At 37.0% G+C, this 68,147-nt stretch overlaps 1 protein-coding gene across 1 annotated transcript; it reads right to left on the bottom strand.

Annotated features, from left to right (window-relative positions):
• Window positions 1–21,050: 21,050 nt before the first annotated feature.
• On the bottom strand, window positions 21,051–25,273 carry LOC147630768 (receptor-like serine/threonine-protein kinase At2g45590). Its single transcript, XM_086810752.1, has one exon. It carries the CDS (start codon window positions 23,848–23,850, stop codon window positions 21,523–21,525), a length of 2,328 nt encoding a protein of 775 aa, XP_086666878.1. The 5' UTR covers window positions 23,851–25,273; the 3' UTR covers window positions 21,051–21,522.
• Window positions 25,274–68,147: the final 42,874 nt, after the last annotated feature.

Genomic DNA, 68,147 nt, shown 5'->3' with positions numbered 1-68,147 from the left:
ATCTTGGAAAGTTGATAAACTTCATGTACATAGTTGCTTAGGACTAGACCTAGTGCCAATGGACTATTTTTTAAGTTTTGTTTAGCCTAGTGTGAAAGCTAGTTACTTGTATATAAGTTATTTTGTCATTAAGCAATACACATTCATTTTCTTGCAAGAATACTTGTGAGCTCTTTGTCTTATTATAGGTTTCTCCCTTTTATCCTTTACCTAGATGGAAGTGTAATATTAAAAAAAATCACTTTATTAAGGCTTCTTTACTCTGCAATGTGTACTATTATTGTTTGATGATTATCCACTCCATGTGGGACCTAACATTTGGTATATCCGTGAGAAGGAGCTTGTACAAGAAGTTGATACTTACCTTCTCATGAGATTAATAGCAACTTTGGAATCTTGTATGAAAAGCTGGCAGCTTGGTGGCTCATCTTTAACGGCCTTATGATGAGTCAGCTCCAAATATCTTGTTTCACATGAAGGATTCCAAGGATTTCTATGAAATATTATGTATTGTGTGTGAGAATGAGTGGAGTGTTTATTACAAATACTATGTGTATGATTTATAAATACAATGGTATGAGTTATAGTACTCATTGTATATAGTATGTAATGAGTCATAAAATAGGAAAGAGCCTTATGCCTACATACATGTGGAGAGCATGTGGAGGATTGTGAAATTATGCGTAATAAAGAAGTATCCTTCTTCTAGAAGTTCTATATGGACTAAGGAGACTTTTGATATGTGTACTTGAGGGACCTTTATGTGGACTCAAGGTGGGGCTGAGCCTACCTTCCAAGTGGGGATGGTTAGCGAGGGAGCTCGGTGGAGGGAGCTTTTCTTGGCTATCCTATCTCTCTACTTGCACACTTTCTCTTTAACTATTCCCACTACCATCTTCGCCCACCACCTCCTAGCCCAGCCTAGCCCCCTCCACCACCAATCTTGCTTCTCCCTTTCTCTCTCTATCTATTACCATCTTCCTTTCCTCTTCTCACCAACCATCTCGCATCTTTCTGTTGCTTCTCTCTTTCTCTCTATATTTATTATCATTTTCCCATCCTCTCCTCTATCCAACCATCTCGCATCTTTCTGTTGCTTCTCTCTTTCTCTCTATATTTATTATCATTTTCCCATCCTCTCCTCTATCCAACCATCTCACATCTTTCCGTTGATTATCTCTCTCTTCCTTGTCTCACTCTTACCTCTCTCTCCTATATCCTTCTCTTTGCTCTCTCTCTCTCTCTCTCTCTCTCTCTCTCTCTCTCTCTCTCTCTCTCTCTCTCTATATATATATATATATATATATATATATATATATATATATATATATTCTCCTCTCTCTGTCTATCTATCTCTTTGCTCACTCTCTATACCCTCCTCTCTTTCTCTTTCTATCCTTCTCTTTGCTCACTCTCTCTCTCTCTCTCTCTCCATCTCTTCGCTCACTCTCTATATCCTTCTCTCTCTCTTTTTGGCCTTCTCTTTGCTTACTCTCTATATCCTCCTCCTCTCTCTTTCTTTGTCCTTCTCTTTGCTCACTCTCTCACTCTCACTCTCTCTCTCTCTCTCTCTCTCTCTCTCAATCCTTGTCTTTGCTCACTCTCTCTATCTACCCCCTCTCTCTCTCTATCCTTCTCTTTGCTCTCTCTCTCTCTCTCTCTCTCTCTCTCTCTCTCTCTCTTCGCTCACTCTCTACAGCCTCCTCTCTCTCTTTTTGTCCTTCTCTTTGCTCTCTCTCTCTCTCTCTCTCTCTCTCTCTCTCTCTCTCTCCTTCTCTTTGCTCACTCTCTCTATCCTCCCTCCCCCTCCCCCTCTATCCTTCTCTTTGCTCACTCTCTCTATCCTCCCTCTCTTTCTATATATATCCTTCTCATTTCTCAACACATTACACTTAACTCATGTTTTGCATACAGATCCTTCGAGTCTACAAACTTAACACTACCGTATTCATCCACATAATATAGAAAATGTCAATTCTTTTATTGCTTTGTATGACATGTTGAGCACAAACATTGTTGAAATTTTCAATGATATCTTAGTGCAAAACTCCATGTATTTCTCTCTTTTTTCATATGAAAAATAAGATCATGACATAATTATAAACAATTGTTAAACCCAGTCACTTGAATATTCATAAACAAATATGTTCATTGCACTACAATGCCATCTTCATCTCATGACATAATTATAAACAATTTTTAAACCTGGCAGTCACTTGAATATTCATAAACAAATATGTTCATTACACTACAATGCCATCTTCATCAAGACACCCTCCACAGCGTCCTCTTCGAGATCAATACAAGAAATATTCATGCCTAATTTGCGTGCTACAATAGCACAATCTCCACATCCTATATAAAGTTTTGCTATCACTTGCCTTCTTTTGCATGACACTTCAACAAGCTATCCCAAATGTCATTCTAGGCTGACATCCACTTGCTCTGCAAAGAAAATATTTCTCTTAATTCCACAAAAAATGTAACACCCTTAATTTAGAGATCTTATATGTTTATACCATACCTTGCATGTTGTCCCATCTGGGTGGCTTGCCTAGTGCATCATGGTGCAAGGATCAATGATATAATCAGATGAGAAAGGTTGTGCATGGTTTATTCCAACTATGCTCGTGAAGGTAGCAGAGTGAGGAGGGTATACAACTGCACAAGTGCATGAGATGAGTTATTGTAATAGAAAATTATGTTCAATGGCAACCTTTATGGTTAGTGTTACTTGCCTCTTGCCCAAACGCCTTTCCAATCTGCTTTGTTCACTGCACATTGATCATGAGGGTATCTAAGGAGAATCCACATTGCTCGGCATGCGCTATAATGGTTGTCACTTGATACATAGTACCAATGACAATAAGAGAGATATTGTCATGTAGGATGGTCTCATAAATCTGAAGCAATAAAGGCTCGTTTCCATTGGCAAGACATAAAATGTGAGAATTTGCACCCCAACATATATACAATAACACTTAAGGTCTTAATGATGGAAAAATCCTCTTGATCACTCCAATGTACAGAGATTCCATGGTGGGACAATGTCATCGGCGGGGTAGCCATAAACGAAACCTCATGTGGGGGTAACCTCACTATAATGCAATCACACGATGTGTTTGTATTGACACCTTTAATATTAAATGTATGGTTTCCCTCTTTGGCAATCTACAACATCTCAAAAAGACCTACTAGCTCCTCTAACACTCTTGGTTCTGCATTGCACAGCCTGTCTTCAAAGGACCCCAATAAATATCCTCACCTTTGGAGAATCATGTCCTGCTACACCATGTTGAGAAGAGTTACACAACATTAATTATCATTATATGATATAAAACACACACATTTACAATCCTTACACATGTGTTTACAATTGATTAGTACACCTATCAGTGCTGAGGCTTCTATAATAGTAGAGAAACTACTACTTTGATGTTGCAATATGCTCCGAACACTAAGGAGTACTGTCGAGGGCATACAACGAGACACTCCTACAACGCATACATTTTATAAGTGCATGCACTACACATATATATTATATTATCATTACTACTGAGTAAAATCATACACATTAATTGTCATTACACGATATAAAAGACACACATTTACAATCCTTACACATGTGTTCACAATTAATTAGTACACCTGTCTCAACGCTGAGGCTTCTATAACAATAGAGAAACTAGCACTTTGATGTTGCAACACGCTCGAAACACCGATGACTACTATCGAGGGCCTACGACGAGACACTCCTACAAAGCATACATTTTGTAAGTGCATGCACTACACATATAAATTACATTATCATTACTACTGAGTAAAATCATACACATTAGTTGTCATTACACGATATAAAGATACATTTACAATCCTTACACATATGTTCACAATTGATTAGTACACCTGTCAGCACCGAGCCTTCTATAATAACAGTAGAGAAACTAACACTTTGATGTTGCAACACGCTCGGAACATCGAGGACTACTGTGTCGACGGCATATGACAAGACACTCTTACAAAGCATACATTTTGTAAGTGCATGCACCACATATACATTATATTATCATTACTACTGAGTAAACGCATACCTGGCAAATTCATTTGGATTGGTGTTAGAACACCTAGTCTAGGTGGATTATTATATTGTAATGGTGCATTTGGTGCTTCACCTCTTGCCAAGCTTATTTGGATCCATAACTTATTCATCTACGTTAGTATTCCAACCCTGTAATAATCAAACCCCTCACATTTTGCCAAGCATATCTGGACGTATAACTAAACCATGTACGTTAGTATTCGAACTATTTAATAATATAACCAATGAATCATTAGTTAAAGAGTGCCCTGCTTGTGTTGCTGCATTCGTCAACTTTTGGGATTGCCTCAATCATGCGCTCGAGTGCTATCCTTAGAATAGCTTTCGTCATAGTCCAATGTAGAGACATCAGAGCCATCTTCCTCCCCTCGTACCTTTGCTTTTTTCTCTTCCTTTTTGGCATCCTTCTTAGGCACTTTTGCCCCTTCATCATCATCATCCTCTTCATCTTTATTAGCCCCTTCATCTTTCATAAGACCTTTGCCCTTGTCTTAAACATGTGATTGGTCACGTAGAATTCTTGTCTTCACAATAGAAATGATGATTCGAAAAGATATAAGAAACAGCATGAAACGGGAGAGTACACGGGACCTCAGGAAGCGTGGCCACAGAAAAACACAGACACGAGAGAACACTAGATTGGGTCCCAACTACCCCCCCAAGCATGTGCCAAAAGCATCCCCACTTGAGTATTTTTATAGTATTTTATTCCATAAAAATAGATTAAATGGCTATTTTAGTCCAAGATTTCTCTACAAGCTTTCTTTTGACAAAAATTAGATAATAAAATATTTCAAAAATCTCACTCCTGTGATAATCCTCCCAGTTTAGGAGATAACCATCCTCAATTGTACCTATCAGCACACATGAGTGATCAAACACATTAATTGTTCCCACATTGGGGATTCACTCACAATGTAATTACATATTTAAGTGGATTCATTGCCACATTGGATTCATTCTCAACAATTAATTGAATTCACTCCCACATTGGGTTTACTCACAATCAAACTCACAGAATCTTCAAATGCGTCACTACACATATCTCAGAGTTGATCGGATTCACTCACAATCAAACTCCCATAATCTTTACATGCATCACACATGCCTTAGAGTTGATCGAATTCACTGATCACAATCAAACTCCCATAATCTTTACATGCATCACACATGCCTTAGAGTTGATCGGATTCACTCACAATAATCAAACTCCTACGTTAGATTCACTCACAATGTTTTCATACGCATCACATGTATTCACAGAGTATACCGCACATGTCACAGCTAGTTAGATTCACTAACAACCAACTATGGTCACCCTCTAAAGAACCAGATTCACTCTCGCTTCTTATACCACACTGGGTTACCCTCATCAAGAAGATTTGATCGGATTCACTCACAATCAAACTCACACATTCCTTACATGCATCACACATGTCACAGTTGATTGGATTCACTCACAACCAACACTCAATTTGTGATAAGTTACCCATCACAGATAAATATCACCAAGTATTCATCATAGACATGTAAAAGAGACATTGTATGAAGGACTTCTGTGTAATAAATTATAGTGTCCCATACCACCATAAATTATCCCACACAAATCTAGAGATAAGTATGCATCGGAATACTTCACACAGGATTAATCTCATGTCCCATACCACAAGACTAATTCATAGTGAAAAATTCATAAAGTATAGTTCAAGATGAAAGGGTCAGTTCCTCCAAGAAGTTCTACTTTTGATGCATAAGAACTCTCCTTGAAACTTGCAAAAAGTCTTAAATAAATTTATTGTAAAGATAAACAAATGAATATGTTACCCTAAGAGTCGGAGTAGTTATCGTGGTAGTCTTGTTCTTCATCATCATCATCGAGTCCAAGTGAATTAACAAATATTAAATAAAATTTGATGGCGTAAAAATAAAATCCAAATGTAAGAGAGTCTTACATTGATGTATTGTTGGCTACATAATCAAAAGGTTAAGAGAAATTAGAGAATTTAAAACAATTTGTGAATAACTGAAAACGTAATTACTGGATAAAGATGAAGACTTATCGTGTGTAATTCGAGATGGAAAACTCAACATGGCTCCAAGGTAGAGATCATTGGTCTAACATACACATCATTGGTATAACATGCACATCATGCTTACACCACACATAACAACATGCGTACACTCATGCACAAACTCAAGACTATCGTTTTCATGATTACGACATAAACTGCTTAAGCAATAATCACACGGCCTAAAATAATGTTAGTCTGGGCTAGGTATATAATCTGAAAGACTACTCTAGTTCCAAATCCTTGCATATTTATCGGCACATCATTAAGTCCTACGTTTAAATGATGAGAGTATAAAAATAATTCTTTCTTTCTCTCTTTATTTTTCTTTATTTTTCTCCTATTCTTCTTCTTTTCTCTTTTTCTTCTCTCTTCTCCTCTTCTTCTTCTTCTTCTCTCTCCTCTTTTTCTCCTTTTTCTTCTTCTTCTTCTTCTTCTTCTTCTTCCTTTTCTTCTCCTCTCTCCTTCTTCTTTTTCTCTTTCTTCTCTCTCCTCTTCTTCTTCTTCTCTTCTCTTTTTTTTTCTCTCTCCTCCTTCTCTTCTCTTTCTTCTCTCTCCTCCTCCTCCTCCTCCTCCTCCTCGTCTTCTTCTTCTCCTCTCTCCTCCTCCTTCTCTTTCTTCTCCTCTCTCGTAGTTCATCTCACGCTGCCACGCAGCTTTGATTCATCCCACATAGCATCTTTCCATGCCTAGTGCAAGGGTATAAGGAAAAAAATGGGATTCTTTTTGACTTTGTCTCTTAGGAGACACGCGGGCTGTTGGCACCCCTCTCTACCACGTTATTACTTGTGTTATCATTGGTGGGCGTGCGGTCGTTGTTGTCCGGTGTGGTATGCGTGCCATTGTCGATAGGCGGTGTTCATTGTCGGGCCTATTGTGCCGTTGTTTGCCTGTTTTCCGGTGTGTCACATTGGTGCAGTGCTCAGTGCTGCTTTGTCCATGCCGCCGCCGCTCGACCGGTTCCGTCCTCGAGACATGTGCCTACTCAGCTCTTATTACTGATGTGACCGTGTGAGGTGGTTCCCTTTGGTCTTCATGTGCGTGCACTACTTTACACCTTCACACAGAGGATCAACAAATCCTGGGCCATCTGAGTACCCCGAATACACACACCTTTCTGGCAGAGCGTATTCTAGGCTCTGATACCACTGAAATAGGAAAGTACATGGGACCTTAAGAAGCATGCCCATAAAAAAACATAGACACGAGAGAACACCAGATTAGGTCCCAACTTCTCCCCAAGCGTGTGCCAAAAGCATCCTTACTTGAGTATTTTTGTAGTATTTTATTCCATAAAAAATAGATTATATGGCTATTTTAGCGTAAGCTTGGCTCTACAAGATTTCTTTTTACAAAAATTGGATGATAAAATATTTCAAAGATCTCACTCCCATGACATAATATTATAAAAGAACTGAAATGTCTAATTGTATAGTACATACATACCATCTTTGATTGCTTTGTTTTACAAGCCGTGAGTATACATCTCCTTCTCGCTCTTGAAAAATTTACTGTTTGGACAGTCAAGGAATAATAGACATCTCCTGTATATCCCTACATCTCCCAAAGGTCTCGAAGTTTCCGCTGCATATACATTATGCTCTCATGTCATGGATCGCGCAGCCAATCATTTATGATGGCAGGCATAGCTACAATATATTTCTCAGCATGGCACTTACGATTCCATCTACATATAATTATTTCCGTTCAGTTTACGAATATAAGAGCACAATAAAGTTGTAATAAGTAGGATTTCTAGAATGTTGTGTAACTTAACACACTACGCTTGGTAACTTTGATGACAACAGGGTTTAAAGCTACCACGTCTTGTTTTTGTAGGGACCCCACCATTTTCTCAAACAGTTTTTTGTAGGGACCCCACCATTTCCTCAAACAGTTTCCCAAAATACAATTTCTTAAGATCGACGAGGTCCTTCTAAAATGTATCTGGGAAAATTATTTTATACTTATTTGTTATTTCTCCGAGGACGGCGACACCATGTGCTCCAATCTCATGCCATATGACTTCTCTTCTTAGCTAATCCCTAAATAAAGTTACATTTGTTGCGTTGCCATTGAAATTGTTATTTATACAAAATACAGTGCTTTTGTATATATCAACAAAATAAGAAAAGTAATTATTACTTACTTTTACGAATTTATAAGTTCTTTAGCCTCTGTAAATCTCCCTCAATCCAAATTTCTAAAATCATTTCTTTGTAGTCATTTGGCAATGAGGTAGATGTTAAGCTGTATAGCATATCCTCCATCAAATAATCAGGTTTCTCATCTCAATTTACCTACACTAGTCGTTTGTAACACAACACCAAAATTAAATCGCAACATTAAAACCACAATATGTCATTGCATACCAAAAAGACAAGAGGGAAGAGTGTAGGCTTTGTTACTCAAAGAAATCTTCTCCTTGTGCAAGGTTTACTATCACCACTAGCCGTCTAGTAGCATGCCTCCACTTTTTTTGAAAATGTAGTTCTTCATTTGTCTTGAAACTCATGCAGGCAAGCTATCTACTAGGGGGTCAATATCTCGGGTGGCTTTGCGTGGTACCCATCCTATTATTCATAGGGTTATACATTAGTTTGAGAGTATGTAAATGTTAATCATATATTGCAAGTGTTAGAAGATGGAATATTGTACCTTGAATACTATTTGGGATAGTTCTGATAGCTCACAATTGTACCAGGATGGGCGACCCCTTTTTTTCTACATTGAGGCGGCATGCTTCTCCATCCATGTCTTGTTATCGCTCTATCGCTCTAGTGTGCTTCATAGTTGTTTCTTTATTGGCTAATCCAAACACCCTAATGAGGCAGACTTTGTCCACAAGAGACGACAAGTCCTCTTCATTCATCCTATGGCAAAAACATTATGAGTTATGATGAAAGAAAACATACAACACTTGGACCTTCCCAAGTCAAAGAGATTTAAGACATATATTCTCGTAATGTGTACGTTCCCTTACCTGTTTAAGCGAGATATGAGTGTGAGGACCTCTCCTTTGCTATCCTCATTGAATTTAATAAGGATAGCGTGAATACATGAATGTCTTGATACAACATTCTTGAATGCTACAGTCAGTCTCAAAACTATTTTAAAAAACTTACATTGCATTCAAAAGTTAGCAATTTGTGATGACACATTTACTAATCTCCTCCATCCATGCCACAACGCGATGATTTCCATCCCACATAAAACATCTTGTTGGTAAAAAACGCGATGATTTCCATCCCACATAAAACATCCATGCCACAACGCGATGATTTCCATCCCACATAAAACATCTTGTTGGTAAAAAACGCGATGATTTCCATCCCACATAAAACATCTTGTTGGTAAAAAACGCCCACTTTGTGTCGTTGATCACATTCTCGAACTCCTCATTTTTCATTCGCCATATGTCATCCCATGTACTAACACCATCGTGCGATACTTCTCTAATAGGATTGTGGGATGAGGAGATAGAGCAAATGAACCTGCATAATATCGGTTGGCAACATAGCCATTTGTGTAGAATTCCCTTGCCATCTTCTTGTACCTAAACTAACTCTTCGTACAGAGGGATTAGGCATAAATCTACACAAAGAAATAGGTGGCAAAGGAATGGATTTCTTCATTTGTAATGTACATAGTTTGTGTGTGCTAGGCATAAAAATACTTTATGCAAGATTTGGTAAAAAAAAGTGGATAATAATAATTACCTTTACTCTGTTTAGATTATCCTGTAGGAGTTCTAGTTGCAAACAAGTTGCATGTGTGACCATGAAGTGGTCTTCATTCTTGCCTTCTTTTTCAGTTCCCTCGTCCACCTCTCCTACTTCCTTTGTTCCTTTCATGGATTTAAAAGAAGCACCTTTTTTTGGACTTAGAAGATTGACTTGGATTTCTTCATGGAGGAGGCCAATCATCATCTTCTTCTTCTTACACTGTTTTCCTCCTCTTCTTCGTACTTGTTACTTCTTGGCTTGCTTGTCTAGCAGGTGTGCTCTTTAAGCTTTGTGCACGCTTTGTAGATTTAATTTCAAGATGGGTTTCCTTAATCTAAACATATCGACATATACAAGATAAATTACTCTCAGTAAAACCACAAAAAATAGCATAATTGTAAAGGTAGAAGAGAGATATAACAACACTTATGCAATCTCTTGCTGACCATACAATGATGTAGCCTTTGGTTTGATTCAACAAAAAGATATAGTCATCTTCAAGGGAAAAAGGAAGGGGTAGTTCTCCCACTTCTACATCTTCAATCGACATGCTAACATACCCAGGCGGCAACAAAATTCCATGGATGGTATCGACAGTAGGGTTTATATGTAACATGGTGCCAGTAGGTACTTTTATACCATTGAACGTTAAGTACACTTGTGTCCCTTTTTCCAGTTGGGAGGCGCCATGTAAAAAAGTGGACAAGAAAGAGACGAGAGAGAAAATAAGATATTACTAAATGAGATCGGGAGGAAAGAGATTGAAAGAGAAAAGAAAGAGAATAATCAACCAAGGTGGACAACAACAGAGATATCAAAAAAAGAAAGAGAAGAAACAAAAAAACTGCTGAACAAGCTCGTTGGGATGGTAAAGATGCGCAGGCTCATGCCTTGATTGCACTTTCTGTCAAACGTAACATCACCCCACATATTCGTTCAGCTAAAACAGCAAAACAGGCTTGGGATATTCTAGCTAGTTTGTATGCAGGTCGTAACGAGGCAAAAATCTCTTACCTGCGTAAAGAGCTAGAATTGAAGATTATGCAAGAAGATGATGACATGAATGTTTTTCTTGCTGAGATTAAAGATCTCAAAGAACAGTGATTTCTGCAGGTGAGATTATTCCTGATCATTCTCTTGTGCAGACTGTTCTTGATGCTTTACCTGAGACATATCAGACTTTTGCTTCCACGTGGAGACTTCTTACTGAGGACAGACCTGATGCTGTCAAGTATGATACTTTAGTCAACAAGCTCTTGCAAAAAGCACAGTCCAGGCAAAATAGGGCCAAGCAGCATGCAGTTGATCAAGCATTTATTGCTGTCCAACAGCAGAGAAGAAGTGGTAAGGCAGCCCCTTCCACTGTTTCTTCTCCTATTAGTAGGTCTGCAACTTCTTCTCCTTCTACAGGTAGCAACAATAAGTCTGAGAAGGCTCTTGATAAAGGCAAGAAAAAGACCAAGTGCAACTATTGTAAGGCAAATGATCATGTCATTAAGAATTGTCCTAAGCTAAAGGCTAAAGAGGCAAAGAAGAAAGAGTCAAATGCAGCCACAATAGCGGATGCTTCTACAAATGCAGATTCTGCAAATGTTGTGCAGGATACAGAATGGACGTTTAGCGTGTATTGCCAGTATGATCCATCTATACATGATGCATGTTTGGTAGTTTTTGTTGACTCTAATGTATGGTATTTTGACAGTGATGCTACAAAGCACATTACCTCACATCGTGATATGTTCACTTGTCTTGAGGCTGTCTCTAATGGGAATACTGTCACATGTGCCAATAATGCTTCTTACCCAGTGAAGGGCATTGGTAAAATTATGCTTACTGCTGCAAATGGCAGCGCTTTCACACTTTCAGATGCTTTGTATGTGCCAGGGATAAAGAAGAATCTATTGTCTATCTCTGCGCTTGCTAGACTTGGACTTGTAGTCAAATTTGTGGATGACAGATGTACTGTTCATGATTTGACTTCTGGTGATACGATTATTGTATCTGGCACCTTGTTTCGTGGGCTGTATAGGCTCAATTCTTATAACAAGTGTGAAAGATTCAGCAAATGCAGTTTTTGATGAAAAGGCAGTTTCAGATGCAAAACTATGGCATGCTCGTTTTGGTCATCTGAACTTTGCTAGTTTGCTGCGTTTGCAGAAATTTGATATGGTTGCTTCATTGCCCCCTCTTGAGGCACCATTGAAACATGTTTGTGAAGGCTGTATTTTGGGCAAAATGCAACGTTCTGCATTTTCAAAGGATGGTTCTGTGCAGGCCACTCGCAAATTGCAACTTGTACATAGTGATGTATGTGGACCTATGCAAACTCCGTCATTTGGTAAACACTTGTACTTCGTGACTTTCATTGATGATTACTCAAGGCATGCATGGGTATATTCACTAAAGGCAAAGTCCGAAGTGTTTTTGTGCTTCAAACAGTTTTTGCTTATGGTTGAAAATGTATCCAATTGTAATGTGGGGACCCTCCGTTCTGATCGAGGAGGGGAGTACATGTCTAAAGAGTTTGATACATTTCTGGCTAGTCGTGGGATAAAATACCAATGTACAGTGCCGTATACCCCTCAGCAAAATGGTGTTGCGAGGAAAAACAGGTCACTTATGGAGATGGCATGATGTATGGTCAAGAGCCAAGATTTGCCACATGCGTTTTAGCTTGAGGCTGTCATGTGTGCTGCATATGTACTCAATAGGTGTCCCACTAAGGCCTTGCAGTCTATCACTCCATATGAAGCTTGGCATGGCAAGAAGCCTTCTATTGGTCACTTGCGTGTCTTTGGTTGCTTGGCCTATGCTTTAGTGCCTGTGCAACAACGCAAAAAATTGGATGATAAGGCTGTCAAATGCATTTTTGTTGGTTACAGTGCTGAGAGCAAGGGTTATAGATTGTATCATCCGCAGTCAAAGCGTATCTTGATTAGTCGAGATGTTGTTTTTGTGGAAGATGCTGTGCAGTCTTTGTTATCATGTACCAAAGAGACAGGTGTGAGCTCACGGGATGTATTTGATACATTGTTGTCTCTGTTTACAGGTGGGAATTCAAATGTAAGTTCTAATTAGGCAAATATTCAGCTTATGCAGATATCAAACGACATCATAGATTAGCCTATTTCTGATGCAGATTTACAAGATATAATTTCTGAGGATATGGCTGAAAATGAACAGGCTAGAGGTATGCCTAAATGGCTGGTGCAAACCTTGCGTGATAGTAAAATTGATGCACCTATATCTAGTCGTACTCGTTCAGGTTTTCAGCATGCCTCTTATGCATCAGATTGTTATGCTTTGGCTGTGTCTAGTATGTGTGAAGAGGAAGAACCTCTTTCATTTGATGAGGCACAAAAATCAGAAAATTGGTTGGCTGCAATGCAAAGTGAATATGAGGCTATAATGAAGAATGGTACATGGTCTTTATGTGATTTGCCTATTGGTAAAAAGGCCATTGGATATAAGTGGGTTTTTAAGTTGAAACGAAAGCCAGATGACAGTGTTGATCGCTATAAGGCTAGACTTGTTGCAAAGGGTTATGCTCAAGAAAAGGGCATTGATTTTGATGAGACCTTTGCTCCCACTTGTCGTATGACTACCATTCGTAGCATTTGTACATTGGCAGCTCATAATGGTTGGAATGTACATCAGTTGGACATAAAGACTGCGTTCTTGAATGGAGATTTGCATGAGGAGGTGTATGTATCGTAGCCTCGTGGTTTTGTTCAAAGAGGACAGGAAAACAAAGTGTGCAGGTTGAAAAAGGCTTTATATGGTTTAAAGCAAGCTCCACGAGCTTGGTATGAAAAGATACATGCATATTTGACTGCACATGGTTTTCAGAATAGTCCAACAGAAAGCACTTTGTATGTTAAACATGTGGATGATGAACATCTAATCATTGCTCTCTATGTCGATGACATGCTGCTCACAGGACCAAATGAGAGTCATATTGCTGATTTTAAGGCTAATTTGAATACCTCTTTTGAGATGTCAGATTTGGGACATTTGCATCATTATTTGGGGATACAATTTAAGCAGTGTCATGGAGGCATTGCTTTGTGTCAGACAAAGTATATTGAGACATTATTGCGGAGATTTGGCCTTGAAGATTGCAAGCCTATTACTACTCCAATGGAGACAGGTTTGAAGTTGAGTCTTCATGATGCTGGAGATCACTTTGATGTCACACTTTATCAGATAGCTGTTGGTTGCCTCATTTATGTATGCATTACGAGGCCGGACATTCAGTTTGTAGTCTCATAGGTGAGCAGGTTTATGCATAGCCCAAGGTCTCAACATTGGAAGGCAGTTAAACACATCTTTCGATACTTGAGTGGCACCATACATCTTGGGTTGTTTTATCCCAAGGGGGGATCGTTGCCGCCAGATTTACATGCTTTTTCGGACTCAAATTGGGCTGGTTGCTATGACACAAGAGTGTCCACAAGTGGTTTTTGTTTCATGCTCGGTAGCTCATGCATATCTTGGTTGAGCAAGAAGCAACCTACTGTGGCCACTTCTAGTTGTGAAGCTGAGTACAGGGCAGCTTTCACAGCTACAGTTGAGTGTGTGTGGCTCAGACGGCTTATGGCTGACTTGGGTGTTGGACAAGAGTCTGCCACCTCTATCTTCACTGACAGTCAGAGCGCATTGGCAGTTCCGACGAGAAACCCAGTTTTTCATGCTCGCACCAAGCACATTGAGGTGCATTATCACTATGTCAGGGAGAGACTCTCAGCAGGAGAGATCAGCTTGGCCTATGTGCCAACACAGGACAACCTCGCCGATCTTTTCACAAAGGCGCTTCCTCGTCGTGAGAAGTTCGAAGCTTTTCGCAAAGCTTTGGGCTTGCTCCCCTTTGTGGACTAATCTACTTCGGGCATGGCACTCCCCTATACATGAGTGCCAGCTCTCGTTCACACCATCACTCCCAGGGGGGATTTGTTGTTGCCACATATATATAGGCAATGATGTGTGTGAACACACTTAGGACTGCCGGGGTACTTTTTTCCTCTTTAGGAGGTTTTTTCCCCCGGCTTGTATATACGCCCATCCTTCTAGGGCTAACTTATCTTTTGTACATTGACACAATCTAATACACTTTGTGTTGTGTGCATTCTTGCTTTTTCTTCTCCAAGCTTTGTGTGCTTTCCTGCAACCCTAATTCCAACAAGGAAAAAGAGTGACAAAGAAGGAAGAGGGTGGAGATTAGGAGATAGAGATAGAGAGATACATAGAGAGAGAGAGAGAGAGAGAGAGAGAGAGAGAGAGAGGAGCTAAGTTGGGCTAGTCAAGAGAAAGTGGATTGGGTTGAGAGGTGCTGGGGGCTGAGAATTAGTGGTGGAGGGACTGAAGAGAGAATGTCCACATTTTTAAGAGAGAAGAGTTGCCGTAAAAGTTTACTCAAAAAACACGTTCCCTCTAAGTGAATAAATATATTTGAATTAAGAAATCAAGAAAACACATGTCAAAACTACCCAAGAAGGATAGATGTAATAGTGACATCCATGCTTAAGCAATCTAAAGCTAAATGCTTTTTCTATCTCCAAGGTGGGATTTAGCCAATATTCTAAGTTAACAAATATCTTTGAATCAAGAAATCAAGAAAACACATGTCAAAACTAGCCAAGAAGGATAGGTGTAATAGTGACATCCATGCTTATGCAATCCAAAGCTGAATGCTTCTTCTATCTTTAATGTAATTCTTGAGAAGAGGGTTGAGCTATAGAGTTTTCTTAGATGATGATAGAGCTTTTTCTCACCCTTGTAGCTTATTGCCTTACCGCTTTGATGTGTGATTTGATTATTAGTAATGGAATTCTAATTTTCTTGGGTCTTGATGGTGATATTCTAACTTACTAAGCTTGTCTAGATGATATGATGATATGATGAAGAGGTAGCCCCTGGTGGGCGAACGACGATGTGGCGCATCTGTGAGGGCAAGGTCGGGCAGGCACTACAGTCAGCAGAATTGAAGGCAGTAGTAGAGAGGAGGCAGCGCTGCAGGGCGGCGGGAAGCAAGATGGGTGCGGACATGTTCTGTAAATGATGGCGAGCGGCTCTGTAGACAACGACAGGATCATGGGCGCACGTCACGGAGGACACAGAAGCAGAACGTAGGCCCTGAGGCTGCGGGAGGGATATTAAAAAGTAAAAATAAAGAGAAATGTTGGAGAGTCAAAAATAAAAATAAAAAGCATAAAAAATAAAAAGAATAAAGAAAACTAGAATGCTTGGGTACCCTTATCCTCATGATTGCTTGCACCTGTGCGTTGTTAACGTACTTTGAAAGAACGCGTCTTTCTGTTCACGTATAAACATCTTGAAGTGCTTGAATGAAGATGGATATTGCAACCCATACCATTTTTGCAGCACGTCCTTTTCGTATGCGTGCTTTTCTTAAGTTTATATGAACAATGCATAGAGCTCGAAGAACGAGCATGAACCATCAAGGCTATGATTATATTTGACGTGAGAAATCGATGGACACTCCGACAGAGATTTCAGGGTACATTGCAAGATTGATAATTCCAAATTCATTACCACATTTAAATCTGAGTTATACGTCAGTCATCAAGTCATAGGATTTTCGTGCTCTTTTATATGAGTGCAGTTAAAAAAAACCATACATAAAGTATGGTGGGGAGTTGGCACAATCCTCCCAAAATTTTATAAAAATAGGAGAACGTGCCCTTCCTGCATTTCCCAAATAGCACTTTCAATATCGAAAGTGGACCAAAACACCTTCAATGTTGAAGGTGGACATTAGTCCTATGTATTAATTCATGATATAAAACTCATTTTCAAATGTGACAATGAATTTGTAATTTTCTAATTTGTGAGGTTCTTTTGAATCTCCATCGAACATAAGAACATGCTTCAAGCTCATCGATTACGGATGTCAGTCTAGTATTGCTTCCAAGTATGCTTTTAAATTCATGTTCATTCGAGCATGTCAAATATTCTCTACACTACACGAAGTATGCTACCCAAGCACTCACACAAAACATGGTAAAAGAATATCTTGAGCTGGGATATAATAAAAGGAATTGTTCTAAGTCCCAAGATCAAGAACTAACTGAGAATGCTATTGATAAGCCTAAAGGAAAAATAATGCAAACTTAAATTATTTTCATTGAGAAAAACACTTTTTAAAAGATATTTGCATAATATAATAACATTTGAGCATAAAGAAAAATTTATTACATTGCAAGAAGAGCACAATATACCATCTTCTCCTTTGATATGTAATATTGAGCTCCAAAAGCATCGTTAAGATAATAAAATAGAATAAATATTTTTTTGTTATGCAATGCCTCAATTTAAAAACCATTGTGAAAAGCCTAATTCAAGTATTTGTGAAGTAGTTAATTCTTCTTTGAATAATTTATTAGAAGAATTTAAAGATAATTTTTTCAAAAACATTGTTAAAAGATTTACATCTGGATAGAGCAATAAATCATCCAATAGAAGTTTTAAACAATTCAAAGCCAATTAGTAAGCCACCTTATAGAGTAAGTTTAACTGAAAGACAAGAAGTTGAAAAGTAGTTGATTGAATATTTAAAACAAGGCTTTATTAAACCAAGTAAGTCCCCCTCCTGAGCTTCACCAATATTATTGGTGAAGAAAAAAAATGAATCTATGTACTTATGCATAGATTTTCATAAATTGAATACAATCACAATGAAAAATAAATTGAATACAATCACAATGAAAAATAAATTTTCTAATCCCAGGTTAGATGAGTTGTTTGATTAACTCAAAGGTGCTAAATATTTTCGTAAGATAGATTTAAAATCTAGATAGATATTTTCGTAAGATAGATTTAAGATCTGGATATCATCAAGTAAGAATTAAAATTGAAGATGTGCCAAAAACAACATTTAGGACATCTTTTGGACACTAAGTTTTTAGTTATGCCTTTTGATCTAACTAATGCTCTGCTACTTTTATGACCATGATAAACACTATACTTCATCCTTATTTAGAAAAGTTTATGGTGGTTTTTATTGATGATATATTAGTCTTTAGTGAAAATGAACAAGAACATATTGAGCACCTTAGAAAAGTATTTTAATTATTGAGAAAAAACATATTATTTGCTAAAAAATCTAAATGTGATTTCTTCAAAAAAGAAGTACAATATCTTGGACACATAGTGTCTGAGAAAAGAATTTGTATGGATCCTGATAAAGTTGAAGCTATATTGATATAAAAGGTCCCATCTAACATAGATGAGTTACAAACCTTTTTAAGAATTGCTGAGTTTTATCAAAACTTTATAAAGAATTATACTAAGATAACTGTTCTAATGATGAACTAGCTTAAAGGAAAAGGAAAACAATTTATTTAGACTCATGATCAACAAACTAGTTTCGAAAATTAAAAGTAGCATAGCTATTACTCCTATTTTGCAAATAGTGGATCCAAATGAATACTTGTGTTGAAAACGAATGCTAGTAATTTTGATGCAGGAGCAATATTATTGCAAAAGGAAAGACCAATTGCATTTAAAAGTAAAAAGTCAAACAAAGCTCAAAATAACTATTCAACTTATGAGAAAGAACTATTTGCAATTGTGCATGCTCTTGAAAAGTGGCGTTATTCTTTGTATGGTACCAATTTTGAAATATTATCTGACAATGAAAGTCTTAAATGGTTAAGTACTCAAAAGGAGTTAAAAGGTCAAAAGACTAGATGGACTGAAATCCTACAAGAGTTTGATTTTCAAATTAGATATAGAAAAGGAAAATTTAATGTCATGGCATATGCTCTATAAGTCAAGCACCCATGATAAATGAGTTGAGTTTTACTTAACTAAAAGTAAGTTGCTGGCTCACTTAAAAGGAAAATATACTAATGATCCTAGCTATCAAGTAGTTTGGAATTACTTGATTAACAAAGATAACTCTCAAATAGAGAGTAAAGAAAATGCAATTACTCCTATGATAAAAGAGTCACTTAAAAAAGATAGTGATCCAAAGGAATCACTTAAAGAATTGTCGAGAAAAAGGATTGTTGAAAAAAAAATTCTATCGATAACGAGTACTTGTTATATAAAGATTGCATTTATGTATCCAAAGAAGAAAATATTTATATTTTACTAGAATGTCATGACAATCCAAGTGCGGCTCACTCCGAAATTTCTAAGACCTATACACTTGTTAAAAGACAATTTTATTGGACAGGTTTAAAGGACATCCAAAATTATGTTCTAAAATGTCCTAAATGCCAAGTCAATAATGCTGAGTACCTAAACTATATTACAACCACTACAAATACTTGAAGGTAGATGAGAAAGTATTTCATAGTAAGACTACCTCGAACAAGTAGAGAGCATGATTCAATATGGGTAGTAGTGGATCGGTTAACCAAGTTGGTACAATCTATACTAACTAAAAAAGAAGTAAAAGCACTAGAATTGGGTAGAATGTTTATCCATCATCTATAAAGATTGTGTATGGATTCCTAGCAGATATAGTAAGCAACTAAGATACAAAGTTTACAAGCCATTTTTGGAAAGAAGTGTTGAAAAAGTTTAACACCAAACTTAGTATGAGTATGTCTGAACATCAAAAAACGATGAACAGACAAAAAGGATTAATCAAGTCCTAAAAGAAATTGTTTCGAGCATATGTTAATCATAAACAAAACAATTGAGATGTGTATCTTTCATTATTAGAATTTGCTTATAATAGTGCTAAACATTCTGCTACCGATTTCAATCCATTCATACTAATGTATGGATTTCAACCTAGAGCACCCATAACAGTTAGGTTACAAAAAAAAAACTTGCAAAGTATAAAAGACTTTCTCAAAGACATGCAAGACATGTTAAACTTTGCAACGTTAAAAAGTGCAAGGTCGTTCTATAAGTTATGAGAAAAATAAAAGAAGATCAATTAATTTTGAGAAAGGTGATTTAGTTTATGTAAAAGTTTTTAAAAGTCAGAAACTTTAAAAAGTGAAAAAGTTCCAAAGTTAAGTCCAAGGTATTATGGTCCTTATAAAATACTTTAAAAAAATTGAAAGTGTAGCTTATAATATAGCTTTACTTGAAGGATTTAGAGTGCATCCTACATCTCATGATAGTAGATTGAAACGCAAGATGAAAAACAATGACATCATTGAAAAAGAAGCAATAGTTAATTTCATAAAACCACCTATTCTTCCGCATGAGCTTGAAAAGATTCTCAAATATTGATATAAGAAAACTAGACATTTTGTGTTTAAAGAATGTTTAGTAAAGTGGAAAGATAGACCAGAAGAAGGATCAACTTGAAAAAGAGTAGCTACATTGAAGAAAATGTTTCTTGAGTTTGTATTCGAGGACGAAAACTTTTCTTTCAAGGAAGAGGAAATGTTATGAGACAAACAAGAAACACTATAAGGCAAGACTAAAAAAGATTATTTATTGTAAAGTTTGAATATAAAAAAGGTTCAGGGGATTTCAAATTAGAAATACCTAGAGCAATGGTCAATAGGCATTAAGGTAAAAGTAAAAAGGATGTAGATGGTGCAGAAGGGAAGCCAAAAGGCCATAGAAGTAGGAGCCCCCTTCTAGGGGTGCATTGGAGAGTGAAAAGACCATGTCTAGCCAATGAAAGGTTAAGGGACTAAAGTTGCAAGGTCATGCATCACTTATGTACTTTGTCCCTTATTTCAGCTTCATTCTTTGGTCCACTTCAATGCATCATCTAAAAGCTCTAGCAACAACTGTTCATCAACTCGTGACTCACCATGTAAGGATTGCTCCAAATTGACCTGTTCACGAAATCCACGACTTGTCCAAGTCACACCGTTAGAAGCTCTCATGGCTTCTCCTCCTCTGTGCTTGCTCATGTCCTATCTGCATGCATCACAAATATTCTCCTCACAACGTACTAACTGGGAGGTGACGTTGCACGAAACGTGGAACAACAATTACACTCAAGTGGGCGGCAATAACGCAAAAAAGGAAGTGGAGTTGAGTGATCGCGAGGGGTTAGAGCAGACAAACAGAGAACGTGGAGCCGGGGTTGACCTAAGCAATGCACAATCAGGTCTTCTTTATTGACAGTGCAATGTGATCGGTGCATCATCAAGCATCATCCAAGCATGATCCGAGTGTGAGGACATGTGGGTGGTGTTGGTGACACATGGCAAGTTAAGTTGATCCAAGGATTGCTTTGATAACGAACCATTTACATTGGTTTATCGATGGCTATCGTTGGTAGTATTCGAATGAGAGGTACAAGCCACAAAGTGCTTGCAAAAATGTAATACTACATACTCCTTTACTGCTAAATATGTACAAAGAAGAGAATTTAAATTAGTCCCACACGAAATTAATCGTATTCACCTAAACCCTTAATGCAAAGCACGCTTTGGAATCATTTAAGAATCGTGACCGGAGACGTTGGAAGCATTTAACAATGAGAAGAAAATAGATGCTTTGGACAGCAACCCAGCCGACGGACGCGTGCGGTGACTCCGACGGCTAGAAGCGTTGCATTCGATCTTCGTGACCGGCAACGGCACTGTGCGACGAAGATCTTCACACGAAAATCTTCCCGTTCCAAAAATAGAGATCCTCAAGGGTGCAGAGACCGATCAACGGAAACGTTTTTGCCAGAAGCTCAGGCCATGTCGTCGCTGCTCGAGACAAGCGAGGCGGCGCGGAGTGGGGACTGGTGGAGCGACAGACGAGAGGGCGGGGAAGGAGAGAACTCCACGGGAAGAGGAGGCGGCGGAGCTTCGCCTGAAAGCGTCTTCAAGACGGCGGCGATGGAGGGGCGGGACGATGGAAGGCGCCGAATGCACAGAAGTGCCAGAGCGATGCAGAGCTGAACCTGCTCGCGAGGGTACACGCCCTGCAGACGATCATCCACCAACTCTAGTACGTTGCCGGAGTAGGCCAAGCTCCTCGCCCACGAGATCAGATTCGCCCTCTCAAACCGACGGACTGTCGGAGGCGAACCGACGGACGTTGCTGCCGTAGCCGAGGCGCCGGCCGTGGTGGTTAACTCTATCGGGCGCCTGCCGGAGATAATCACCAGCAACAGAACGCCGAAGCTGTAGATGTCGCTGGCTTCCGACAACGCTCCGGCGCCGCCAAACTCCGGCGCGACGTAGCACACCGTGCCGCGCATGCTGGTGGTGCTGCTTAGATCGTCGCTTGCTGCCGTCTCCGTCGCCGATTCTCGACATCGCCGATCTGCGGCAGAGACTAAGCCCGTCGCATCCCTCAGGCGGAAGCGATCTATGACGGAACAAGACGTAGCTCCACCCTCTCCTCCGACGGCCCTTCTGCCGTTAATCGATGCCGTTGCCGGATCTCCCTTTTTCCTGCTCAGTTCTGCAAAGTACTCATCCTTCCACCACTCCCTGCTTTTCCTCCCCGTCGCCCTAGCCTTCGCCCTCTCTCTTCTTGCTTCCTCCTGCTGCTCTTCCGCAATAGCCCTCACCTTCCTCTTCTTCTGCTGCTCCTGTCTCTCTTTTTTCCTCGTCGCCTCTTTCTTCCCCTCCTCCATCGCCATCGCTTGCTGTTGCTTTTGCAGCTGCTCCTGCTGCTGTTGCTGCTCGGAATCCCCACCTTTCTTATTCTCGCTAGCAGAAAGCTCACTTCTCATCCACTCCATAACATAATCCCTCACCTTCAGCTCACCGCTGTTCTCCTGTTTCCACCACCAATCCTTGCCGGAAGCTTTCTGCGGTGCGCGCCGTGCAGGAAGCGACGACATAGATTGATCTGCGCCAGCAGTGTCTGTGATCTGATGAGTTAAGGGTAGGGTTTGAATGGCTTGATGGTTCGGGCGCTCTGATGGCTGAGTTGGGGTTAGGGTTTCGTCTGCGAGGGCTAGGGTTTTTTCTGCTTGAGACGTTTGGTCTGCCGAGTGATGGTTTAGGTTTTGCGGCACAGAAAATGCGCTCGCGAGGGGCAGAATGGTTGAACCGGGGATCTCAGAGTCGGCCTGCATATCAGAAGAGCAACGCATTCCGCTGTGAGGCGAGCCAAGGTAAGAGCTAGGAAGGGATTGTTCGCCGTCGTGGATGGCCATAGCTCGCTCTGCAAGAACTTTGCTCTGCTTCCTCTCTTCCTCTGATCCTGCCTCAAAGCTCTTGGATTTCATGCCCCTAGAGCTCTCCGGCGTCCCAATCCCTAGCTCTGATGCTTCCGATCTGAACCTCTCCGACGCTTGATCAAGCTTCTGATCCTCCGCCTTCACCCTCGCAAGTCCAAAATCTGCAAGATATCCACAAAACCTCCCATCCAGTAGCACATTGCTGGGCTTCACATCCCCATGAATCACAGGCGGACTGCACTCCAGATGCAGATAAGCCAGAGCTCTGGCTATGTCCAGGATGATATTGAACCTCTTCTCCCAATCCAGATGCACAGATGTGTTTTTCTCCAGCAGAACTTCCTGCAAGCTCCTGTTCTGCATACACTCGTACACCAACAGCCTCACCTTCTCGCCATGAGACGAAAACCCTAAAAGTTTCACTACATACCTGGAGTCAAGACGTCTGCAGATGGAAAGCTCGTTCTGAAACTCCCTCTCGCCTTGGATAGAAGACAAGACCAGCTTTTTCACAGCCACTTCCTTGCCACTGCGCAGGAGACCTCTGTAAACAACTCCGTAGCCGCCTTTTCCAAGTTTTTGAGTGTCATGGAAGCTGTTGGTGGCCCTCTTGAGCTCTCTGTAGGAGAACTTATGGAGTTTGCGGAAAGTATCATCGCTCTCTGCAGGATGCCCTGCATCTCTGCTCTTGGTAAGCCTGTGAAACCACAGCAGGAGCAAGACCAGCAGCACCACAAGTAGAAGCCCTGTACCTACGACTGTGATGGCAATGACGAAGCCTTTCAGATATGACTGTTTGCTGTGGTGATGCTGCTGCTTCTGTTCTGTAATCAATCGGGAGAAGCTTCGATGGGATGCATAACAGCATGGCCGCGATGGCATGATGCTGCAGGCTAGCTGGAGCCTGGCCTTTCTTTCCCACAGAGGTGGACACAGCACATGCTTGCATGAAAAGGATTGCTGCAGAAAGCTCAAATAATTTCAAGGCGTTGCTCAGAGGGTAAGAAAGGTGCAAATGGGTTTTTGAACAGAAGTCAAGCAAGGGGAGAAGGGAAAAGGGCAAGCCGCTAGAAGCGTTACAGATGAAGTAACGCAGACAGAGCTAGTTGGGTCCTCAAATGGGGACGGTACTTTTGTGAATCTGAGCAGCCTAGTAGGAAAGACAGTGTTGTACCTTGAAGATGATCAGTGAGATAGGTAAGGTCTCGACTCTTCTGCACACAACAATGCACAGGCGAAGGCTCAGGGGAAGGCAAGGCCAAAAGTTGTGAAAGAAAAACAGGGCCTTATGAACACATTGTTTTCAGCTGCCACAACACTGACTGTCCTGTGGTTGGAGTTCAACGGTGGGGTTGAGAGAATCAGTGATGGAGAGAGAGAGAGAGAGAGAGAGACCAGTCACCGGTGAATTACCAAGGCACGAGAAAGAGAGGGAAGAGAAAGTACCCATGAGCCACATGACCAAGGCAAACTTCAAAGTTCAAGCCTCCTCCGGGCTCCCCTCATGACATAGAGGGCCTTTGGTCTCTCTTGTCACTTGTGTAAAAAGATTCCTCAAATCCAGAATTTAAAAAACATTTCAATTGGTCCTGAATTAGAAATCATTTCAGTTGGTACTCCATTGCCAAACTTATTACTAATATTTATTGGGTTTTACCACCACTTTATGGATTTTAAGGAACCCTGGCCCACAATGGCTCTAATGGGGACTAGGTCCTATTCTATCTGTATATTGAACCTATGTATTATATTTTCCCATATAAATCACTTTGGATCTTGTCTCACCACAAGTATTTATTATGAGAATTTTCTTCTTGATTTTAGCTAAAGTGGATTGGGATTCGCGAACCTTACCATCACTCCACACTTGGGTTAAAAAAAATAAAACTCACCCTAAACTTGGAAACTCTACCATACTATTGTAACACTAAGGAGTGCTTCAAAAACCCACATTGCACAATTAGATTTGCTAGAATGAAAGACATTTGGCCAATGTCCATGCAAGCTGGTTTTTGGTATGGTTGGCAATCACAAATCCTAGCTCACAACCACACAAATTCTGGACTAAATTGTCTTCTACTTTATTTATCTCCTAGTTGCAACCATTTTTCTTTCAAGCTTTCATGGAAAATAGACCATCGTCAAGAATGGGCCCACCAAGCGAAAGCTAAGAAGCCAAAATTTTTTCGACTACCATAATATTATAGCACCAATGCCTAAAAAAATCCGCACCGCACAAATTGATTTGATGAACTGAAGACATTGCCAATACTGGGCCCACCAAGCAGAAGAGAAGAAGCCAAAAAAAAAATCGAGCCTAGACAAGTTCCTAGAACATAAGCATGAATCAAACCTCCACAAATGGATTGAAAAGATGCCTCCATGCCATTGGTGGAGGTTTTCGCTTTTTCATCTTCCCCTTTTTGAACTAACACCAAAATTTTGGCCAAAAGCCTAAGGAGATGTGAGCTTGTGATTGGAAGCTTTTAAACCCACCCTTGATGTAAATTTCCCAAGCTAAAATGGAGAAATCCATGTTCAAATATGCCCAATCTTTATTTTGGAGGTATAGGTTTTTGTGTAATATATGGTTTGTCATGGTGAGAACTTGCTACCCTCATGAGTTTCCATTATTTTATTTGGTCAAAAAAAGTTTTTTTGAGCGCAAACATCAAGGGCTTAGCTCATGGATGATGCTCTTGTTGCCTTGTGTCCATCAATCATTGGTAAAAAAAAGACAAGCCTTTAGCTCTTACCTTTGGCATCACTCTTAGAACCAAGATCCATTGGAAACACCCTTTGATACTTTGACAACAACATCCTACTCTACATACTATAGATCTTTTAAGTTTGCTATTTGGATTGAACTTCATTGAAGTATATCAAGAGCATCTCTATCTCTCTTTTACATACTTGGTGGCACACCCTTGTAGGCATGGGCCACACTCCTTGAAGTATATCAAGAGCATCTCTATCTCTCTTTCACATACTTGGTGGCACACCCTTATAGGCATGGGCCACACTCCCCTTAACCACCAACCTTCATATTCCTCCTATCCCCCTCCCCTTCTCTTCCTACCTATAGTCCTCTTCCTCCCCCAATCCCCACTCTTCCTCCTCTTCGTGCTCGAGCCTTCCTTCCTCCACATCCTTCCCTACCCCTAGACCCCTCGTCCAGCATGTTCCTATCCCCCTTAGTACTCTACCACTCCCTACCACTTCTATATTTAGCCTAGAAACAATTATAAAGAAAGAGTGAAAAAAATGGGCACGTGTGTGTGTGTGTGTGTGTGCGTGCGAGAGAGAGAGAGAGAGAGAGAGAGAGAGGTTTGCCCACCATGTAGTCATATGTATGCATGCACATGAATGCATGTTACACATGCTTACTTGAGCACGCCCACACAAACATGGGGAGAGAGAGAGAGAGAGAGAGAGAGAGAGAGAGAGAGAGAGAGAGAGGAGGGGTGGGAGGTGGAGTCATGCAAAGTAAGGAGGCATAAAGGATCCATGTAGAGTAGAGAGATAATGGGCTCAAGCCATGATGACTTTGACCCTTATATATATAGAATTAATAGATTCCTAAGTCCTTCATTACATTTGAAACTCCTAGATTAAGGAATTTTATACTTATTAGGATGAAATATACCCTTGTTAGAAATATTAAAATGATGTAATTTACTCTTAATGTAGCTCGGATTGTTGAACTGATAGAGTTTATGCTTTATATAGTGTGATCAACTTCATTGTTACTAGTTTCTAACTTTATAAATTGCTTTATATAGTGTGATCAACTTCATTGTTACTAGTTTCTAACTTTATAAATTGTTTTATTTTTAAAGGAAAATGAGATGGAAAGGAAAGCACATGTGATCATAGTCATACTAAGTACAAAGAACGTTTACTTATACTTAGATTCAACCTTCCATGGTATTATTGGTAAACAAAACCAAAAAGTTCACAAAACGAAACAATTTTCTTTCTTAGTTTCAAAGATTGTGATCATCTTAGAGATCTTACATGATTGCAAACATGTCCGTAGCACTTTGGAGCATATAAAAATGATTAAAATAAGTAAAGCCAAAACAATATGGTATTATTGACCATTCAAACTTTAAAATATACAAACCTTGTGAAGTAATCCACTTAGATATACATTAATTAAACTTTACATGTAAGATAAAGCCTTACACTTAAAAGGCACTTTTAAGCATTTGGTTTTGGTGTGTGCCCTACAAACGTACTTGACATCATTAAATAAATCTTTTATCCATCGTCAGTGTTACTAGATTTTATTAGCTGCACCCTCAAAATGGATCTTTGAAAGTTAAAACCCTTGTTGTATCAATATTTCAATGTAACATTTTAAAAAACATGTCTAGCTTACATGGTTGTTGTTAGCAACTTTAGATGCTACTTTTATCCATCGTCAGTGTTACTAGATTTTACTTTGATTGTTGTAACTTGGAACTTTGGCTTTGCCTTGTAATGGTGTTAAGAAAATATATCAGATGATCAAGTGATCAATTAATTTCCTTCAAGTACTTTGAGGCTACATGTCAATACGATCAAGTGATCAATTAATTCCCTTAAAGTACTTTGAGGCAACATATTGACATTATCATGTATCCTCCTTTATTCTACTTAGAAGGAGATGTAAAAGTTGAGCAAGAATTCTCTTCAATAAACATACCATGTATCATTATTTGTAAATTTAAACTATTATTTTCTATCATATTGAACTTTTAATATTTATTATTTAACAAATATGAACGATTCATATTTATTCCACATTGAAATATGAAGGATTCATCATTTATTAATAAAACCTTTTTAAATCTTCCTCAGTGTGGAAATTATATCACATTAAATTAAGTGTAAACCTCTCCATTGCATAAGATTAGATTAAAATTTGTTAGTCCCCAAGGTTCCACCCCATGCACTTGCTTCTTTGAAGAGAGAAGAAAATCATGTTTCATTTTGAATGTTATTCAATATATATGTAAGTCCTTAAAGATATGATGCTCATGCGGTCACAATAAATGACTATTCATGTCAAGAGAGAAGAAAATCATGTTTCATTTTGAATGTTATTCAATATATGTGTAAGTCCTTAAAGATATGATGCTCATGCGGTCACAATAAATGACTATTCATGTCAAGAACCTTCTTTCTCTCTAGCAAGGAACCATAGTGTTAGTGGTTAGACAACTTGTCTTAGATCGTGGAAGTCCCTATTATTGGAGAGGTTAAAGAGGTATGTCAATCCCTTGGTAATCCTTCTAAAAGGCAATGGTTAAGCTAAAAAACTTGAGCCACTTCTTCATTCTCAATCACACTCCCACACAAGCAAGCAAGGTAAGAGCTCAAGAGAAGATGAAAGGTCTACACTTGAGAAATCATTGATTTTCCCCCCTTCATATTATCAAAAGCTACATACATACAAATGGGCTTTGTCCAGCTGCCTAACTTAAATGGGTGCCTATTTCCTATCTCTACCCATATATACAAGGCTTATGGCTGGCTTTTGATACATCATTGGCCTATTGCCATACATAATGGCAAAAGATCCTAGGCTAGAGGTGAGCATTTTGGATGTATAGAAACAAGTTAACAACCTCTCCTTGCCTAGACTTGCTTCTGTCCTCAGAAGTTGTGAATAATGGGCATGTCAATGAGAGGATCTTTAAGTTATCTTCATAAATGACCTCATTATATATGGAAGTGTTGCACCACCTTTAGACGTTGGAGTGGCTTCCCATTGTTGTAGGTAACATAAAGTTATGGCTAGAAAGGATAAAGTTGGATGAGAACATCTCTTTGAAGTCTCGAAGCTTCCAAAAATTTGATGCATATGTGAACAGCCGTGGATTTATCAAAAGGTGGGTCCAAGGTTGATATCAAAAAGGCGAGGCCTTGCACATGTGATTTATCATATTTGTGCCATTGCATGGGGTCCTTCTCGTCTTTAAAATCATGTAAGAAGATAAGCGGACGGTGTCAAGGAACTTGATGGCAGCTTAGATGTGGCAACATTTGGGGCATCTTGATATAAAGTAATAAAGTGTACTATCAACCTGCACATCCATTCTTCTGCTAGGATTATGGTGAATGGTGGATATTCAATTTTAGGAAATTGAGGAGGAGAGGGTTAATCTTATTTTTGAGGAGGAGAGGGTCCATTCTTTCGTTGGAAATGGTGGAGATTGAAATTCAGGGAAGTTGAGGAGGAGAGGGTTGATCTTATTTTTGGCCTCATACTCCTTCCACCTCATGTGCATGTGCACTGGCATGTAAATTGGATTTATTCTTTGATTAACTACCACGATGTAGCATGTGGCCCTAGTACTCTGGATTGTAAAGGTAGCGGAGTTGCCACTTGGGCTAGTTCGGCTGGCCTCATGTACCCTCCATGATCTATAGCCATTGCTTGAAGGGTTGCAGTTTGGTCACCATCAGAGCACATTTGGTTATAATGTGTGAACCATTTGTCTAGTTTTCAATGCGTCATGGCCTTAGAGAGCCCTTTCGAAATTGGGACTTTGGCTCGCACTTTACAATTAAATGTGCTATGATGGTGATCAAACTTTACAAGAGCGAGGGTAGGATCCACACATACATACTTGCAAAGTTTGGCCACCATCGGAGCACATTTGCTTGCAATGTGTAGACCAAAGGCTTGATCCCGAGTAGGATCTCTAAGGCCATGACACATTGAAAACTAAGTATCTGGCACACACATTATAACCAAATGTACTCCAGTGGTGACCAAACTTTATAATAAGTGTATATGTAGACACTCTATGCTCAGTTTTACAAATTTTGGTCACCATCAGAGGGAACATTTGGTTGCAATGTGCGAGCCAAAGGCCCAATTTCGAGGGAGCTCTCTATAAGGCCATGGCACATTGAAAACGAGGCATCTAACATGCACATTGTAACCAAATATGCTCCAATGGCTTTTTGGGTATTAAAATCAAGGCAAAAAAGCTCATGGACTTCTTAAGCAAACTAGAAGCCTTCATTTACTCTATAGTATTTCCATTTATTAATTTTCAAGCCTTATACATGTAAGTTGGCCTCACATCATTCAAATTTAAAATTTTAAGTATTGTCTATACCATTCTCAAGTTTGAATTCAAAAAAGCATTAATTTGTGAAAGAAATAAACTTTTCATTATTATTTGACTCTTTGTAGATAAATCAAGAGAAGAATAAATGATTTGAATTTATGCACATTTGATCATTTAACACTTAAAGTCTAAACTGAATGGCCCAAGTATAAACTTTAGTTGCCCTTAAATTTAAGAATTTCTTAGGATGTAAATATTATTTAAACAAACTTAGGATAAGAAAATAGTTGGCTGGTTGATAGCTTGGCATTACCAGCACACTTCCCATTTTCTTCAAGCTTCTATGAGCATCTTCACGACTCTAGGGTGCACTCGTGAGTCATAACCCAGCGGAATTGAGACAGTTTGGGTGGAATTGTGCAGAGGAGCCGCTGAAGCCGACGCTTCACATTTTGGGGAAAATCACAAATTCGTGATCATCAAGGAGAGATTCATCAATTCCATCAACACTCGAGGGTTTTCAAGCATGCCGAACACCTGGTGATGTCGGATTTGCAAATGGTTTAGCAAAATTCAAGATTCAGGCTGCACTTCTCTTCTTATTAAGGTTTTATTAAGCTCACTAATCCTTGATGAAAATTTTATTAATCCCTAGTATCAGTTGCTCAAGATTACCTTCATCTAGTGTTGTTTCATTCCCCAAATGTGATTGGTTCAATTTTATGCATAACTCTTTAAATTGCTTACTCAAAATTTGCATTCACCTTTTTGGGTATACCACGAGATTAGTGTAATTACTCAATGAGCTAAGCCAAATCTCATCTCAAATATTTGTAAGGGAGTAAACACTACTGAGATATCAGTATAAATCTCAGCAAAACCCTCCTCATTGGGTCATGCCTAATCAAATCTCAATAGATAAGTTTAGTGGTGAAGGGTTTCATACATGGAAAACAAAGGTCATGTATTTACTCATGCAAAAGGAACTTTGAGGGGTAGTAAATGGAGATGAGCTTAAGGGAGTGACGATGAAATTAAAGCATGGATAAAAAAGTATAGAAAAGCCATGGCCATCATTGGGTTAAGTCTTGGGGATAATATCATTGGGTTAAGTCTTGGGGATAACATCATTTATCATATCAGCAACAACAAGGAGCAGCATGCCAAGGAAGCCTGGGATGAATTAGAGAAAGTTTAGGCAAAGAATTTGGAGATAAATCTCAAGATTCAGTTCTATGGGCTGAATATGGAGTTCAATAACTCATTTGTGGATCATGTAGGACAAATGAAGAGTATTAGGATGCAACTTGAAGGTATTAAAGCTCCAGTGAATGAAAAGGATGCTATTGCGGTCTTGATCAAAAGCATACCTAAGGAGTTTTCATTCGTGGTCACTACTTTGAGGAATCTACCCAATCTTTCACTTGAAGGAGTTGAAGCATCTCTTATGGAAGAGGAAAGAAGCAAAAGTGTGATGAACAATCAAGCTTAACATCGAGTGAAATGTCTAATGTCATCATTGTGGAAGAATGGGGCATGTATTGGCCCAATGTCGTCATCAAAACAAGCCTAAGCTTGTATGTGATGCGTGTGGAAAGGTAGGCCACCTTGAGAAGAATTATTGGTCAAAGCAACAAAGCAACTTCATGGTGGAAGCAAGTCATGAGGATTCTCCACAAGAACACCTTTTCTAGGTGTGATGATGATTCATGTCATGTCTTATGTTGATGTCAACCTCAGGATTGGGCAACCTTTGGTGAAGATGTGCCCATATGTATGTGGATGTGATGATGTCTATGATCACGTCTATGATATCATGTCATGTTGATGTAATCACCTCTAGCCACCACTGATGATGATGTAGGCTAAGTGATGTAGGTATATGTCTCCATTAAGGGGGGGGAATGTCATGTCTTATGTCACATTACCTTCTTAGGATGAGACCCATTTGGGCACCAAGGGGGGGTGTCAAAATATGGTGCCCGTCATGTCATGTATGGCACACATGTATGTGGGAGCAAGGTAGATGCAGCCTAGAATGATATGAAATAGGAATGGATGAAGTCTAAGGTTATTTGTGTATATGAATGGATGAATGTAAGAAAGATTCAATGGTCAAAAAGTAGGCACATGGAAAGTACAAGGTGGGCATTTATGAACACATGGATGGCACAAGGGTGCATGAAGCATGTGGGTGAGAGCTCTAAATGGATGTATCAAGCCTATTTTCTTAATGCAAAAATGTGAGCATGTGATTAGCCCTAAGCTATACCTTGTTTATCTTTATTAAATGTCAACATTATGCTCTAAGCATGTCTTCCTCTATCTTTCATCCACCATAGCTTTTATTCCCTCATGTTCATGCACTCAATGGAAGTTTATGTATTCATCAGCTTATCTAAGATACATTTGATTTGGTATTATGTTTGTACATACTGCAATGCACATTGCTAGTTTTTAAGGACCTCTTCAAATCCTTTTAGTACATAGCTATAAATCTTATGTATTCTTCAGCTTATCTTATGTATTCATCAGCATATCTAAGATACATTTGATTTGGTATTATGTTTGTACATACTGTGAAACGAGACCCTTTAATCTTCTTGAAGAGAATAATAAAAAACTCATAAAATATATCAAATATTAAAACAACTACTTGAATTAAATTGAAAATTAAAGCATATAACAAAACATAAGACAAGAGAAAGAAAAATATCACCATCAACACAAGGCAACACAAGACTGGGTGCAATCTCCCCCCCCCCCAACGTGAGTGTATTTGTGATATATTCCAAAAGTAGGCTTTCAGCCAAAAATAAAGTACACATCCATATTTGGACCTTGCTATTTAATTAGCCTTTGTCCTTAAACCTTCTAAGGTTTGCACAATTTTTTTCTAATACAATAATCTAACTTGTGCACATATGCACATTACAAAATAAATCAACTAGTGCTCGTACGCACACTGTATAATAAATTGACACGTGCACACACACACATCACACTGATGTCAAAATATTATCAAACGCCATAATACATCCACAAAATATTGCGAATATAATAATGAGATCTGTCCACACGCCACGACTCAATCCACCATCCGTGCGACACCTAAATCGGTACCCTCGCACTGTGCAACACCTAAATCGGTACCCTTGTACACCTCATCACCTAAACTCATAAACATAAACCACGTCAGTAGTAACAATCAATTGACATCGCATCAATCAATCCTAACGTGTTCATGAGAAATAGGCATCATTAAAAAAATATATATATATATATCAAATTTTAAATGACCATGACTATCATTCGTCAAATAACATGGATCATAACAACCCCCCTGTTGGGAATCAACTGTTCTCAGTTGCGTAAACAATGAGTGGATGGCTTCATGGCACAAGTGGAGGACAAGATCATCACATCAAACAATTTCTGAAAATAAAACCAAACAAGTGAACGCATGTAAAAGGGATCTAAGTGTCCCATACCACAGAGGTACCTTCCACATACAAACACTCGCTGGTGAAAGATAGAAGACATAGATACGTCTGGCGTAGCCATGTGAAACCAATCTAATGTCCCATACCATAGATTAATTCCACACGACACTACCTTCAGAACAGAAGTTTGAGATGGAGTAGCTAATTCCTCTGAAACTTTCATTCTGACATAACTTTTCTCTATCCTCAAAATTAGATTACAAGTCTTATTCCAAAAATGAATTAGGTCGAAATGGAAATTCTTATCAACTTAAGATTGAAAAATAATCACTTACATTACTGTCAATAACTTGATGAATTCTGGGGATTTGTTCTTGATCTTAATCTTGTAATTGTCTAACTAAATTCAAAAATTATAATCTTTGAATAGGTTTATAATTCTTGAATTTGTGAATCTTACTTGTAAACAATGAAATCTAAAGGGAATCTTGATCTTAAGCTTAATCTTAAACTTGAAATCAGAACTTGAAGAAAGATAGACATCTTACGTCCTAGTTGATAGCAAGAACTTGATATACTAGTAATGAATCTTGACTTAGATTAAAAATACTTGAATGGACGAAAATTGAGAGATTAGTCTTTAATTAATCATAATTGTAATTCTTGAATAAATCTTGTTCTTAAGGGGTTTAAATCTTGTGGTTGAATATATCTTTGACTTAGAGCAATTCTTGGTCTAGAAAGAATCTTGTACTTGGATAGATCTTCAACTAGAACACTTGAAAATTTAAACAAAACTTTACTTGAATTGGTATAAACTTCGTAATTATGATTGATATACAACTTAAGCTTGGTTTCTAGTCACTTGAGAGCTATTTCTTTACTTTTCTCTCATCATTACTAAATTCGATGGTGAAGCAATTAATAACCTGAATCAAAGACTGGAGAAACTTGCTTGGTTCTTGAATCTTCAAATTGGTCTTAATCTTCTATGAAATGTCTAGCAATCATTTTTACTTGAATTTGGGCAACTAGATCTTGATGATTGCTAATCTTGTCTCGTTCTTTCTAGTTAGGTCATGGTATCTAGAATTCTTTGCAAGAGCTAAAGTTTTCTAACTAGGTCTAGAAGAAAAGAATATTCAGAAAACAGATACAAAATCAAACAAGAAATTGTATACAATAAATAAATTTTTTTTACACATACCTCCACCTTTGGTTAATGTGTCAAGTGCGTTAACCTCTTCGGTGTCAAGCATGTCCTTTGGTGCAATTTGGTTCTTCTTTTTCTAATTGGGCAAGATTTAGCATAATGTCCCAACATCTTACACCTGAAACACTTGACAATAGATAGCTTGGATACGATGTCATTGGTAGGGCTATGCATGTCAGATGCTTCTACAGTTTTAACTTTCTTCTTAATATATTTGTTTATTCTAGACAGATGTCATTCAATCTTTCTTTGAAAGTTGTCCCGATGCTCTCGTTCTTGATTCAAAAGAATATAGAGAGAATCAAGCTGTTCCTGAATAGTACGATGGTGCTGCGGATATTCACCCATTTCTTGACAATTAAAAGGAATAGGAAAAATTTAAAACAAGAGAAAAGATAGGGTTTCTTATCTCATATGGAATGTCGAGCTAGATGTGAGTCCTGCCAAGTTAGCTCAATACACAAATGCATAATTTTTCAAGAAATAATCCATGTACTCTTTAAAATTAGAAAACTAGTCGTAGGTTAAAGCAATATTTTAATGATATCTTCACTAACAAGCTGTTTATATTATTCGTACTTCATGAGGATTTAGAAAACAACATTATTCACAAGAATTTGACAACTCTCAAAATTTCTCTTGAGGTAAGTTCTAAAAATCTGTAGAAGAAATCCAAACTAACTATATGTACATGAGATTCTTTTCCATAAAATATGATGGGAATAGTCAAAAAAAATATTTTCTTTTGTAAAACATTTTATTGATCTCATTTATAAAGCTTTAAGCTTAAAAAAAAACTTAACAAAGCTTTTTAATAAAAGCTTTTTTAAGCATTTCTCAGCCTGAAACTATTAGCTAAGGTAACCCAAATTTTGAGAAGAGGAATGAAAAATAATAATAGTAATAATATGAAGCCTTTTGTTTAATAATAATATTATTTTTTTAAAAATATTTATCTCTATAAAGCTTTTCTAATGATTTATTCATCTACGCAGTGCCTGTGAGATGAAGGAAAGAGATTTAAAAAAATAAAAATTACAGTAATAATTTTTTTAAAATAAATAAATAATATATATATATATTATGCTGGTCTTATTAAGCTTTATTAAAGCTTAATCAAGGCCAAACCTCTCCTCTTGACACTACCCGCGCAGCGCGTAAGGAGAAAAATAAAAAAAATTCAGCGCAAGAGTAAAATTCTACGCCTCCCTGAATTCGCAAATCTGAAAATTCCTCCCCTCGCAGCGGGGTCGTCGCCGCCGGGGTATGAAGGAGGTAGAGAGAGATTGGAAATTATATATATATATATATATATGGCTTTTACTCATTTCTCACAGAAAGATGCGCTTTTACTAATTAAGAGAAATTAAGAAAAATCCATCACCTCCCACCCTTGATTATGGAAACTGAGCAAAGGGAAGGTTTAGCAATTCTGATTATGGCTCTCCATGCTCCTCTGCTTGCTCTTTCAATCCGTATACGGACATATTAAGAAGAGGATTAGTGAAGAGAAAGGTGGTTTTATGGTTTTGGGAAACCCACTAATGGTTTTCCACCTAGTTTTACCCTTTGGACAATAGATTGATGGAGATTGATTACCCAATGGTTAAAAACAAGCTTTATTTCATCCATACATAAACGAAAATCCCTAAACGTGTTCTTCTTCAATTTAAATTCAAGAAATTTACCAAAATCACCTCTGTTTTTGTCTCTTTCACCTCTTTTGATCGCCTTCAAGAAAATTAAATTACACCAAAGCTCTGATACCACTGAAACGGGACCCTTTAATCTTCTTGAAGAGAATAATCAAAAACTCATAAAATATATCAAATATTAAAACAACTACTTGAATTAAATTGAAAATTAAAGCATATAACAAAACATAAGACAAGAGAAAGAAAAATATCACCATCAACACAAGGCAACACAAGACTGGGTGCAATCTTCCCCCCCAACGTGAGTGGCTTCTCCTCACGTGGGTATTTGTGATATATTCCAAAAGTAGGCTTTCAGCCAAAAATAAAGTACACATCCATATTTGGACCTTTGCATTTAATTAGCCTTTGTCCTCAATTAACCTTTGTCCTCAAACCTTCTAAGGTTTGCACAATTTTTTTCTAATACAATAATCTGACTTGTGCACATATGCACATTACAAAATAAATCAACTAGTGCTCATACGCACACTGTACAATAAATTGACGCGTGCACACACACACATCACACTGATGTCAAAATATTATCAAACGCCATAATACAGCCACAAAATATTGTGAATATAATAATGAGATCTGTCCACACGCCACGACTCAATCCACCATCCGTGTGACACCTAAATCGGTACTCTCGCACTATGCAACACCTAAATCGGTACCCTTGCACACCTCATCACCTAAACTCATAAACATAAACCACGTCAGTAGTAACAATCAATTGACATCGCATCAAAGTAACAATCAATCCTAACGTGTTCATGAGAAATAGGCATCATTAAAAAAAAATATATAAATCAAATATTAAATGACCCATGACTATCATTCGTCAAATAACATGGATCATAATAGTCCCCCCTGTTGGGAATCAACTGTCCTCAGTTGCGTAAACAATGAGTGGATGGCTTCATGGCACAAGTGGAGGACAAGATCATCACATCAAACAATTTCCGAAAATAAAACCAAACAAGTGAACGCATGTATAAGGGATCTAAGTGTCTCATACCACAGAGGTACCTTCCACATACAAACAGGTGAAAGATAGAAGACATAGATACATCTGGTGTAGCCATGTGAAACCAATCTAATGTCCCATACCATAGATTAATTCCACATGACACTACCTTAAGAACAGTAGTTTGAGATGGAGTAGCTAATTCCTCTGAAACTTTCATTCTGACATAACTTTTCTCTATCCTCAAAATTAGACTACAAGTCTTATTCCAAAAATGAATTAGGTCGAAATGGAAATTCTTATCAACTTAAGATTGAAAAATAATCAGTTACATCACTATCAATAACTTGATGAATTCTGGGGATTTGTTCTTGATCTTAATCTTGTAATTATCTAACTAAATTCAAAAATTACAATCTTTGAATAGGTTTATAATTCTTAAATTTGTGAATCTTACTTGTAAACAATGAATTCTAAAGGGGATCTTGATCTTAAGCTTAATCTTAAACTTGAAATCAGAACTTGAAGAAAGATAGACATCTTGCGCCCTAGTTGATAGCAAGAACTTGATATACCAGTAATGAATCTTGACTTAGATTAAAATACTTGAATGGACGAAAATTGAGAGATTAGTCTTTAATTAATCATAATTGTAATTCTTAAATAAATCTTGTTCTTAAGGGGTTTAAATCTTGTGGTTGAATATATCTTTGACTTAGAGCAATTCTTGGTCTAGAAAGAATCTTGTACTTGGATAGATCTTCAACTAGAACACTTGAAAATTTAAACAAAACTTTACTTGAATTGGTATAAACTTCATAATTATGATTGATATACAACTTAAGCTTGGTTTCTAATCACTTGAGAGCTATTTCTTTACTTTTCTCTCATCATCACTAAATTCGATGGTGAAGCAATTGATAACTTGAATCAAAGACTGGAGAAACTTGCTTGGTTCTTGAATCTTCAAATTGGTCTTAATCTTCTATGAAATGTCTAGCAATCATTTTTACTTGAATTTGGGCAACTAGATCTTGATGATAACTTTTGCTAATCTTGTCTCGTTCTTTCTAGTTAGGTCACGGTATCTAGAATTCTTTTCAAGAGCTAAAGTTTTCTAACTAGGTCTAGAAGAAAAGAATATTCAGAAAACAGATACAAAAGCAAACAAGAAATTGTATACAATAAATAAATTTTTTTAACACATACCTCCACCTTTGGTTAATGTGTCGAGTGCGTTAACCTCTTCGGTGTCAAGCATGTCCTTTGGTGCAATTTGGTTCTTCTTTCTAGTTGGGCACCAACATCTTACACCTAAAACACTTGACAATAGACAGCTTGGATACGATGTCATTGGTAGGGCTATGCATGTCAGATGCTTCTACAGTTTTAACTTTCTTCTTAATATATTTGTTTATTCTAGACAGATGTCATTCAATCTTTCTTTGAAAGTTGTCCGGATGCTCTCGTTCTTGATTCAAAAGAATATAGAGAGAATCAAGCTGTTCGTACGATGGTGCTGCGGATATTCACCCATTTCTTGATAATTAAAAGGAATAGGAAAAATTTAAAACAAGAGAAAAGATAGGGTTTCTTATCTCATATGGAATGTCGAGCTAGATGTGAGTCCTGCCAAGTTAGCTCAATACACAAATGCATAATTTTTCAAGAAATAATCCATGTACTCTTTAAAATTAGAAAACTAGTCGTAGGTTAAAGCAATATTTTAATGATATCTTCACTAACAAGCTGTTTATATTATTCGTACTTCATGAGGATTTAGAAAACAACATTATTCACAAGAATTTGACAACTCTCAAAATTTCTCTTGAGGTAAGTTCTAAAAATCTGTAGAAGAAATCCAAACTAACTATATGTACATGAGATTCTTTTCCATAAAATATGATGGGAATAGTCAAAAAAAATATTTTCTTTTGTAAAACATTTTATTGATCTCATTTGTAAAGCTTTAAGCTTAAAAAAAAAACTTAACAAAGCTTTTTAATAAAAGCTTTTTCAAGCATTTCTCAGCCTGAAACTATTAGTTGAGCTAACCCAAATTTTGAGAAGAGGAATGAAAAATAATAATAGTAATAATATGAAGCCTTTTGTTTAATAATAATATTATTTTTTTAATAAAGCTTTATCTCTATAAAGCTTTTCTAATGATTTATTCATCTACGAAGCGCCCGTGTGATGAAGGAGGGAGATTTAAAAAAATAAAAATTAGAGTAATATTTTTTTAAAAATAAATAAATAATATATATATATATTATGCTGGTTTTATTAAGCTTTATTAAAGCTTAATCAAGGCCAAACCTCTCCTCTTGACACTACCCGCGTAGCGCGTAAGGAGAAAAATAAAAAAAATTCAGCGCAAGAGAAAATTCTACGCCTCCCTGAATTCGCAAATCTGAAAATTCCTCCCCTCCCTGAATTCGCAGCAGGGTTGCCGCCGCCGGGGTGGTATGAAGGAGGTAGAGAGAGATTGGAAATTATATATATATATATATATATATATATATGGCTTTTACTCATTTCTCACAAAAAGATGCGCTTTTACTAATTGAGAGAAATTAAGAAAAATCCATCACCTCCCACCCTTGATTATAGAAACTGAGCAAAGGGAAGGTTTAGCAATTCTGATTATGGCTCTCCATGCTCCTCTGCTTGCTCTTTCAATCCGTATACGGACAGATTAAGAAGAGGATTAGTGAAGAGAAAGGTGGTTTTATGGTTTTGGGAAACCCACTAATGGTTTTTCACCTAGTTTTACCCTTTGGACAATAGATTGATGGAGATTGATTACCCAATGGTTAAAAACAAGCTTTATTTCATCCATACATAAACAAAAATCCCTAAACGTGTTCTTCTTCAATTTAAATTCAAGAAATTTACCAAAATCACCTCTGTTTTTGTCTCTTTCACCTCTTTTGACTGCCTTCAAGAAAATTAAATTACACCAAAGCTCTGATACCACTGAAACGGAACCCTTTAATCTTCTTGAAGAGAATAATCAAAAACTCATAAAATATATCAAATATTAAAACAACTACTTGAATTAAATTGAAAATTAAAGCATATAACAAAACATAAGACAAGAGAAAGAAAAATATCACCATCAACACAAGGCAACACAAGACTGGGTGCAATCTTCCCCCCCAACGTGAGTGGCTTCTCCTCACGTGGGTATTTGTGATATATTCCAAAAGTAGGCTTTCAGCCAAAAATAAAGTACACATCCATATTTGGACCTTTGCATTTAATTAGCCTTTGTCCTCAATTAACCTTTGTCCTCAAACCTTCTAAGGTTTGCACAATTTTTTTCTAATACAATAATCTGACTTGTGCACATATGCACATTACAAAATAAATCAACTAGTGCTCATACGCACACTGTACAATAAATTGACGCGTGCACACACACACATCACACTGATGTCAAAATATTATCAAACAACATAATACAGCCACAAAATATTGTGAATATAATAATGAGATCTGTCCACACGCCACGACTCAATCCACCATCCGTGTGACACCTAAATCGGTACTCTCGCACTGTGCAACACCTAAATCGGTACCCTTGCACACCTCATCACCTAAACTCATAAACATAAACCATGTCAGTAGTAACAATCAATTGACATCGCATCAATCAATCCTAACGTGTTCATGAGAAATAGGCATCATTAAAAAAATATATATAAATCAAAAATTAAATGACCCATGACTATCATTCGTCAAATAACATGGATCATAATAGTCTCCCCTGGGAATCAACTGTCCTCAGTTGCGTAAACAATAAGTGGATGGCTTCATGGCACAAGTGGAGGACAAGATCATCACATCAAACAATTTCTGAAAATAAAACCAAACAAGTGAACGCATGTAAAAGGGATCTAAGTGTCCCATACCACAGAGGTACCTTCCACATACAAACAGGTGAAAGATAGAAGACATAGATACATCTGGTGTAGCCATGTGAAACCAATCTAATGTCCCATACCATAGATTAATTCCACACGACACTACCTTAAGAACAGAAGTTTGAGATGGAGTAGCTAATTCCTCTGAAACTTTCATTCTGACATAACTTTTCTCTATCCTCAAAATTAGACTACAAGTCTTATTCCAAAAATGAATTAGGTCAAAATGGAAATTCTTATCAACTTAAGATTGAAAAATAATCACTTACATTACTGTCAATAACTTGATGAATTCTGGGGATTTGTTCTTGATCTTAATCTTGTAATTGTCTAACTAAATTCAAAAATTATAATCTTTGAATAGGTTTATAATTCTTGAATTTGTGAATCTTATTTGTAAACAATGAAATCTAAAGGGGATCTTGATCTTAAGCTTAATCTTAAACTTGAAATCAGAACTTGAAGAAAGATAGACATCTTGCGCCCTAGTTGATAGCAAGAACTTGATATACTAGTAATGAATCTTGACCTAGATTAAAAATACTTGAATGGACGAAAATTGAGAGATTAGTCTTTAATTAATCATAATTGTAATTCTTGAATAAATCTTGTTCTTAAGGGGTTTAAATCTTGTGGTTGAATATATCTTTGACTTAGAGCAATTCTTGGTCTAGAAAGAATCTTGTACTTGGATAGATCTTCAACTAGAACACTTGAAAATTTAAACAAAACTTTACTTGAATTGGTATAAACTTCGTAATTATGATTGATATACAACTTAAGCTTGGTTTCTAGTCACTTGAGAGCTATTTCTTTACTTTTCTCTCATCATCACTAAATTCGATGGTGAAGCAATTAATAACTTGAATCAAAGACTGGAGAAACTTGCTTGGTTCTTGAATCTTCAAATTGATCTTAATCTTGTATGAAATGGCTAGCAATCATTTTTACTTGAATTTGGGCAACTAGATCTTGATGATAACTTTTGCTAATCTTGTCTCGTTCTTTCTAGTTAGGTCACGGTATCTAGAATTCTTTTCAAGAGCTAAAGTTTTCTAACTAGGTCTAGAAGAAAAGAATATTCAGAAAACAGATACAAAATCAAACAAGAAATTGTATACAATAAATAAAATTTTTTTACACATACCTCCACCTTTGGTTAATGTGTCGAGTGCGTTAACCTCTTCGGTGTCAAGCATGTCCTTTGGTGCAATTTGGTTCTTCTTTTTCTAATTGGACAAGATTTAGCATAATGTCCCAACATCTTACACCTGAAACACTTGACAATAGATAGCTTGGATACGATGTCATTGGTAGGGCTATGCATGTCAGATGCTTCTACAGTTTTAACTTTCGTCTTAATATATTTGTTTATTCTAGACAGATGTCATTCAATCTTTCTTTGAAAGTTGTCCCGATGCTCTCGTTCTTGATTCAAAAGAATATAGAGAGAATCAAGCTGTTCCTGAATAGTACGATGGTGCTGCGGATATTCACCCATTTCTTGACAATTAAAAGGAATAGGAAAAATTTAAAACAAGAGAAAAGATAGGGTTTCTTATCTCATATGGAATGTCGAGCTAGATGTAAGTCCTGCCAAGTTAGCTCAATACACAAATGCATAATTTTTCAAGAAATAATCCATGTACTCTTTAAAATTAGAAAACTAGCCGTAGGTTAAAGCAATATTTTAATGATATCTTCACTAACAAGCTGTTTATATTATTCGTACTTCATGAGGATTTAGAAAACAACATTATTCACAAGAATTTGACAACTCTCAAAATTTCTCTTGAGGTAAGTTCTAAAAATCTGTAGAAGAAATCCAAACTAACTATATGTACATGAGATTCATTTCCATAAAATATGATGGGAATAGTCAAAAAAAATATTTTCTTTTGTAAAACATTTTATTGATCTCATTTGTAAAGCTTTAAGCTTAAAAAAAACTTAACAAAGCTTTTTAATAAAAGCTTTTTCAAGCATTTCTCAGCCTGAAACTATTAGCTGAGCTAACCCAAATTTTGAGAAGAGGAATAAAAAATAATAATAGTAATAATATGAAGCCTTTTGTTTAATAATAATATTATTTTTTTATAAAGATTTATCTCTATAAAGCTTTTCTAATGATTTATTCATCTACGCAGCGCCCGTGAGATGAAGGAGGGAGATTTAAAAAAATAAAAATTACAGTAATAATTTTTTAAAATAAATAAATAATATATATATATATTATGCTGGTTTTATTAAGCTTTATTAAAGCTTAATCAAGGCCAAACCTCTCCTCTTGACACTACCCGCGCAGCGCGTAAGGAGAAAAATAAAAAAAATTCAGCGCAAGAGTAAAATTCTACGCCTCCCTGAATTCGCAAATATGAAAATTCCTCCCCTCGCAGCTTCAGCGGGGTCGTCGCGCCGGGGTATGAAGGAGGTAGAGAGAGATTGGAAATTATATATATATATATATATATATATATATGGCTTTTACTCATTTCTCACAGAAAGATGCGCTTTTACTAATTAAGAGAAATTAAGAAAAATCCATCACCTCCCACCCTTGATTATGGAAACTGAGCAAAGGGAAGGTTTAGCAATTCTGATTATGGCTCTCCATGCTCCTCTGCTTGCTCTTTCAATCCGTATACGGACAGATTAAGAAGAGGATTAGTGAAGAGAAAGGTGGTTTTATGGTTTTGGGAAACCCACTAATGGTTTTCCACCTAGTTTTACCCTTTGGACAATAGATTGATGGAGATTGATTACCCAATGGTTAAAAACAAGCTTTATTTCATCCATACATAAACAAAAATCCCTAAACGTGTTCTTCTTCAATTTAAATTCAAGAAATTTACCAAAATCACCTCTGTTTTTGTCTCTTTCACCTCTTTTGATCGCCTTCAAGAAAATTAAATTACACCAAAGCTCTGATACCACTGAAACGGGACCCTTTAATCTTCTTGAAGAGAATAATCAAAAACTCATAAAATATATCAAATATTAAAACAACTACTTGAATTAAATTGAAAATTAAAGCATATAACAAAACATAAGACAAGAGAAAGAAAAATATCACCATCAACACAAGGCAACACAAGACTGGGTGCAATCTTCCCCCCCAACGTGAGTGGCTTCTCCTCACGTGGGTATTTGTGATATATTCCAAAAGTAGGCTTTCAGCCAAAAATAAAGTACACATCCATATTTGGACCTTTGCATTTGTCCTCAATTAACCTTTGTCCTCAAACCTTCTAACGTTTGCACAATTTTTTTCTAATACAATAATCTGACTTGTGCACATATGCACATTACAAAATAAATCAACTAGTGCTCATACGCACACTGTACAATAAATTGACGCGTGCACACACACACATCACACTGATGTCAAAATATTATCAAACGCCATAATACAGCCACAAAATATTGTGAATATAATAATGAGATCTGTCCACACGCCACGACTCAATCCACCATCCGTGCGACACCTAAATCGGTACTCTCGCACTGTGCAACACCTAAATCGGTACCCTTGCACACCTCATCACCTAAACTCATAAACATAAACCACGTCAGTAGTAACAATCAATTGACATCGCATCAATCAATCCTAATGTGTTCATGAGAAATAGGCATCATTAAAAAAAATATATAAATCAAATATTAAATGACCCATGACTATCATTCGTCAAATAACATGGATCATAATAGTCCCCCCTGTTGGGAATCAACTGCCCTCAGTTGCGTAAACAATGAGTGGATGGCTTCATGGCACAAGTGGAGGACAAGATCATCACATCAAACAATTTCTGAAAATAAAACCAAACAAGTGAACGCATGTAAAGGGATCTAAGTGTCCCATACCACAGAGATACCTTCGACATACAAACAGGTGAAAGATAGAAGACATAGATACATCTGGTGTAGCCATGTGAAACCAATCTAATGTCCCATACCATAGATTAATTCCACACGACACTACCTTAAGAACAGAAGTTTGAGATGGAGTAGCTAATTCCTCTGAAACTTTCATTCTGACATAACTTTTCTCTATCCTCAAAATTAGACTACAAGTCTTATTCCAAAAATGAATTAGGTCGAAATGGAAATTCTTATCAACTTAAGATTGAAAAATAATCACTTACATCACTATCAATAACTTGATGAATTCTGGGGATTTGTTCTTGATCTTAATCTTGTAATTATCTAACTAAATTCAAAAATTATAATCTTTGAATAGGTTTATAATTCTTAAATTTGTGAATCTTACTTGTAAACAATGAATTCTAAAGGGGATCTTGATCTTAAGCTTAATCTTAAACTTGAAATCAGAACTTGAAGAAAGATAGACATCTTGCGCCCTAGTTGATAGCAAGAACTTGATATACTAGTAATGAATCTCGACTTAGATTAAAATACTTGAATGGACGAAAATTGAGAGATTAGTCTTTAATTAATCATAATTGTAATTCTTAAATAAATCTTATTCTTAAGGGGTTTAAATCTTGTGGTTGAATATATCTTTGACTTAGAGCAATTCTTGGTCTAGAAAGAATCTTGTACTTGGATAGATCTTCAACTAGAACACTTGAAAATTTAAACAAAACTTTACTTGAATTGGTATAAACTTCATAATTATGATTGATATACAACTTAAGCTTGGTTTCTAATCACTTGAGAGCTATTTCTTTACTTTTCTCTCATCATCACTAAATTCGATGGTGAAGCAATTGATAACTTGAATCAAAGACTGGAGAAACTTGCTTGGTTCTTGAATCTTCAAATTGGTCTTAATCTTCTATGAAATGTCTAGCAATCATTTTTACTTGAGTTTGGGCAACTAGATCTTGATGATAACTTTTGCTAATCTTGTCTCGTTCTTTCTAGTTAGGTCACGGTATCTATAATTCTTTTCAAGAGCTAAAGTTTTCTAACTAGGTCTAGAAGAAAAGAATATTCAGAAAACAGATACAAAAGCAAACAAGAAATTGTATACAATAAATAATTTTTTTTAACACATACCTCCACCTTTGGTTAATGTGTCGAGTGCGTTAACCTCTTCGGTGTCAATCATGTCCTTTGGTGCAATTTGGTTCTTCTTTCTAGTTGGGCAAGATTTAGCATAATGTCCCAACATCTTACACCTGAAACACTTGACAATAGACAGCTTGGATACGATGTCATTGGTAGGGCTATGCATGTCAGATGCTTCTACAGTTTTAACTTTCTTCTTAATATATTTGTTTATTCTAGACAGATGTCATTCAATCTTTTTTTGAAAGTTGTCCCGATGCTCTCGTTCTTGATTCAAAAGAATATAGAGAGAATCAAGCTGTTCATACGATGGTGCTGCGGATATTTACCCATTTCTTGATAATTAAAAGGAATAGGAAAAATTTAAAACAAGAGAAAAGATAGGGTTTCTTATCTCATATGGAATGTCGAGCTAGATGTGAGTCCTGCCAAGTTAGCTCAATACACAAATGCATAATTTTTCAAGAAATAATCCATGTACTCTTTAAAATTAGAAAACTAGTCGTAGGTTAAAGCAATATTTTAATGATATCTTCACTAACAAGCTGTTTATATTATTCATACTTCATGAGGATTTAGAAAACAACATTATTCACAAGAATTTGACAACTCTCAAAATTTCTCTTGAGGTAAGTTCTAAAAATCTGTAGAAGAAATCCAAACTAACTATATGTACATGAGATTCTTTTCCATAAAATATGATGGGAATAGTCAAAAAAAATATTTTCTTTTGTAAAACATTTTATTGATCTCATTTGTAAAGCTTTAAGCTTAGAAAAAAAACTTAACAAAGCTTTTTAATAAAAGCTTTTTCAAGCATTTCTCAGCCTGAAACTATTAGTTGAGCTAACCCAAATTTTGAGAAGAGGAATGAAAAATAATAATAGTAATAATATGAAGCCTTTTGTTTAATAATAATAGTATTTTTTTAATAAAGCTTTATCTCTATAAAGCTTTTCTAATGATTTATTCATCTACGAAGCGCCCGTGTGATGAAGGAGGGAGATTTAAAAAAATAAAAATTAGAGTAATATTTTTTTAAAAATAAATAAATAATATATATATATATTATGCTGGTTTTATTAAGCTTTATTAAAGCTTAATCAAGGCCAAACCTCTCCTCTTGACACTACCCGCGTAGCGCGTAAGGAGAAAAATAAAAAAAATTCAGCGCAAGAGAAAATTCTACGCCTCCCTGAATGGTTTTGGGAAACCCACTAATGGTTTTTCACCTAGTTTTACCCTTTGGACAATAGATTGATGGAGATTGATTACCCAATGGTTAAAAACAAGCTTTATTTCATCCATACATAAACAAAAATCCCTAAACGTGTTCTTCTTCAGTTTAAATTCAAGAAATTTACCAAAATCACCTCTGTTTTTGTCTCTTTCACCTCTTTTGACTGCCTTCAAGAAAATTAAATTACACCAAAGCTCTGATACCACTGAAACGGAACCCTTTAATCTTCTTGAAGAGAATAATCAAAAACTCATAAAATATATCAAATATTAAAACAACTACTTGAATTAAATTGAAAATTAAAGCATATAACAAAACATAAGACAAGAGAAAGAAAAATATCACCATCAACACAAGGCAACACAAGACTGGGTGCAATCTTCCCCCCCAACGTGAGTGGCTTCTCCTCACGTGGGTATTTGTGATATATTCCAAAAGTAGGCTTTCAGCCAAAAATAAAGTACACATCCATATTTGGACCTTTGCATTCAATTAGCCTTTGTCCTCAATTAACCTTTGTCCTCAAACCTTCTAAGGTTTGCACAATTTTTTTCTAATACAATAATCTGACTTGTGCACATATGCACATTACAAAATAAATCAACTAGTGCTCATACGCACACTATACAATAAATTGATGCATGCACACACACACATTACACTAATGTCAAAATATTATCAAACGCCATAATACAGCCACAAAATATTGTGAATATAATAATGAGATCTGTCCACACGCCACGACTCAATCCACCATCCGTGCGACACCTAAATCGGTACTCTCGCACTGTGCAACACCTAAATCGGTACCCTTACACACCTCATCACCTAAACTCATAAACATAAACCACGTTAGTAGTAACAATTAATTGACATCGCATCAATCAATCCTAACGTGTTCATGAGAAATAGGCATCATTAAAAAAAATATATAAATCAAATATTAAATGACCCATGACTATCATTCGTCAAATAACATGGATCATAATAGTCTCCCCTGGGAATCAACTGTCCTCAGTTGCGTAAACAATGAGTGGATGGCTTCATGGCACAACTGGAGGACAAGATCATCACATCAAACAATTTTTGAAAATAAAACCAAACAAGTGAACGCATGTAAAAGGGATCTAAGTGTCCCATACCACAGAGGTACCTTCCACATACAAACACTCGCTGGTGAAAGATAGAAGACATAGATACGTCTGGTGTAGCCATGTGAAACCAATCTAATGTCCCATACCATAGATTAATTCCACACGACACTACCTTAAGGACAGAAGTTTGAGATGGAGTAGCTAATTCCTCTGAAACTTTCATTCTGACATAACTTTTCTCTATCCTCAAAATTAGACTACAAGTCTTATTCCAAAAATGAATTAGGTCGAAATGGAAATTCTTATCAACTTAAGATTGAAAAATAATCACTTACATTACTGTCAATAACTTGATGAATTCTGGGGATTTGTTCTTGATCTTAATCTTGTAATTGTCTAACTAAATTCAAAAATTATAATCTTTGAATAGGTTTATAATTCTTGAATTTGTGAACCTTACTTGTAAACAATGAAATCTAAAGGGGATCTTGATCTTAAGCTTAATCTTAAACTTGAAATCAGAACTTGAAGAAAGATAGACATCTTGCACCCTAGTTGATAGCAAGAACTTGATATACTAGTAATGAATCTTGACTTAGATTAAAAATACTTGAATGGACGAAAATTGAGAGATTAGTCTTTAATTAATCATAATTGTAATTCTTGAATAAATCTTGTTCTTAAGGGGTTTAAATCTTGTGGTTGAATATATCTTTGACTTAGAGCAATTCTTGGTCTAGAAAGAATCTTGTACTTGGATAGATCTTCAACTAGAACACTTGAAAATTTAAACAAAACTTTACTTGAATTGGTATAAACTTTGTAATTATGATTGATATACAACTTAAGCTTGGTTTCTAGTCACTTGAGAGCTATTTCTTTACTTTTCTCTCATCATCACTAAATTCGATGGTGAAGCAATTAATAACTTGAATCAAAGACTGGAGAAACTTGCTTGGTTCTTGAATCTTCAAATTGATCTTAATCTTCTATGAAATGTCTAGCAATCATTTTTACTTGAATTTGGGCAACTAGATCTTGATGATTGCTAATCTTGTCTCGTTCTTTCTAGTTAGGTCACGGTATCTAGAATTCTTTTCAAGAGCTAAAGTTTCCTAACTAGGTCTAGAAGAAAAGAATATTCAGAAAACAGATACAAAAGCAAACAAGAAATTGTATACAATAAATAAATTTTTTTTACACATACCTCCACCTTTGGTTAATGTGTCGAGTGCGTTAACCTCTTCGGTGTCAAGCATGTCCTTTGGTGCAATTTGGTTCTTCTTTTTCTAATTGGGCAAGATTTAGCATAATGTCCCAACATCTTACACCCGAAACACTTGACAATAGATAGCTTGGATACGATGTCATTGGTAGGGCTATGCATGTCAGATGCTTCTACAGTTTTAACTTTCGTCTTAATATATTTGTTTATTCTAGACAGATGTCATTCAATCTTTCTTTGAAAGTTGTCCCGATGCTCTCGTTCTTGATTCAAAAGAATATAGAGAGAATCAAGCTGTTCCTGAATAGTACGATGGTGCTGCGGATATTCACCCATTTCTTGACAATTAAAAGGAATAGGAAAAATTTAAAACAAGAGAAAAGATAGGGTTTCTTATCTCATATGGAATGTTGAGCTAGATGTGAGTCCTGCCAAGTTAGCTCAATACACAAATGCATAATTTTTCAAGAAATAATCCATGTACTCTTTAAAATTAGAAAACTAGCCGTAGGTTAAAGCAATATTTTAATGATATCTTCACTAACAAGCTGTTTATATTATTCGTACTTCATGAGGATTTAGAAAACAACATTATTCACAAGAATTTGACAACTCTCAAAATTTCTCTTGAGGTAAGTTCTAAAAATCTGTAGAAGAAATCCAAACTAACTATATGTACATGAGATTCTTTTCCATAAAATATGATGGGAATAGTCAAAAAAAATATTTTCTTTTGTAAAACATTTTATTGATCTCATTTGTAAAGCTTTAAGCTTAAAAAAAAACTTAACAAAGCTTTTTAATAAAAGCTTTTTCAAGCATTTCTCAGCCTGAAACTATTAGCTGAGCTAACCCAAATTTTGAGAAGAGGAATGAAAAATAATAATAGTAATAATATGAAGCCTTTTGTTTAATAATAATATTATTTTTATAAAGATTTATCTCTATAAAGCTTTTCTAATGATTTATTCATCTACGCAGCGCCCGTGAGATGAAGGAGGGAGATTTAAAAAAATAAAAATTATAATAATAATTTTTTTAAAATAAATAAATAATATATAGATATATTATGCTGGTTTTATTAAGCTTTATTAAAGCTTAATCAAGGCCAAACCTCTCCTCTTGACACTACCCGCGCAGCGAGTAAGGAGAAAAATAAAAAAAATTCAGCGCAAGAGTAAAATTCTACGCCTCCCTGAATTCGCAAATCTGAAAATTCCTCCCCTCGCAGCGGGGTCGTCGCCGCCGGGGTATGAAGGAGGTAGAGAGAGATTGGAAATTATATATATATATATATATATATGGCTTTTACTCATTTCTCACAGAAAGATGCGCTTTTACTAATTAAGAGAAATTAAGAAAAATCCATCACCTCCCACCCTTGATTATGGAAACTGAGCAAAGGGAAGGTTTAGCAATTCTGATTATGGCTCTCCATGCTCCTCTGCTTGCTCTTTCAATCCGTATACGGACAGATTAAGAAGAGGATTAGTGAAGAGAAAGGTGGTTTTATGGTTTTGGGAAACCCACTAATGGTTTTCCACCTAGTTTTACCCTTTGGACAATAGATTGATGGAGATTGATTACCCAATGGTTAAAAACAAGCTTTATTTCATCCATACATAAACAAAAATCCCTAAACGTGTTCTTCTTCAATTTAAATTCAAGAAATTTACCAAAATCACCTCTGTTTTTGTCTCTTTCACCTCTTTTGATCGCCTTCAAGAAAATTAAATTACACCAAAGCTCTGATACCACTGAAACGGGACCCTTTAATCTTCTTGAAGAGAATAATCAAAAACTCATAAAATATATCAAATATTAAAACAACTACTTGAATTAAATTAAAAATTAAAGCATATAACAAAACATAAGACAAGAGAAAGAAAAATATCACCATCAACACAAGGCAACACAAGACTGGGTGCAATCTTCCCCCCCAACGTGAGTGGCTTCTCCTCACGTGGGTATTTGTGATATATTCCAAAAGTAGGCTTTCAACCAAAAATAAAGTACACATCCATATTTGGACCTTTGCATTTGTCCTCAATTAACCTTTGTCCTCAAACCTTCTAACGTTTGCACAATTTTTTTCTAATACAATAATTTGACTTGTGCACATATGCACATTACAAAATAAATCAACTAGTGCTCATACGCACACTGTACAATAAATTGACGCGTGCACAGACACACATCACACTGATATCAAAATATTATCAAACGCCATAATACAGCCACAAAATATTGTGAATATAATAATGAGATCTGTCCACACGCCACAACTCAATCCACCATCCGTGCGACACCTAAATCGGTACTCTCGCACTGTGCAACACCTAAATCGGTACCCTTGCACACCTCATCACCTAAACTCATAAACATAAACCACGTCAGTAGTAACAATCAATTGACATCGCATCAATCAATCCTAACGTGTTCATGAGAAATAGGCATCATTAAAAAAAAATATATAAATCAAATATTAAATGACCCATGACTATCATTCGTCAAATAACATGGATCATAATAGTCCCCCCTGTTGGGAATCAACTGTCCTCAGTTGCGTAAACAATGAGTGGATGGCTTCATGGCACAAGCGGAGGACAAGATCATCACATCAAACAATTTCTGAAAATAAAACCAAACAAGTGAACGCATGTAAAAGGGATCTAATTGTCCCATACCACAGAGGTACCTTCCACATACAAACAGGTGAAAGATAGAAGACATAGATACATCTGGTGTAGCCATGTGAAACCAATCTAATGTCCCATACCATAGATTAATTCCACACGACACTACCTTAAGAACAGAAGTTTGAGATGGAGTAGCTAATTCCTCTGAAACTTTCATTCTGACATAACTTTTCTCTATCCTCAAAATTAGACTACAAGTCTTATTCCAAAAATGAATTAGGTCGAAATGGAAATTATTATCAACTTAAGATTGAAAAATAATCACTTACATTACTGTCAATAACTTGATGAATTCTGGGGATTTGTTCTTGATCTTAATCTTGTAATTGTCTAACTAAATTCAAAAATTATAATCTTTGAATAGGTTTATAATTCTTGAATTTGTGAATCTTACTTGTAAACAATGAAATCTAAAGGGGATCTTGATCTTAAGCTTAATCTTAAACTTGAAATCAGAACTTGAAGAAAGATAGACATCTTGCGCCCTAGTTGATAGCAAGAACTTGATATACTAGTAATGAATCTTGACTTAGATTAAAATACTTGAATGGACGAAAATTGAGAGATTAGTCTTTAATTAATCATAATTACAATTCTTGAATAAATCTTGTTCTTAAGGGTTTTAAATCTTGTGGTTGAATATATCTTTGACTTAGAGCAATTCTTGGTCTAGAAAGAATCTTGTACTTGGATAGATCTTCAACTAGAACACTTGAAAATTTAAACAAAACTTTACTTGAATTGGTATAAACTTCATAATTATGATTGATATACAACTTAAGCTTGGTTTCTAATCACTTGAGAGCTATTTCTTTACTTTTCTCTCATCATCACTAAATTCGATGGTGAAGCAATTGATAACTTGAATCAAAGACTGGAGAAACTTGCTTGGTTCTTGAATCTTCAAATTGGTCTTAATCTTCTATGAAATGTCTAGCAATCATTTTTACTTGAATTTGGGCAACTAGATCTTGATGATAACTTTTGCTAATCTTGTCTCGTTCTTTCTAGTTAGGTCACGGTATCTAGAATTCTTTTCAAGAGCTAAAGTTTTCTAACTAGGTCTAGAAGAAAAGAATATTCAGAAAACAGATACAAAAGCAAACAAGAAATTGTATACAATAAATAATTTTTTTTACACATACCTCCACCTTTGGTTAATGTGTCGAGTGCGTTAACCTCTTCGGTGTCAAGCATGTCCTTTGGTACAATTTGGTTCTTCTTTCTAGTTGGGCAAGATTTAGCATAATGTCCCAACATCTTACACCTGAAACACTTGACAATAGACAGCTTGGATACGATGTCATTGGTAGGGCTATGCATGTCAGATGCTTCTACAGTTTTAACTTTCTTCTTAATATATTTGTTTATTCTAGACAGATGTCATTCAATCTTTCTTTGAAAGTTGTCCCGATGCTCTCGTTCTTGATTCAAAAGAATACAAAGAGAATCAAGCTGTTCCTAAATAGTACGATGGTGCTGCGGATATTCACCCATTTCTTGATAATTAAAAGGAATAGGAAAAATTTAAAACAAGAGAAAAGATAGGGTTTCTTATCTCATATGGAATGTCGAGCTAGATGTGAGTCCTGCCAAGTTAGCTTAATACACAAATGCATAATTTTTCAAGAAATAATTCATGTACTCTTTAAAATTAGAAAACTAGTCGTAGGTTAAAGCAATATTTTAATGATATCTTCACTAACAAGCTGTTTATATTATTCATACTTCATGAGGATTTAGAAAACAACATTATTCACAAGAATTTGACAACTCTCAAAATTTCTCTTGAGGTAAGTTCTAAAAATCTGTAGAAGAAATCCAAACTAACTATATGTACATGAGATTCTTTTCCATAAAAAATAATGGGAATAGTCAAAAAAAATATTTTCTTTTGTAAAACATTTTATTGATCTCATTTGTAAAGCTTTAAGCTTAAAAAAAAAACTTAACAAAGCTTTTTAATAAAAGCTTTTTCAAGCATTTCTCAGCCTGAAACTATTAGTTGAGCTAACCCAAATTTTGAGAAGAGGAATGAAAAATAATAATAGTAATAATATGAAGCCTTTTGTTTAATAATAATATTATTTTTTTTATAAAGCTTTATCTCTATAAAGCTTTTCTAATGATTTATTCATCTACGCAGCGCCCGTGTGATGAAGGAGGGAGATTTAAAAAAATAAAAATCACAGCAATATTTTTTTAAAAATAAATAAATAATATATATATATATATTATGCTGGTTTTATTAAGCTTTATTAAAGCTTAATCAAGGCCAAACCTCTCCTCTTGACACTACCCGCGTAGCGCGTAAGGAGAAAAATAAAAAAAATTCAGCGCAAGAGAAAATTCTACGCCTCCCTGAATTCGCAAATCTGAAAATTCCTCCCCTCCCTGAATTCGCAGCGGGGTTGCCGCCGCCGGGGTATGAAGGAGGTAGAGAGAGATTGGAAATTATATATATATATATATATATATGGCTTTTACTCATTTCTCACAAAAAGATGTGCTTTTACTAATTGAGAGAAATTAAGAAAAATCCATCACCTCCCACCCTTGATTATAGAAACTGAGCAAAGGGAAGGTTTAGCAATTCTGATTATGGCTCTCCATGCTCCTCTGCTTGCTCTTTCAATCCGTATACGGACAAATTAAGAAGAGGATTAGTGAAGAGAAAGGTGGTTTTATGGTTTTGGGAAACCCACTAATGGTTTTTCACCTAGTTTTACCCTTTGGACAATAGATTGATGGAGATTGATTACCCAATGGTTAAAAACAAGCTTTATTTCATCCATACATAGACAAAAATCCCTAAACGTGTTCTTCTTCAATTTAAATTCAAGAAATTTACCAAAATCACCTCTGTTTTTGTCTCTTTCACCTCTTTTGACTGCCTTCAAGAAAATTAAATTACACCAAAGCTCTGATACCACTAAAACGGGACCCTTTAATCTTCTTGAAGAGAATAATCAAAAACTCATAAAATATATCAAATATTAAAACAACTACTTGAATTAAATTGAAAATTAAAGCATATAACAAAACATAAGACAAGAGAAAGAAAAATATCACCATCAACACAAGGCAACACAAGACTGGGTGCAATCTTCCCCCCCAACGTGAGTGGCTTCTCCTCACGTGGGTATTTGTGATATATTCCAAAAGTAGGCTTTCAGCCAAAAATAAAGTACACATCCATATTTGGACCTTTGCATTTAATTAGCCTTTGTCCTCAATTAACCTTTGTCCTCAAACCTTCTAAGGTTTGCACAATTTTTTTCTAATACAATAATCTGACTTGTGCACATATGCACATTACAAAAGAAATCAACTAGTGCTCATATGCACACTGTACAATAAATTGATGCATGCACACACACACATTACACTACTGTCAAAATATTATCAAACGCCATAATACAGCCACAAAATATTGTGAATATAATAATGAGATCTGTCCACACGCCACGACTCAATCCACCATCCGTGTGACACCTAAATCGGTACTCTCGCACTGTGCAACACCTAAATCGGTACCCTTGCACACCTCATCACCTAAACTCATAAACATAAACCACGTTAGTAGTAACAATCAATTGACCTCAATCAATCAATCCTAACGTGTTCATGAGAAATAGGCATCATTAAAAAAAAATATATAAATCAAATATTAAATGACCCATGACTATCATTCGTCAAATAACATGGATCATAATAGTCTCCCCTGTTGGGAATCAACTGTCCTCAGTTGCGTAAACAATGAGTGGATGGCTTCATGGCACAAGTGGAGGACAAGATCATCACATCAAACAATTTCTGAAAATAAAACCAAACAAGTGAACGCATGTAAAAGGGATCTAAGTGTCCCATACCACAGAGGTACAAAAATATATAAATCAAATATTAAACGACCCATGACTATCATTCGTCAAATAACATGGATCATAATAGTCTCCCCTGTTGGGAATCAACTGTCCTCAGTTGCGTAAACAATGAGTGGATGGCTTCATGGCACAAGTGGAGGACAAGATCATCACATCAAACAATTTCTGAAAATAAAACCAAACAAGTGAACGCGTGTAAAAGGGATCTAAGTGTCCCATACCACAGAGGTACCTTCCACATACAAACAGGTGAAAGATAGAAGACATAGATACGTCTGGTGTAGCCATGTGAAACCAATCTAATGTCCCATACCATAGATTAATTCCACACGACACTACCTTAAGAACAGAAGTTTGAGATGGAGTAGCTAATTCCTCTGAAACTTTCATTCTGACATAACTTTTCTCTATCCTCAAAATTAGACTACAAGTCTTATTCCAAAAATGAATTAGGTCGAAATGGAAATTCTTATCAACTTAAGATTGAAAAATAATCACTTACATTACTGTCAATAACTTGATGAATTCTGGGGATTTGTTCTTGATCTTAATCTTGTAATTGTCTAACTAAATTCAAAAATTATAATCTTTGAATAGGTTTATAATTCTTGAATTTGTGAATCTTACTTGTAAACAATGAAATCTAAAGGGGATCTTGATCTTAAGCTTAATCTTAAACTTGAAATCAGAACTTGAAGAAAGATAGACATCTTGCGCCCTAGTTGATAGCAAGAACTTGATATACTAGTAATGAATCTTGACTTAGATTAAAATACTTGAATGGACGAAAATTGAGAGATTAGTCTTTAATTAATCATAATTACAATTCTTGAATAAATCTTGTTCTTAAGGGGTTTAAATCTTGTGGTTGAATATATCTTTGACTTAGAGCAATTCTTGGTCTAGAAAGAATCTTGTACTTGGATAGATCTTCAACTAGAACACTTGAAAATTTAAACAAAACTTTACTTGAATTGGTATAAACTTCATAATTATGATTGATATACAACTTAAGCTTGGTTTCTAGTCACTTGAGAGCTATTTCTTTACTTTTCTCTCATCATCACTAAATTCGATGGTGAAGCAATTGATAACTTGAATCAAAGACTGGAGAAACTTGCTTGGTTCTTGAATCTTCAAATTGGTCTTAATCTTCTATGAAATGTCTAGCAATCATTTTTACTTGAATTTGGGCAACTAGATCTTGATGATAACTTTTGCTAATCTTGTCTCGTTCTTTCTAGTTAGGTCACGGTATCTAGAATTCTTTTCAAGAGCTAAAGTTTTCTAACTAGGTCTAGAAGAAAAGAATATTCAGAAAACAGATACAAAAGCAAACAAGAAATTGTATACAATAAATAATTTTTTTTACACATACCTCCACCTTTGGTTAATGTGTCGAGTGCGTTAACCTCTTCGGTGTCAAGCATGTCCTTTGGTACAATTTGGTTCTTCTTTCTAGTTGGGCAAGATTTAGCATAATGTCCCAACATCTTACACCTGAAACACTTGACAATAGACAGCTTGGATACGATGTCATTGGTAGGGCTATGCATGTCAGATGCTTCTTCAGTTTTAACTTTCTTCTTAATATATTTGTTTATTCTAGACAGATGTCATTCAATCTTTCTTTGAAAGTTGTCCCGATGCTCTCGTTCTTGATTCAAAAGAATATAGAGAGAATCAAGTTGTTCCTGAATAGTACGAAGGTGCTGCGGATATTCACCCATTTCTTGACAATTAAAAGGAATAGGAAAAATTTAAAACAAGAGAAAAGATAGGGTTTCTTATCTCATATGGAATGTCGAGCTAGATGTGAGTCCTGCCAAGTTAGCTCAATACACAAATGCATAATTTTTCAAGAAATAATCCATGTACTCTTTAAAATTAGAAAACTAGCCGTAGGTTAAAGCAATATTTTAATGATATCTTCACTAACAAGCTGTTTATATTATTCGTACTTCATGAGGATTTAGAAAACAACATTATTCACAAGAATTTGACAACTCTCAAAATTTCTCTTGAGGTAAGTTCTAAAAATCTGTAGAAGAAATCCAAACTAACTATATGTACATGAGATTCTTTTCCATAAAATATGATGGGAATAGTCAAAAAAAATATTTTCTTTTGTAAAACATTTTATTGATCTCATTTGTAAAGCTTTAAGCTTAAAAAAAAACTTAACAAAGCTTTATAAATAAAAGCTTTTTCAAGCATTTCTCAGCCTGAAACTATTAGCTGAGCTAACCCAAATTTTGAGAAGAGGAATGAAAAATAATAATAGTCATAATATGAAGTTTTTTTTAAATAATATATTTTTTATAAAGCTTTATCTCTATAAAGCTTTGCTAATGATTTATTCATCTACGTAGCGCCCATGATGAAGGAGGGAGATTTAAAAAAATAAAAATTACAGTAATAATATATATATATATATATATATTATGCTGGTTTTACTAAGCTTTATTAAAGCTTAATCAAGGCCAAACCTCTCCTCTTGACACTACCCGCGCAGCGCGCAAGGAGAAAAATAAAAAAAATTCAACGCAAGGGTAAAATTCTGCGCCTCCTTGAATTCGCAAATCTGAAAATTCCTCCCCTCCCTGAATTCGCAGCGGTCGCCGCCGGGGTATGAGAGATTGGAAATTATATATATATATATATATATATATATATGGCTTTTACTCATTTCTCATAGAAAGATGCGCTTTTACTAATTGAGAGAAATTAAGAAAAATCCATCACCTCCGACCCTTGATTATAGAAACTGAGCAAAGGGAAGGTTTAGCAATTCTGATTATGGCTCTCCATGCTCCTCTGCTTGCTCTTTCAATCCGTACGGACAGATTAAGAAGAGGATTAGTGAAGAGGAAGGTGGTTTTATGGTTTTGGGAAACCCACTAATGGTTTTCCACCTAGTTTTATCCTTTGGACAATAGATTGATGGAGATTGATTACCCAATGGTTAAAAACAAGCTTTATTTCATCCATCCATGATCATCCACTTAGCCTTGCTCCTATTGAAATCTGGCATGTCATGTATGAGGCACATGTATGTGGGATTAAGGTAGATGGAGCCTGGGATGCTATGAAATTAGAATGAATGCACACTAAGGTCATTTGGGCATGTGAATGGATGAATGTAAAAGGTTGTCAATGGTTAAAAAGTAGGCACATGGAAAGTGCAAGGGTGCACAAGAAATGTGAGTATCTATGAACTGTACATGGATAGCACAAGTGTGCTTAGAGCATGTGGATGTATCAATCTCATTCCCAAAATGCAAAAACATGAGTTCTTGATTAGTACTAATTTATATCTTAATCTTTGTAATTAGCATCAATATCATGCACTAACTATGCCTCTTTTCATCTTTCCCCCACCATAACTCTCTCTTGCAACTTTCACACACTCCATAGTAGCCATTTCAAGTCATGCGTTTTCTCAACTTGGAGTCAGAGCTAGTCTCACCATTGTATGATTACTCTTAGCATTAGTGTTAACCAAAAACATACTACCTTGCACAAGAGAGGGAGAGAAGAAGAGAAGGATGCTATGCAAAAAAACCAAGAAGGTTTCACTTTCCAGTCTTCTTCTTCGAGGTCTACTACTTGGGCCATGTTGACCATGATGTTTTTCCCTTAAAGTTTTGCTTGACGCTCTTTGGCCTCTTGTTGGGCTACTTCTTTCATCTCTTCATGTTGTTTTTTGTGTTGTTTTTTATCATGAATGGCCCTTAGTGTGGTTTCGATGAGTGGGCCATAGTAACATTTCAGTTTGCTACCATTGAAGTATCCCGCCATCTCGACACCATCGAGTGTTTGCTACCATTGAAGTATCCCGCCATCTCGACGCCATCGAGTGTTTGCTACCATTGAAGTATCCCGCCATCTCGACACCATCGAGTGTTTCTATGTGCACTGCGCCTTACGGGGTTATCTCAGTGCTAGGAAAAGTCCTAAGCCTCTGAATTTGAGTTTCTTTTTGTGGTTTTTTGTGCTGTAGAGGAGGACCATGTCGCCCTCATTCATTTGTTTGTCCTTAAGTTGGTCATCAAACCACTGCTTAAGCCTCAATTTTTCTACAATCATACTGTATACATCGCACGAGGAGTGTTTCATCAAGCTTTTCTAGCTCGAACAGGCAACAACCAAGGACATTGCCTGCTGTGAGTTTTTCCTTTTACTTCAATTCGCAAAGTGGGACTATTTTCTTGGATTCTCAAAGTGCTATTTCTCTAGCACAGAATCCTATGATAAAGGGACAATCCAACCATATTGAAGAGCATTATCATTTTGTACACAACTAGATCGAGTTGGGACTTCTTCGAATGGCCTATTGTTCTATCAATAATAATGTGGCTGATCTCCACCAAATCACTTCTGAGAGCTACTATGGATGTGTTACTTCACCATGCTGGTATTGGACCACCCCTCTGGTGCTGAATAGGAGGTGTTGGATTATCTCATCTCCAGATGATCTACATCACCATTTTCATGCTTGTATTGGCCATTTATGAGGCCCTGCATTGGCATATCTTAGCAGATATTATTCATCATTTTTCTACCATTTAAAGATATTTTTCAGCATTTGTATAGCATTTTATGCTACTGTGCTATTGTCGACCTGCTACAATTGACTGACCAACATTCTGGGGGAGTATATAAGGGCTGAGCCCCTTTCCCCTAGTTCTTCTCATTTTTTAGCATTCACTTGAGTTCATTTTAGCAACTGCTACTACTTCTTACCATTGTACAGCACCTACGGGCTTCCCTCGTGCTCAGTGTTCAATAATAAACATCAGTTTCTAGCATTTACAGGTCTTGTACTTGGGCCTACATCTGTGTTTTCTATTTGCTTCACTTTCTTTTATATGCCCCAACCCCTACTGGCACATGACATGCATATCAATGACCACCTTTTGTCCAAGTACATTTGCCTCCATACCCTCAATTACACCAAGACATTTAACCTTTGAACTATTGGCCATCTTTACATTAAAGATAGATTTACCTATTACTTCCAAAGTAAGATCATGTATAGCTTCCTTAGTCATGACACATACCTGAGCTCCACCATCTATCTTTACATTAAAGATAGATTTACCTGTTACTTCCAAAGTAAGATCATGTATAGCTTCCTTAGTCATGACACATACCTGAGCTCCACCATCTATATAAACTTTGCTTACTTTCTTGCCCTGAATCTACATATCAACAATAGGCAAAATGTTAGATACCCTACTCAGATGAACCATATTAGCCTGAGGTGTTTTAAACTTAACTCTTCTGACACTTGCAAGATTATGCCATTGTCGTCTTATGCTAGAGATCAATTATGCCATTGTCGTCTTATGCTAGAGATCAATTATAAAAGTTGACCATATGTGATATCAGCCTTCTTATGCTTCACATCTGCCAAGAGACTATAAGGATATTCCCCCTCACCCAACTGAAAATCATCCATACCAATCTTTCTTCTTCTAGCTATAGCCTTTCCTTGCTTGCTAGATTCTGGCTTCTCCATGGTTGACTTTCCTTTTTCTCTTTTCTTCTTGGCCCTTGTTTCCTTATGAGCACCTTTGGAATTCGATCTCTGCATTCTTGTTCTTGTATTGTGGCCAATATGTCACCTTCATCCTCCTCTTCCTTAGTGGTTTCAAGTATATGCACATTCCCCAAAGGACCTTGGGGTTGTATATCTGCCCTTGTACTGGCCCTTGGTTTTTGTTATTTACATCTTTATTGCTGACACCTCTATTACCCTATGGCCTTTGGATGATCAGGTACACACCTCTTGGATCTCTCCTTGGTTGAGAACATTGCGGAGCTATATGGCCCCTCTCCCCAGAGTTGTAGCATTGGAAGTGCTCCATCCAATTTCTTTATGGTCTTTCTCCCTGTGGTCTTCGGACTTGGTTTTGAATAACTTGCATGGCAAGATTAAGATTTCCAATCTGCTCAGTCAATCTTTGAATCTCCTAATAATGCAGACCATCTTAACCTTTAGCTGACTTAGTAGCCCTTAGAGTCTCGACGCAACGGTCCCTTTCTACATGAACATCAATAGGCAAAGGTTTTATCATATGTCCACATGTTCTCTTGTTTCCTCACCTTTTTCTTCCATTGTTCTGATGCCAACCTAACTGCCTCAGCATAGGTATCAGGGTCTTTGAGTTCCACCTTCTTCTTAATAACCCCATGTAATAGCCCTATAAATCTATCCTTCTTTAAGAAATTTGGTGGTATTTGATTTTCCCCTAATACCGTCATAATTCTTCTCCAGACCCCTTCAAACCTTTTTACAAAGGCAACAATCTCTTCCTCTTACCCTTGATACAAGCTACTAAGTTCCTTCCAAAGGTCCTCTCGATTATCAATCCTCCCGTACTTTCTTCTTAATGCATTTCTCAATTTCTCCCAATTACCACTCTCCTCTGTTGTTAACACATCCTCATACCACTCACTGGCCGCTCCATCCAGAAGTAACCCTATCATTTGAGCTTTGTATGCATCATCATTGTTATTGTTTCTCAAAGCTACCAACTCAACTCTCCTCAGGAAACCGAGTGACATCTTCTCCCTTCTCACCTTTGAAAACATCATATGCCAAACCAGCCACCATAGGTCTTGAGTTGATCAACAAGTGGATTCCAACTTGTTGATCAAAGCCCTAAACAAAAACTTTCTGGTCCTTAGTGGGGGCACCAAAACATGTAAGGATGCTGGATGATGGCCTCTATAACACCACCAGTTCACACACAAGAAGAATATATAAAGGGATCAGAACTACATGACTCTAAAATCCCAGCTCCAAGGGCACCAATCAACTCTGCACCTATCCTTAGCACTTTAACTAACACCTTTGGACACCTATACACAGCCTAATCTGACTAAGCTGATTCCTCAGTTTTCTTCCCAATTAGATCTAACTTCCAACACCTCTAATTTTCATCCTATATACCCCAATTGACTTTCTTTGACAGTTAGCTGACCCGAATCCTTCCGACCAACTGATAAATGGTTGACTGTAAATTCAGAAGGCTAATGCTAACCCCAATCCAATATGAGTCCTCTTGGATCTTTTATTATCCTCTAGCATTAGCTAACTTTAAACCTACAACCCCAGAATCTTACTAAACACTTTACTGACCTCTATTGACCTTCTCCTGACATGTTGGACTAAATTTAACTGAAACTTACTCGGCCGTCTAAAACATACCCAACCGATTTTAGCTACCTCAATTGAATCATAAATTTTTAGCTGCCTCAATTGAATCATAAATTTTCACTGATGTGTTCTCTGGCACTCTCTGACTCTCACGTTACTCTAATTTCATAAATATATAACATTATAGACTCTCAACTGACTACAACAAACTCAAATCCGATTGTACTGAACTGAATTGTCTCAATTGATTAAGCTAAATCAGACTTCCTTTCCTCTACATCCTCTGACACTTTTAGGCCCTCAAAACACTCAAACCTTGCAAGGATCCAACATTATGGACTCTCAATTGATTACAACTGATTCATAGTTGACTCTGAATCACCATTAAGTCCACTAACCAGCCTATCTGACTATTGACAGTCCCTTGACTGTTATACCTGACTCAAAACCACTTCCCTTCAACCCAGATCAACAAGTCCTAGTCCTCTACACCTTCAATTGATTACATTTTATGCTTAATCAACCTTATTTGACTCTGTATCTTCTTAGCTGATGTTGATTGAGTCAACTCTGACTTAGCATCAGCTCCCCGGCATCAAATTAACCCTCACAGATGTTCCATTTCCATGAACTCAATCAAAGCAACACATTCACCACACAACTAAAACATCAAATAAAAAAACCTTGCATCTGTTCATAACAGATTTAATCCAAACTCTCTAACTTCTTCAAATAGATTAAAAAAATCAATGTCTTAACATCCCTAAGACATGGGCTCAATCATACAAGAAGAAAAAACCAAAAACTTTAGGGAGCCTCCACAGGTAGGCCCCTGCAACAACTCTTCATCAAACTGTCTTCATACCCACAACTTCTAACGTCACTGAATCCACTACCACAAACAGCGTATCTTTCTCAAACACATACAAACCGGCTTTATCTCACAGACAGTAGCTACAATTGAGCAAGTATTAGATCGAGCCAAGTCTCTAACAAAGATGCCAGATAGAGATCCTAGGGTAACCACATCCTAGTTGATTCTCTGGTCCTCAGCACACCCTCATAAATTTACTCACACTATATTGATCTTCTCTCTGCCACCTTTTTTATCTGTAAAACCTTCAGCTTGCAGGCAACCCCTCCTCTTTGTAGTCCCTCTGCTCACTCCTTTTAAAATTTCTAAAACTCTCCCCCCTATTCAACCCATCTTCGCCTTGTTTCTTCTAGAAAGTTGCGCTACCCGACTCTCTTGATTGCCCATACTCTTTCCAGAAATCCTAGAATTCAATGAGGAGAGCAACTAAATCTTTTTCTTCTTTAGTCGAGAGATCATTCCCTATGTAGATAGGCCTCGGAGCTTTGCGAGGGTCTGCCAGGTTAACTTCTTTAACCTTGGTTGGACCATCATACGATGTCCTTGGCTCTCCGTTGTTGGTCCTTTAGGCCAAGTCATATTTCACAAAGCGATCGGCCACCTTAAAAGTTCTAAAGTGCTTAGGCACTTATTTAGACTCCTCTGCTTTAGCGCTTTCTTCATCTAAAAATTTCTTGGCTTCTTTCTTTGCAAGCATTAATTTCTTGTTGCATGCATTATGTGCAGAGCAGCAAAGCTTTTGGGGTTTAGGTTGGGGATCAACAGGTTCCTTTTAGTTTGGGGGTGGTCGTGTGGACCAGGAAGGAGGCCTTAGTGAGATCCTCTTGCCAAACGTGGCTGAAGTACTCATGTGCTTCAACTGCCCTTACATATTTAAGCCAATGTGTGTCTAAGCCAGTAGGGAAGATGTAGGTCTCTTGTCTAGGGAACACATCGGGCTCGCAAGTTCTATGTAACCATTGTGGTTCCTCATTATTAGCCTTTTCAGGCTCATGGTGGGTGACTTCAAGCAAGTATACGGTGCTGAGCATGTAGAGAGACGTAATCTCTTGCCCATCGACTGTCCGCAAACCGGGTTCCTATGCACCTCAAAAGTATATCCAAGGTACCAAGGATATGCATCCAATTCTCAAAGTCTTCCGGCCCCAAGAGGGGTGCACATTCCTCGCTATCCTTCTCCTCATCATCAATCGTTTTGTGGCAGGTTTGCCATAGGTGGACCAAGTCCACCTATGAAGGATTGGCAACTCATGGGATAGACCTTCCAAGTGTGTAGGTTGATCTTGACTGTTTGGTCCTTTTTCCAAATATAGATGTGGTTTGTATCCCAATCATGGATCATTTTTGTCTCCCTCATAAAGTGTCGTCCGAGGTTGCAATCATACAAAATAGGTTGTCGACTGAAATTCATCACCATGAATGTGTGGCGGGAGTTGGTCCTCCCAAGGATCTTGATCGTTAAATCCTTCAAGAGAACTATGGGCCTAGCGGTGGCTCCATTAGCGAGTTTCACCAAGAAGGTTGTGTCATCCACGGTAGGTGCTTCCCATTTTCCCAACATTGTTTGGTGACAATGCTTACTCGTGCCCCTCCATCTAGGATGGCGGTGACCTAGAGGTCGTCGGACGGATATGGGTAATGCCGCATTGAGTTCATCACCTTCAAAGTATTGTCCAAGTTTGTTGACTTCAATAGTGGGGGTGCCATTGATTCCATGGGGTTCAATGAGTTCCTCATCCTCTAAAACTATCTAGTTATGCGGATTCCTACATCCCTGATCCGAGCTGCCCCTTCATCTAGCCTTTTAGATCCTTCCATAAGCTTGGGCTACCTTGGAGTAAGGTGCCAACGGGGATTTGGATCTGAGAAGAGAGGAAGTAAGTCTCGGCCTGCAATGTCTCTGGGAACAGGTGCGGTTTCTTGAGGTGTGTCACCTTTGCTTGTCCTTAGGCTCTTCCCCGTATAGGGTATTGGGATCAACGGGGATTCGGATCTGAGAAGAGAGGAAGTAAGACTCAGCCTGCAATGTCTCTGGGAACAGGTGCGGTTTCTTGAGGTGTGTCACCTTTGCTTGTCCTTAGGCTCTTCCCCGTATAGGGTATTGGGATCTAGACTTTTATGTCCGTCCTTTTGAGGTGGTCCTCTTAGATCCTTCCATAAGCTTGGGCTACCTTGGAGTAAGGTGCCAACGAGGATTCGGATCTGAGAAGAGAGGAAGTAAGACTCGGCCTGCAATGTCTCTGGGAACAGGTGCGGTTTCTTGAGGTGTGTCACCTTTTCTTGTCCTTAGGCTCTTCCCCGTATAGGGTATTGGGATCTATACTTTTATGTCCGTCCTTTTGAGGTGGTCCTCCTCCCACACATTTTTGAGATATTTGGCTATCGGGGTTTCCTAGTGGGGGGTATTTGTAGCACTGGGTGTTGCTACTTGGGTGAATCTTTGAGGGGGTGCTTAGTCTTGGAAATCTCTAATATGCTCTTGAGCTTCCTCAGTAGGTCACATGTTGAAAATCGAGGGATATGGCTCGAGGTATACTGTTGGAGGATCATCCTCTAGTTAATCTTGGCAATCTCAGACTAAGTCTTTAGTTGCCTTCAGCCTTTCCTTTTCCTTAATATGGGATTAGGGTATTTAGCTAATTTATTAGGCAGCTGGTTAGGATCAATTAGCTCCCTGGCAAGGGGATGAGGGTAGTAGTTACTCCTCTGGTTAAAACGTGGGTGGTGGTTCCATCTTTTGAACCGCTTTTTATGACTACACGGCTATCCCCTTTGCCAAGAGAAAGACACGTGCATGGTAAGGGAAGACACGGTTGTGTCCTGAAAAGGGTACGGGCATACGCTTCTCAGAAGGTAGAAAAAATGAAAATTTTGCCTCTTTTACTCCCCTGATTTCTGATGTTTTGGGTTCTTCCCTGATGTTTTTTTATGTTTTTCTTTTTGTAGGTGGCTAGTCTCCAGCTACCCAACCAATGATGCCTAGAAGTCCTAAGAAAACCTCATGATGTAAGATTAATTAAAGGATTAAGCTAATTATATAAGGTTGAACAAATGTTTAGAAAAACCAAAATTGATAAACTTGAAGAGCAAAGTTTAAGCACTTACTTGTGTCTCCCGCATCCGTTGAAGACTCCCAAGCTCCTCATGCTCCATTGAACACCATAGTTAAAGTAGACAAAATCAAGCACAAACAAACATACCAAACAAATAACCATCGATGGATTTGCACTCTAACCGGGCTATGAAATGACTCTAGCAAGTGGTGGATTGTGGTGGACCCTAAACTAAATTCCCATCCCCGGCAGTGGTGCCAAAGATGTTAACCAAAAACATACTACCTTGCACAAGAGAGGGAGAGAAGAAGAGAAGGATGCCACGCAAGGGTCGATTCAGAGACTCGCACTTAGCCAACTCTAATGAGGGTTAACTCCCGGATGTGAGGTTGCTAGGGGCTATTTGTGTCACTTAAATGGAGCATCACAAGCTAGGTAGTGAGCACACTGACACTATCCAGATGAACTTGCATGATCCCTACTATGAAGGGGGCGACCAAAAAGGGAAAGAAAATTTGGAACATCTTCCATAGTTCTTTTTTTTTTGGGTAGGTCCACTGACCTCCTCTTTGCAAAGTGCACTTGCACA

Source organism: Cibotium barometz, chromosome 16, assembly GCF_041138505.1.
Source record: "Cibotium barometz isolate CiBa-2024 chromosome 16, ASM4113850v1, whole genome shotgun sequence".
NCBI lineage: Eukaryota > Viridiplantae > Streptophyta > Polypodiopsida > Cyatheales > Cibotiaceae > Cibotium > Cibotium barometz.
This window is presented reverse-complemented; position numbering and strand designations above follow the sequence as displayed.

Bases quoted from the DNA above. Each gene is read 5' to 3' on its own strand.
- LOC147630768 (XM_086810752.1), bottom strand. From the start codon at position 23,850: ATGCCATCGCGGCCATGCTGTTATGCATCCCATCGAAGCTTCTCCCGA.